At 40.2% G+C, this 72,089-nt stretch overlaps 1 protein-coding gene across 1 annotated transcript; it reads right to left on the bottom strand.

Moving 5' to 3' along the window:
* Positions 1-25,185: 25,185 nt before the first annotated feature.
* LOC114634925 (zinc finger protein 883-like) lies at positions 25,186-49,169 on the bottom strand. The gene is made up of 6 exons (XM_028783546.1): positions 49,069-49,169; positions 46,207-46,333; positions 44,349-44,441; positions 42,372-42,464; positions 29,322-29,416; positions 25,186-28,732 (listed from the first exon to the last, which is right to left on the bottom strand). The coding sequence occupies exons 1-6, from the start codon at positions 49,087-49,089 to the stop codon at positions 27,164-27,166; spliced, it is 1,998 nt and encodes a 665-aa protein (XP_028639379.1). The 5' UTR covers positions 49,090-49,169; the 3' UTR covers positions 25,186-27,163.
* Between the last annotated feature and the right edge of the window lie 22,920 nt (positions 49,170-72,089).

The raw sequence follows: 72,089 nt of genomic DNA, 5'->3' as shown, positions 1-72,089 counted from the left end.
TTTGTAGTAGGATCTGATGATTTTTTGAATTTCTACAGTTTCTGTTGTTATGTCTCCCTTTTCAGTTCTGATTTTATTAATTTGGATACTGTCTCTGTGCCCTCTGGTTAATCTGGCTAAGGGTTTATCTATTTTGTTGATTTTCTCAAAGAACCAGTTCCTGGTTTTATTGATATTTTGTATTGTTCTTTCTGTTTCTATTTGGTTGATTTCAGCCCTGAGTTTGATTATTTCCTGCCTTCTATTCCTCCTGGGTGTATTTGCTTCTTTTTGTTCTAGAGCTTTTAGTGTGTGCTCTTTCCAGTTTCTTTTTGTAGGCACCTAGAGCTATGAGTTTTCCTCTTAGCAGCACCTTCATGGAATCCCACAAGTTTTGGTATGATGTGTCCTCATTTTCATTGAATTCTAAAAAGTCTTTAATTTCTTTCTTTATTTCTTCCTTGACCAAATCATCATTGAGTAGAGAGTTGTTCAGTTTCCATGTGCACGTGGGTTTTCCATTGGTTTTGTCATTATTAAAGACCAGTCTTAAGCCATGGTGATCTGATAAGATGCAAGGGATTATTTCAATCTTTTTGTATCTGTAGAGGGTTGTTTTGTGACCAATTATATGGTCTATTTTGGAGAAGGTACCATGAGGTGCTGAGAAAAAGGTATATTCTTTTGTTTTAGGATGAAATGTTCTATAGATGTCTGTTAAGTCCATTTGGTTCATAATTTCTGTTAATGCCAAAGTGTCTTGGTTTAGTGGGGTGTTGAAATCCCCCACTATTATTGTGTGAGGTGTAATGTGTGTTTTGAGCTTTAGTAAAGTTTCTTTTATGTATGTAGGTCCCCTTGCATTTGGAGCATAGATGTTCAGAATTGAGAGTTCACATTGGTAGATTTTTCCTTTGATGAGTATGAAGTGACCTTCCTTATCTTTTTTGATTAATTTTAGATGAAAGTCGATTTTATTTGATATTAGAATGGCTACTCCAGCTTGTTTCTTGGGACCATTGGCTTGGAAAATTGTTTTTCACTCTTTTATTCTGAGGTAGTGTCTCTCTTTGTCACTGAAGTGTGTTTCCTGTATGCAGCAAAATTCTGGGCCTTGTTTGTGTATCCAGTCTGATAGTCTGCGTCTTTTTATTGGGGAATTGAGACCATTGATGTTAAGAGATATTAAAGAAAAATGATTGTGACGTCCTGCTATTTTTGTTATTAGAGGTAGAATTATGTTTGTATAGTTATCTTCTTTTGGTGTTGTTGGAAGATTACTTCCTTGCTTTTTCTAGGTTGTAGTTTCCCTCCTTGTGTTGGCGTTTTCCATCAATTATCCTTTGAAGTGCTGGGTTTATGAGAAGATACTGTGCAAATTTGGATTTGTCATGGAGTATCTTGGTTTCACCATCTATAGTGACTGAGAGTTTTGCTGGGTATAGTAATCTGGGCTGGCAATTGTGTTCTCCTAGGGTCTGTATGATGTCAGTCCAGGCTCTTCTGGGTTTTAGAATCTCTGGTGAGACGTCTGGTGTAATTCTTATAGGTCTGCCTTTATATGTTACTTGACCTTTTTCCCTTACTGCTTTTAGTATTTTTTCTTTGTTTTGTGCAGCTGATGTTTTGATTATTATATGATGGGAGGTATTTCTTTTCTGGTCTAGTCTATTTGGTATTCTGTAGGCTTCTAGTATGTTTATGGGCATCTTGTTCTTTAGGTTAGGGAAGTTTTCCTCAATAATTTTGTTGAAGATATTTGCTAGCCCTTTAAGTTGGGAATCTTCATTCTCATCTATACCTATTATCCTTAGATTTGGTCTTCTCATTGTGTCCTGGATTTCCTGGATGTTTTGAGTTAGGAGTTCTTTGCATTTTGCATTTTCTTTGACAGCTGTGTCAATATTTTCAACCGTATCTTCTGCATTTGAGATTCTCTCTTCTATCTCTTGTATTTGGTTGGTGATGCTTGAGTCTATGACTCCTGATCTCTTTCTTAGGTTTTCTATCTCCATGGTTGTCTCTCTTTGAGCTTTCTTTATTGTTTCTGTTTCCTTTTTCAGATCCTGAATGTTTTTGTTTAATTCATTCTTTGTGTTTTCTTGCATTTCTTTAAGGGATTTCTGTGATTCCTCTTTAAGGGCTTCTACCTGTTTACTTGTACTCTCTTGTATTTCTTTAAGGGACTTACTTAATTCCTTCTTATAATCCTCTATCATCATCATGAGAAGTGGTTTTAATTCTGAATCCTGCTTTTCAGGTGTGATGGGGTGTCCGGGGCTTGCTATATTGGGAGAACTTTGTACTGATGATGCCAAGAAACTTTGGTTTCTGTTGCTTATGTTCTTGCGCTTGCCTTTCACCATCTGGTTAACTCTAGTGTTACCTGCCCTCACTGTGTAAGATTGGAGTCTGTATTTCCAGTTATCTTGCTTGTTGCAGAGCTCCTCAGAGTCCAGATGTCTCTGTGGTCTTATGATCCTAATCTCCTGGGTGGAAGAACTCCTGGGACTCAGGCCACCTCTGGGATCTGGAAATCCTTCTGCTCTGGGTGCAGTGGTTCCTCTACGATGGCTCAGGATACTATGTCTCCCAAGTGCAAACCACCTTGGTGTCTGCTGCTCTGAGTGCAGTGGCTCCTCTAGGATGACTCAGGATTCAGTATCTCCACAGGAGCAGACCAACTCTGTGTTGGCTGCTCTGAGTGCAGTGGCTCCTCTAGGATGACTCAGGATTCAGTATCTCCACAGGAGCAGACCAATTCTGTGTCTGCCCCAGCACAAAGGACCAGGCAAGGGCGTGTGGGACTGTAATTTGGCACACTCCCTAGAGCCCAGAGAGGGGGCAGAGAGAACAAATCTCCACCTCAAGATTTCCCTGGCTCTGCCCTTCTCCTCCATTTCCAATATATAAGCAAGACACCTTCCGACATGTTTCGGGAGAGCATTTCATCATTCACCACCCAAGCCTGTCATCTGTTAATAAATCAATATATTTTAAGTCGTCACATGTCTCTTAAATTCTGGACTCTTCGTTCAAGTAAGTCAAGGCTTGCGCATGCCCCTGTCCATGTGGGGCAAGGGGAGGAGAGAAGTTGTTCGTCTGCCCTGGCGCTCTCTGTACTCTAGTTAGCCCCGTGGCTTGTGTCCTGTGTCTCTTGTTGCTATGTGCCGGCTCACGGGACAGGGGATGAGAAGCCTTTTTCTCCACAGTCGGCTCTGCACGCCCACCATCCTGAGACCACCCTGACATCTGTGTGCGGGCGCATGGGCTCTGGCCCGCGCCACACCCAGACCACCCCCTCGCAACCCGGGCGTGAGGTCTGCCCTACATCTGGCGCCCAATATGGGGCGAACTCCACAAATGAAAGAATAATTTCCAACGGGACACAAAGTTTAGACTCCTGTTTTCCCAGAGCACGCCCCACGTATGCTCCCTCACCTCTATTTTGCTATGTGTCCACAGACACTCAAAATAGAGGCCAATTTCGGCATGCTGGCTGCCTCCTTAACCTGCCCTGCTGCGCACTCAACTCCCGGAGATGTCTGAGGCCCAGAGCAGATCCAAGAGTCTTATGCCTACTCCCGCTGAGATCTGACTAGTTCATTCCTATCCAAACGCCAAACTTTCTGCGCCCGCTTCTATGATGATCTCTGCCCATATGAGACATCTGCTCCAGACAAGAGACACAGACAACTCCACGCCTGCACGCTCCCAGGACACACGAGACACCATCTCCCTCTGGTTAGTGGTGGACGATAGATTCAGAGCCAGCTCAAAAGCTCTCCCTGCTGACGCCTGCGAAAACCGTGAGTTACACCTCTGTCCACCCACCCTCTACCTCCTCCCTCCTTCTCGTGCTTGCGGCTAACATCTTTCCTCTAATTGTTAACTACAATCTAACTTCTGCCTAATTCAAAAAACTAAGCTTCTCTCTCCACGTGTTCTCCACAAAATGGCGGAGACTGCTTAATTGCCATTCTTTACCCCTCCCCCCAAGAACTCTCCCGAGCTCTGCCTACAAAGAGGTTTGCCACTCCCCCAGGGGTTAACTTTTTGAGCTAAAACTCCAAGATAAGCCTAGAGAAACTGCTGCTGCCTGTCCTCCCCTCCCCCTCTGAGAACAGCGAGCTGCTGACTCTAGGTACTAGCCTCTAGGTTTAGCCCTGCCAAACTTTTCTTCAAAGTTAGCCTCTAGGTTTAGCCCTGCCAAACTTTTCTTCAAAGTTAGCCTTACTTTTCTCTAAGAAAAACAAAAGGGGGAATGCCTTGGCTTCTAACAGGTCCCTTCCCCCACTGATTTTAAACCCTTCGTTAATAATTTTCTCCCAAACAAGGTTACCTACAACAACAGTGTTCGTGCTTTTCAACCCAAAATTTTTCGCTTTTTGTTTTCTTTTCTCTCTAATACTCGTGATATATGTCCAACACTTTCTTCAACTCTTTAAAAATTTTTTTCTTCTTCAAGGTTTGAAAGTCATCTAAGTTTACTTCCACAGGTTAAATCAACAAGCTGATTAACGACCTTTCAGCTTTTAATTAACAACTAATTTTCCTTTACAGACAAACTGTGGATGTCTACCCCAGATGTTATTAACACAATGTTTTCTCCTTCAGCCATCCAATTCCCTCAAACACCTTTGACTTTCCAAGAGTGATTCAATATTCACCTTTCAGACATCTCCCTGCTGGAGATGCTGCTTCCTGTGATTATATCCACAGATCCAACAGTGACAAGCTGCCTACATCTCGGCAGACTCCAGAGACGAGCTGATGCCGAGACAGCGCCATCTCCTGAAACCTGACAAACTGCCTTCTCCCAGTCATCTCGTCTGACTGAAGACCCAGAGATACTCGATACCAACTACAGATGAACTCTTGCCAAAGTCACAGGGCTGAAGTGACATGTTAGTGAGGAAAACGTAATGTCTATCTAGATTAGTCATATATTACTACCCTCAAACTGTACCACCTAAATTCAATTGATTCAATGATCCCTTACCTTCCCTACCCCCCCCCAACTCCCCTTACCCTGTGACGTGATTGTGCTAATACCTCTGGCCTATATAGTGCTTTCTTTTGACTTCCTCATCCAAAATTTTCATCACAGGTGACACCTCTCCTAAGAGAGAGAATTGTGAGACAGTGAGCTGTAGAGGCCAGAAAGCCTGGTGATAAGGCCCTAGAAGCCCCATGTGCTGGTCTCTGAGACTAGCCTCACACGGTAGGTGCTTCAGGCCTTCCCAAACATTCTGACTCTCTCAGTTTCAGCTTCCACAATCCCTCCCACGGAGAGACTCACATGAGAGTCACTTGTCACATGACTCCACCTTCAGAGATGCCCCCCCTTTTTTTTAATGAAAGAATAAAGGGTGGGATGTAGGACTGTAATTTGGCCACACTCCTCAGAGCCCAGAGAGGGGGCAGAGAGAACAAATCTCCACCTCAAGATTTCCCTGGCTCTGCCCTTCTCCTCCGTTTCCAATATATAAGCAAGACACCTTCCGACATGTTTCAGGAGAGCGTTTCATCATTCACCACCCAAGCCCGTCATCTGTTAATAAATCAACATATTTTAAATCGTCACATGTCTCTTAAATTCTGGACTCTTCGTTCAAGTAAGTCAAGGCTTGCGCATGCCCCTGTCCATGTGGGGCAAGGGGAGGGAGAGAAGTTGTTCGTCTGCCCTGGCGCTCTCTGTACTCTAGTTAGCCCCGTGGCTTGTGTCCTGTGTCTCTTGTTGCTATGTGCCGGCTCACGGGACAGGGGATGAGAAGCCTTTTTCTCCACAGTCGGCTCTGCACGCCCACCATCCTGAGACCGCCCTGACATCTGTGTGAGGGTGCATGGGCTCAGGCCGCCCCCGCACGACCCAGGCGTGAGATCTGCCCTACAGGGGAGGAAGGGAAGTGGAATTCCGGAGGGGCAGGGCTTGGATAGCTGCTGTGTCCTGAATGTCCCTGGCTCCCAGATGTATCTCTGGGGGCTTAGGGAGTTAGATGGAGTTCTTACTGTCTGCTCTAAGTGCAGTGGCTCCTCTAGGATGACTCAGGATTCAGTATCTCCACAGGAGCAGACCAACTCTGTATCTGCCCCAGCCCGAAGGACCAGACAGGGGCAGAAGGGAAGTGGAATTCTGGAGGGGCGGGGTTTGGGTAGCTGCTGTGTCCTGACTGTCCCTGGCTCCCAGATGTATCTCTGGGGCTTAGGGAGTGAGATGGAGTTCTTACCAGCTGCTCTGAGTGCAGTGGCTCCTCTAGGATGACTCAGGATTCAGTATCTCCACAGGAGCAGACCAATTCTGTGTCTGCCCCAGCCCAAAGGACCAGGCAGGGGCCTAAAAAGTCTTTAAGTTGTTTCTTATTTCTTCCCTGACCAAGTTTTCTTTGAGCAGAGAGTTGTTCAGCTTCCATGTGTATGTGGGCTTTCTATTGTTTTTGTTGTTATTCTAGACCTGTTTAAGCTTGTGGTGTTCTCATAGGATACATGGGATTATTTACATTTTCTTGTATGTGTTGAGGCTTATTTTATGACAGATTATATGGTCAATTTTTGAGAAGGTACCATGAGGTGCTGAGAAGAAGGTATATTCTTTTGTTCTAAGATGTAATTTCTACAGATATATGTTAAATATATTTGGTCTTCTGTTAGTTTCAATGTATCTGTATTTAGTTTCTTTTTCCATGATGTGTCCATTGATGAGAGTGAAGTGTTGAAGTGTCTCCCTAGTATTGTGTGAGGGGCAATGTTTGCTTTGAACTTTAGTACAGTTTTTTTTTTTATGAGTGTAGGTGCCCTTGCATTTGGATCATTTATGCTCAGAATTGAGTGTCCACCCTGGTAGATTTTTTCTTTGATGAATTTGAAGTGTTCTTCCTCATATTTTTTTTTTGATAACTTTTGGTTGAAAGTTGATTTTTTTTTTTTGGATATTTGAATGGCTACTCCAGCTTATTTCTTGTAACCATTTGCTTGGAATTTTTTTTCCAGGCTATTAGTCTGAGGTAGTATCTGTCTTTGTTATTGAGGTGTGTTTCCTCTATGCAGAAAAATGCAATGTCCCATTTACGTTAGTCTAAGTCTTTTTTATTCGGGAATTAAGTCCACTGATGTTAAGAGATATTAAGGACCAGTAATTGTTGCTTCCTGTTTTGTTTTTTTTTTCTTGTTAGAGGTTGAATTATGTTTGTGTTGCTATCTTCTTTTGAGTTTGTTGAAAGAACATTACTTTCTTGCTTTTTCTAGGGTGTTCCCTTCTTGTGTTAGAGTGTTCCATCTATTATCCTTTGTAAGGTTGGATTTGTGGAAAGATATTGTGTAAATTTCATTTTGTCTTGGAATACCTTGGTTTTTCCATCTATGGTAATTGAGTGTGTTGCTGGACTGGCATTTGTGTTCTCTTAGGGTCTGTATGACATCTGCCCAAGATGTTCTGGCTTTTAGAGTCTCTGTTTAGAGGTCTGGTGTAATTCTAATAGGTCTGTTTCATATGTTACTTAACCTTTTTCCTTACTGCTTTTAGTATTCTTTCTTTGTTTCATGCATTTTATGTTTTGATTACCATGTGACAGGAGGAATTTCTTTTCTGGTCCCATCTGTTTGGTGTTCTGTATACTTCTTGTATGTTCATGGGCATCTCTTTCTTTAGGTTAGGGAAGTTTTCTTTAATAATTTTGTTGAAGATGTTAACTGGTCCTTTGAGTTGTGAATCTTTGCACTCTTCTATACCTATTATCTTTAGGTATAATACTCTCGTTGTGTCCTGGATTTCCTGGATTTGGGGGTTAGGAGATTTTTTCATTTTTCATTTTCTTTGACTGTCGTGTCAATGTTTCCTATGTTGTCTTCTATACCTGAGATTCTCTCTTCTATCTTTTGCATTCTGTTGGTGATTCTTTCTTCTATGACTCCTGATCTCTTTCCTAGATTTTCTATCTCAAGAGTTATCTTGCTTTGTGATTTCTTTATTGTTTTATTTCCATTTTTAGATCCTGGTTGGTTTTATTCAATTACTTCACCTGTTTGGTTGTGGTTTCCTGTGTTTCTTTAAGGGATTTATGCATTTACTCTTTAAGGGTTTCTACATATTTACCTGTGTTCTTCTGTATTTCTTTAAGGGAGTAATTTATCTCCTTTTTAAAGTCCTCTATCATCATCATGAGATGTGATTTTAAATAAGAATTTTACTTTTCAGGTGTGTTGGGGTATCCAGGCTTGATGTGGTGGGATAACTAGGTTGTGTTGATGCCAACTAGCCTTTGTTGTTGTTGCTTATGCAACATTAAAAACACAGGTTTTCATACTCCAGTAGAGCTGCTTTTAACAGAAGCAAAAGAGGTAGCACAAACTTGAAGAATCAATCCCCTGTACCTGGAAAATCTTAACATTTCAACATCACACAATTTTCTCACTTGTCCCTTATAATAAGTTTTGCACCCACTATACAAGAATAGAACATCTATAAATATAATGAAAACTTGTAGGCCTATAAAAATATAGGCACAGGAACCAGATTGGCTGCATGTGTTCAGTGCTAAGGGAGTTAAGGCAAGAATATTGTGAGTCTGAGGGCAGTTTATGCTACATAGTGGTATTGTACTCCAGGAAAACACTTCTGAAGAAAATATGCAGATGAACTTTAGTTGAAGGCAAAAGAATGCATTGTGGACACGCCTTATTTGGGACCCCTCCTATTCTCAGCAGTTTTTTCTCTTGTTTAATCAATACAGCCATGCTTGGTCTGCCCAAAAGAAATGACTATGGAGTAGAAAATGCAAAGAGAGAATTTCTATAAAACGAAATTAGATCAGCCACAAAAGGCTAAGCTAGTTTTAAAGAAGAAAGACAGAAAAAAGCTACTAAAAGCACAACAAGCTGTTATTACTAATAACATAGTAGAGCTTCCCAGGGTAAGAAGCTGCTGTGTGAATAGAGCAGGTCACAGGCGGCAGCTCTGTACCCAACCCCAGAAAACCGAGAGAAAGAGGGACTCCCAGGAGCTTTAACTCAGGCAGCATCCCAGGTAACGAAAAAGCAGCACTTGCCCCAAACAGGGAGCAAGCGGGACCCACTGGGACCCAGGAATTCACTCCTGGCCCGCAGTGCGGGCTCCATCCAGTCTTGGACCAAGCACTCAGCAGATCCCAGGAGGAATCTCTGCACTCAATCTCACAGAACCTAGAGGAAGCGGGGCTCTCAGGAGCTCTAACCCAAGCAGTATCTTAGGCTAGGAGGTGGCAATACTTGCCCCCAAACAGGGAGCAACTGGGACCCACTGAGACCCAGGAATTCACTCCAGACCCAGAGCATGGATTCCTTCTAGTCTGGGCCCAAGCAGATCCCAGGAGGCAGCTCTGCACCCAATCTCTCAGAACCCGAGGAAGTGGGGCTCCCAGGAGCTCTAACCCAAGCAGTATCTTAAGCTAGGAGGTGGCAATACTTCCCCCAAACACTTGGCAAATCCCGGGAATCAGCTCTGCACTCAATCTCACAGAACCCAGAGGAAGTGGGGCTCCCAGGAGCTCTAACCCAAGCAGTATCTTAGGCTAGGAAGTGGCAATATGTGCCCCAATCAGGGAGCAACTGGGACCCACTGGGACCCAGGAATCAACTCCTGACCCAGAGCCCGGACCCCTTCCGGTTTCCACCTGAGCACAGAGCAGATCTTGGGCCTCAGCTCTAACCCCAGCAGCAAAACCTATCCCAAACAGTTCTGACACAACCTAGATAACAGGAAAGACAAGTCCCAGCCAGAGACAGCACAGATAGCACAGATAGCACAAAAGTGATCCAGATGGCAAAAGGCAAGCACATGAACACAAGCACCAGCAACCCAAGGTACTTGCCATCATCAGAACCTAGTTCTCCCACATTAGAAAGTCCTGAACTCCCCATATCACCAGGAAAGCAAGAACCAGATCTAAAATCACTTCTAATGATGATGATAGAGGACTATAAGAAGGAAATAAATAACACTATCAAAAACCTTGAGGAGAACACAGGTAAACAGGATGAAGTCCTTAAAGAAACACAAAAATCCTTTAAAGAATTACAAGAAAACACAAACAAACAGATGAAGGAATGGAACAAAACCATCCAGGACATAAAAATGGAAGTAGAAACAATAAAGAAATCACAAAGGGAGGCTACCCTGGAGATAGAAAACCTAGGAAAGAAATCAGGAGTCATAGACACAAGCATCACCAACAGAATACAAGAGATAGAAGAAAGAATCTCAGGTGCAGAAGATACCTTAGAAAATATTGACACAACTGTCAAAGAAAACGCAAAATGCAAAAAGTTCTTAACACAAAACATCCAGGAAATCCAGGACACAATGAGAAGACCAAACCTAAGGATAATAGGTATAGATGAGAGTGAAGATTCCCAACTTAAAGGGCCAGTAAATATCTTCAACAAAATTATTGAGGAAAACTTCCCTAACCTAAGGAATGAGATGCCCATAATCACACAAGAAGCCTACAGAACGCCAAACAGACTAGCTCAAAAAAGAAATACCTCCCGTCACATAAATAATCAAGGCACAAAATGCACAAAACAAAGAAAGAATTTTAAAAGCAGTAAGGGAAAAAGGCCAAGTAACATATAAAGACAGACCTATCAGAATTACACCTGACTTCTCACCAGATACTATAAAAGCCAGAAGATCCTGGACAAATATCATACAGACCCTAAGAGAACATAAATGCCAGCCCAGGCTACTTTACCCAGCAAAACTCTCAATTACCATAGATGGAGAAACCAAGATATTCTATGACAAAACTGAATTTACACAGAAACTGGAAGCAATCACACTAAAATCAGGAATTAGACAAGGCTGCCCACTCTCCCCCTATCTATTCAATATAGTACTGGAAGTCCTAGCCAGAGCAATTAGGAAACACAAGGAGGTCAAAAGGATACAAACTGGAAAGGAAGAAGTCAAAATAGCACTATTTGCAGATGATATGATAGTATACTTAAGTGACCCCAAAACTTTCACCAGAGAACTCCTAAACCTGATAAACACCTTCAGCAAAGTGGCTGGATATAAAATTAACTCAAACAAATTAGTAGCCTTCCTCTACTCAAAAGATAAACTGGCTGAGAAAGAAATTATAGATATGACACCCTTCACAATAGTCACAAATAATATAAAATACCTTGGTGTGAACATAACCAAGAAAGCAAAAGACCTGTATGACAAGAACTTCAATCCCCTAAAGAAAGAAATCGAAACAGATCTCAGAAGATGGAAAGACCTCTCATGCTCATGGATTGGCAGGATTAATATAATAAAAATGACCATCTTGCCAAAAGCAATCTACAGATTCAATGCAATCCCCATTAAAACCCCAACTCAATTCTTTACAGAGTTAGAAAAGGAAATTCTCAAATTAATTTGGAATAACAAAAAACCCAGGATTGTGAAAACTACTCTCAGCAATAAAAGAACTTCTGGGGGAATCACCATCCCTGACTTCAAGCTGTACTACAAAGCAATAGTGGTAAAAACTGTGTGGTATTGGAACAGAAACAAGCGGGGGCATCAATGGAATAGAATAGAGGACCCAGAAAAGGACCCCCATACCTATGGTCACCTGATCTTTGACAAAGGAGCTAAAACCATCGAGTGGAAAAAAGACAGCATTTTCAACAAATGGTGCTGGTCCAACTGGAGGTGAGCATGTAGAAAAATGCAAATTGATCCATACTTATCTCATTGTACAAAGCTTAATTCCAAGTGGATCAAGGACCTCCACCTAAAACCAGCCACACTGAAACTAATAGAAGAGAAACTGGGGAAAAGCCTGGAACACATAGGCACAGGAGAAAAGTTCCTGAACAGAACACCAATAGCCTGTGCTCTAAGACCAAGAATTGACAAATAGGACCTCATAAAACTGCAAAGCTTCTGTAAAGCAAAGGACACAGTCAATAGAACAAAGTGGCAACCAACAGACTGGGAAAAGATCTTCACCAACCCTACATCTGAAAAAGGGCTAATATCCAAGGTATACAAAGAACTGAAGAAATTAGACCCTAGAAAATCAAAGAACCCTATTAAGAAATGGAGCACAGAGCTGAACAAAGAATTCTCAACTGAGGAAGCTCGAATGGTTGAGAAGCACCTAAAGAAGTGTTCAGCATCCCTAGTCATCAGGGAAATGCAAATGAAAACAACACTGAGATTCCACCTCACACCAGTCAGAATGGCTAAGATCAAAAACACAGGTGACAGCACATGTTGGTGAGGATGTGGAGAAAGAGGAACACTCCTCCACTGTCGGTGGGATTGTAAACTGGTACAACCACTATGGAAAGCAGTCTGGCGGTATCTCAGAAAATTGAACATAGTGTTACCTGAGGACCCAGCTATACCACTCCTGGGCATATACCCAAAAGACGTTTCAACATACAACAGGGACACATGTTCCACCATGTTCATAGCAGCCTTATTTATAATAGCCAGAAGTTGGAAAGAACCCAGATACCCTTCAACAGAAGAATGGATGCAGAAAATGTGGTACATTTATACAATGGAGTACTACTCAGCTATTAAAAACAATGAGTTCATGAAATTCTTAGGCAAATGGATGGAGCTGGAAAATATCATCTTGAGTGAGGTGACCCAATCTCAAAAGAACATACATGGTATGCACTCACTGATAAGTGGATATTAGCCCAAAAGCTCACAATTTCTAAGAAACTATGTATAGACCACATAAAACTCACATAGAAGAAGGAAGACCAAAGAGTGGATGCTTTGGTCCTTTCTAGAAGGAGTATCAAAAGTTTCAACCAGAGCTCCCAAAGTCTAAACCGCCAGCCAGAGAGCACAAAGGGAGGGACTCATGCACCTGTATAGGGAATTGAGGGTGACCTTGTTAGACTTCAGTGAAAGTGGAGGGCCATGGTCACCGAAAGTTTGGATCCCCTACTGTGTGGGAATTCGAGAGCAGGGAGATGGGACTGGGAGGATGTTTGGAGCACACCCTCACAAAAATTAGGAGGAGGTGGTATGGGATAAGGAGTTTTGGGGAAGAATTGGAGAGGAGATAACATTGAAAGGTAAATATGAATAATATCCAATAAAAAAACCACACAGATAAAGGGTCTAAAAGAGCGAGAGAGTGACCTATAGAGAGAGAGAGAGAGAGAGAGAGAGAGAGAGAGAGAGTTTACTTACTTTAAATTATTTTCAAAGGTTTCTAGGAGTTGCTAATTGGCTAAGATCCTATTTTAAGCTCTCCACAAAAGAATTTAAGTCTCTGTTCAATATTCTCAAGAGAGAGGTAAATCCTAATTTTCCTCAACAATTAATTGACAAAATAGAGGTAATCTCACAAAAAGTAGAAGAAGCTATTACTAATCGATATATTACATAGTCTGATTAGTTGTCGGCGGTGCTATATGAGTCTTTTGGCAAAAGATTATTAATATAGATCCATATATCCTTAAATAGGGTCTTCATGACGCTCTGAGTGTGGAAGGAGCGACTGTTGGTGCTTCTGCCCTGATTTTACAAGAACTCTGAAAATTTGGCTTTAAAAACAAAAGAGGGGGAACGGTACCCCCTCAGAAGGAGTCCCCCCCCGAAATACACTCCATCATGCCTTGTTCACTTTTATCTCTCTAAAGCTGAAAGCTCATGGCAAATCTGCTGCTGACTGCCTCTGGCACCACCAAGACCAATAAAACTTTGCCACAGATATGGGGAAGGACCCTCTTACCCTTAAAGGGAATGGCCCAGACCCAGTTCCCTTATGGGGCCGAGGATTGATATGCCTGTCTGATACCACAGAAGGCACAGCTAACCGGCTACCAAAAAGATTAATGAAAAAAATAGGTAACGCCCACAAAGCCAGGCCCAACCATAAATACGATGAATAACAATTTACATCCAGGGAAGAGAAATCTCCCTGAGAATCCCCTTCTTTTTCCTTTCCAGATAAAAATGAATCACCCATGATGTCTGTGGTTAGAAGTTCTAATCCAGATGCTGGCCTCTGAACTTATACTACTCAGACCTTTGAAGGGCCACTGACAAGAACATCAAAGAGCTAGAGATTGACATCACTAATGTGAAGAAATCCTGCATTTTGCTGTCTGAAGAGACCTCCTAAAATCGCAAAGATCCTTATTGGACTTGATTTACTCTATTACAATAGAAAAGGCTGTGTACAGCTCTTGACTGTGTACAACCCTTAAAGAAGAAGGTTGCCTATACATAGACAAGACAAGGAGGGTTAAAGAGAGCATGAAGTAGGTAGTGAAGGCCCTGAGAAAAATCAGAGAGAGAAAGAGACAGATGAATGCTGGTACAAGAATTGGTTTTCAGCTTCTCCAAGGTTGTCAACCCTATTTCCTCCCATCTTGGGACCATTATTTGGGTTCTTTTTGCTTTTTTCTGCTGGTCCCTGGCCCTCAAATAGGCAGACTAACTCTGTGATACAACAGATAAATAATTTGGTAGCAAAAGCTACTCAGATACATTATTATAAGTTAGCTATGGAGGGCCACCAGACTCAAGATGAGGTTGTTACTTTATACAGAGTGTTTCCAAAACCCATCTCCACCCAACCTAAAAGGGGGGACTTCTGCCCCTAGACCAAGCAGAGAGGGGCCACCCAGAACCCACTCTGACAGGCGATCTGAATTCTTGCTTAGGCTGTGAGGCTAAGCACTGCAAGGGAATATCAATAAAAGTTAAAAATATCTCTCTGGGTTCCCTGAGGGACAAGCCTGACTGCATAGGGGTTGATGTCAAAAGTATCCCCTCTCCAGGAAAAAGACATTGGGACGGGTATGGCCCTCATGCCTCACTGGAAAACAACAACAGGGGGACTGGAGCCATTACAAGATCCCCTTCAAATACTGGAGGTCAGACCTCTATGCCCGCCTTCGCAAGTTTAGAATTGCCACAGCCCTTCTATACTTAAAGAAGGGAGGAGATGTCAGGGGCATCCCTGCTTACACACTGAAGGCCTAAAATCAGCCATAGGCCTAAAATTAGCAATAGGCCTGTCATACATGTATACTAACACCAAGTCTTGGGTCTCAGTGGAAAAACATTGAAACAGATGGCTATAAGCTAATGTAAACAGGCAGCTTTTGTGGAAATTTACCAGCCTGAGTAGTCATAGACCTTGTAAATAGGTAGACTTGGCAGACAATACCAACTTAGATAAGGACAATCGAGTCATAGGCAGAGTCATAGTGACTTGTCTCCTGAACCTTCACCCAGCCGATACTCGGTTCTGAAGTTATCTGTATTCCCCCCTGAACACCCACACTCCATTGTCATTCCCTCCCCCACATCCTGCCTTTCTGTGTTTATAACCACTGTGTGAATGAATTATGATTTGAGAAAAAATAAACTATAATAAAAAAAGAAAAAGAAAGAAAAAAAGAAGCTGATAATTGCCAAGAGAATGCATATTCCAGATTTAGAACATTCCATGTACCTGCCTTAAATCCATACATATATATGAATACCAACCAAACCTAGTCAGGACTCATCAAACAGCAAGAGAAACAAAACAAACAAAAAGCATACTTCCACTTCTCAATTCTTTGAAAGAATGAAAAGACAAAAAATATTTGGCCTCTATAAAATCAGAGGATTTGTGCAAACAGTTGGGACTTTAAAAATCTGGATAAAGATGCCAACAAATCCCCAAATCTATCTAGTGTCAGTGGTAAGGGAAAAATTAAAGTATGAAGTCCTTGCATTGTCCCTCTTATCTATCACAAGGAATGTTATATGTGGATTCCTAGTGTGACAGAAGATACCGGACAATGTATGTCTCACAGATGTCTGTGTTTCAAGGTAGTATTTGTGAACAATAAATCAATAGTCTGTTGTTTGTACTCAATATGGCAACCATTTTCCCATTTACATAAAATAATCAAAAGTTACTCATGCATTACAGAATCTAATAGTAACTTGTTTCTTAATACTTTAAATAAGTTTTCAATCAGTTACTGAAGTAAGCAAGACAAAGCAAGATAAAACAAATTGCCAACCTCTCAGCCCCACACTAGGCTGGCTGGCATTTTGGGAGCATCAGGTACATTTTGTCATCTTTCATTCTTCATACATCATTCCTGATGTACCTACTAGGTCTGATTTAGGTAGATGGGTTCTCTGTGAACCTTCCTATATAGAGTTCTTGATTTCTTCTTGGATGGCTTTCTGAAACTATGCTCCAGAACTTTGAGAATGAATAAAGTATTAATCTCTAAGCCACAGGTAGATTGCAAATGGAAATAGTTTAACCTGTCCATCTGAGAATTGTCTCCTATGAGGACAATGTATAATATTGTTATTGTTTCCTGTATGCTCATTATGTGCAATTCCAACCTCTAAGCAACTAACTGAGTTCCCTGTGGAACACTGGTCTTAGCATAAAAGAACATTTCCTGTTCATGTTACACTCCCAATGAGACTTACTGAGAAACTGGTGACTCCAGGCCTTATTACTGCTCCTTCTTAAATCTGCCTTTCTGAAAGCTAACTCCCTTAGCACATTTCCTCAACCTTCATTTTGTCTTCAAATTGTCTTTCAGGTTTAACTTCTTGAATTTGGTAGGTTTTCTGGAATTCTCCAGACTTGAAGTGTGGATGACACACATCCTCATAGACTGTCTTCATCAAGGGAAAGAAACATCATTATTAAACTATGAGAAGTTGCTACAATGTTCAAGACTCTCACTCTCTGTACAATGTCTGGCATTGGTTCTCTGTACTTTTTTATATCTGCTGCAGGAGGAAGGTTTTAGGATGATGGCTGAGCAAGGCACTGATCTACGAGTATAGCAGACCATCCTTAGAAGTCATTTTATTGCTAAACTCCTTTGGCAGAACAGTATTGTAGAAATTGTAATACTCTGAGTTGTATGGGTGTTGGGACCCCTTTGGCTGACAACTTGATTATATGTAACCCATTATTAGAATTGGAAGTGTCATTTGGTCACAAGAAATGTCCAGTTGGGGCTCTCTCTCTCCTGTTCTCCTGTTATTTGGAGATTTCATCTAGATTGACTTCTTGATTAAACATATGTTAATAAGTTTCTATTGTATCAGGTTTTCATATATGGGCCTCAAATGTCCCTTAGTTTTAAATGTTCCTCCCTATATTACCCCCCTTGCTGCCTCTTTTCAACCTCTTTGATATAAGAGTTCTAGTCCACCCTTCATCCACCCATAGCTAACTATTCTATTCTCTCTCCTTAGGGAAATCCATCCCTCCCCAATGATACTTACTCTACACTTAACCTCTGTGATTTTACAGACTGAGACTGACTACCATAGACTTACTAGCTAATATCCATATATAAGTAAATATAATCCATAAATATTTTTCTGGGTCTGGATTACCTCACTCATGCTGATTATTTCTAGCTCCATCCATTTACCTGAAGATTTTATTTTTTTAAGACTGTTGAGTTGTGTAAATTTCCACATTTCCTTCATCCATAAATCTACTGATAGACAACATCTAGATTGTTTACAAACTCTGACTATTATAAATACAGCAGTGATGAGCAAGGTGAGTAAATGTCTCTGTAGTATGCTGAAGTATCCTTTGGGCATATGCCCAAGAGTAGTATAGCTGGATCTTGAGGTAAATCCATTCCCATCTTCCTGAGAATCACCACACTGATTTCTACAATGGCGGAACAAGTTTCAGTCCCACCATTAATGGATGAATTCCCCTTACAATGTATGCTTGCCAACATGAAATGTCACTTATTTGGTTGGCCTCAGCCATTCTGACATATATAAGATGAAATTTCAAAGTACTTTTGATTTGTGTTTTCCTTCTAAGAATGTTAAACATTTCTTTAAGTGCTTCTCAGTCATTTCTGTTTCCTCTTCAGAGAATTCTTTGTTTAGCTCTGTACCCTCATGAGGCCCAGTTTTGTGTATTTTGTTTGTTTGTTCGTTGTTGTTGTTGTTGATGATGCTGTTGTTTTGAATATATATATTTGGGCTATCAGCCCTCTATTCGTTGTGAGGTTGATTAAAAAAAATCTTTTTCCATTCTGTAGCACATTTTGTACAAATAATTGTTTCCTTTGTCATGCAAAAGCATTTCTATTTCATGAGGTGTCATAGTAAATGTTATTGTTACTGCCTGTGCTATTGGTGTTCTGTTCAGGACATAGTGTTTTCCTGTGCCAATAAGTTCAAGATTATTCCTCACTTTCCATTGTGTAGATTGCCACATTTCTTTCATCCATAAATCCACTGATAGATGACATCTAGACTGTTTACCATCTCTATTATAAATACAACTTGTATAGGTTCAGTGTATCTGGTTTCACATTGAGATATTTTATGCAATTAGAGTTGAATTTTGTGCAGGGTGTTAAGTATGGCTCTATTTGCATACTTACATATAGCCACACAGTTTGACCAGCACCATTTTTGAAGATGCTATCTTTTTTTCCAGTGTGTATTTCTTGCCTTTTTAATAAAAAAAAATTAGGTGTTCATGGATATGTACATTTACTTCTGTGTTTTCAATTCAATTCCATTGATCAACACACATGTTTTTGTCACAACAAACTACTGGCATGTGTGCATGTGTGTTTACTGTATCTCTGTAGTATAATTTAAAATTGTAGATAGTGATACTTCAGGAGATCTTTTATAGTTCAATATTGTTCTACCTATCCTGTTTTGTTTGTTTTGTTTTTATTTTCTGTTTCAATATGAAGCTGATACTTTTCCTTTCAACTTCTGTGAAAAATTGTTGGGATTTTAATGCAATTGCATAAAATCTGGAGATTGCTGCTGGTGGGATGGACATTTTTATTATATTAATTCTACTGATCCATGAGTACAAAAAATCTTTCCAATTGTTGGTATCTTCTTCAAATTCTTTCTTCAGTATCTTACTTTTTTCATACAAGTCTTAGAGTTATTCCAATCTATTTTATACTTTTAGAGGATATTGTTGAAACAATTGTTCTTTGATTAATTTCTCATTCCATTCATCATTTGTATATAAGGAAGGCTACTGGTATTAGAGTGTTAATTTCATCCCCTGGTACATTTGGTGAGTGTTTCTCAGCTGTGGTGGTTTATGGTAGAAGTAATAGTGTCACTTATATATGCTATAAAAGCATCTGCAAATAAGGATATTTTGACTTCTTTCATTGCTTTTCATTCCTTTGATCTCCTTTAGTTGCCTTATTGATCTACCTAAGCCTTTGTACTGGTTGGTTTTATATGTCATCTTGACACAAGCTACAGTCATCAGAGAGAAAAAAAACCTGCTTCTATGAGCTCCACCTGTATAGCATGTTCTCAATTAGTGATCAGTGAAGGAGGTCTTAGCCCATTATGCCACCCCAGAGCTGATGGTCCTGGGTTCTACCAAAAAGCAGGCCAAAACAAGTCATGTGAAGTAAGACAGTTAAGTAGCACCACTCCTTGGCCTTTGCATTAGCTGCTGCCTACAGGCTCTCTCCCAGCTTGAATTTTTGTACTCCAATGGTGAATTTTGATGTGGAAGTGTAAGCCAAGTAAACCCTTTCCTTTCCAACATAATTTTTGTTCATGGTGTTTGTTTGCAGCAACAGAAACCCTAAGACAGACTTCTAGTATTGGATTGAGTAGATATGGAGAGATTGGACAACCTTGTCTTGTTCCTGATTTTAGTAGAAATGATTTGCATTTCCATTTAGGTTGATGGTGGTGGTGGGCTTATGATAAACTGCCTTTATTTTGTTCATCAATGTTCTTTGTATTCTTAATCTCTCCAGATCTTATCCGTGAAAGAGTGTCAGATATGAAGTCCTTTTCTGCATCTAATGAAATGGTCTTGTGGTTTTTTGTCTTTCACTCTGTTTACATGGTGGATTACATTTATTGTTTTACATACATTAACCCATCCCTGAATCTCTTGAATGAAACCTACTTGGTCATGGTAGGTGATATTTTGATATATTCGTGGATTTGTATTCCGATCATTTTATTCAGAATTCTGCATCTCTGTACATAAGAGAAACTGGTCTGTAATTCTCTTTGTTGAGTCTTCAAGTAGTGTAGGTATCAGAGTGAGTAACTATGTCCTCTTAAAATGAATTAGACAATATTCTTTCTGGTTTTTTTGTGGAATTATTTGAGAAATATTGGCATTCTTTTAAATTCTGCCTTGGACTTTTTTGTTGTTGTTATTGGGATACTTTTAATTACTGCTTCTATTTCACTGGGGATTATAGGTCTGTTGAAATGGCTAATATTATCTTGATTTAATTAATTTTTATTTTTCTCCAACATAATATTTTCATTATTTGGGAATTTCATACAATGTATGTCAATCATACGGACTTCCCATTCTTCCTTGTGTCCCATACACTTAAAAAACAAACCCTACCTAGTCCAAATTGTGTTGCCCACATACTCACCAGAGTATGAGCAAACACACAATGGCCAGTCCCTTAAAGAATACTAAGACCTTCCTAGCCCCAACCCTTGGTAAAAGCCACCAACTGTGAAGAACATTTTTATCACAATTTTACAGAACTCTCTATAATAGCTTTCTATTATATGTTCTGTACATGTTCTTTTAGGGGCTGGATGGAGAAGCTGTCACAGAAGCCTTCAATGTCTTCAGCTCTAAGCAGTAATCTTTTACTAAAATATTTTTGTACAATATATTTTGTTTTTTACGTCCCCAACTCATCTGGTATATTCTCCATATCCCATGTTCCTAAACTTGGTTTTCTCATTCTCTATATTTCTCAAACAACAAATAAACAAGAAAAAAGACAAAAAAAAAAAGCAAGAAACCAAACAAAATATAAAACTAAGTCACAAAAATATAAAACTAAATCAATAGCTTTGTACCTAGCATGCTCTTGAACTCTCCTAAGTCTGGAGCCAAGATGGAGGAGTACATGAGAGAGTCCTGCCCCTGGCTAATTGTGGATGACTGTAATGGTACATTTACCATGGGTAAAATAGGTGGTGATACACTTCCAGATATCAAGTTTCTGAAATTCTCCAGTGGGAGTAAACCAGAGGTAGCTTTATAGTTTGGGAAGGAGTTTTACCATGATTGACTGTCTGGAACTATCACCAGTGGTGACTCAATAGGAACTATCCTCTGAGCAAGAAAAGGACTGGTGGCCATGGTTGGCTCAGCTATGATGGGTGGCATTCTCCTAAGTTTAACTGAAGGAGGTGATACCTTGTCGACAAGATTTGTCTCTGTATGGTCACCAATACAGAATAACTTCCTGAAGACCACTTCCAGTTAACTTCAAGCCAGTTACCCATCCTCACCCTTTGAAGACTACTATCAGTAGGACTTCTTTCCTGTTACTGGATGGATTGTAGTTCAGGAATGTTTCAGAAAACCAAGGTATACTCTATATGGGAGAATGGTGGTCAAATAAGCCACAAAGAGACATTTAGCATACTTTTCTGTCTAAAAGGGATTGGGAGAGGGAGGAAGATGCTGGTTTACTGATTGATACGAGAGAAAAAAATGTCTAACATCCTTTCAAGAACATATACAGGCCTAGAAGATGAAGAAACAATGGGCAAATAGTAAAAAAAATGATCATTGTTTTCCTAGGTACTTTTCTGCCTGGTATTTTGTGCAATTATTCAAACAATAAAAATGTTCATGGACTTAATATTTCCTTCTAAAGTTATAGAGTTCTGCATCTTATACTAAGCATACTTCAGATAACGCATGTGTATATCAACATCTCATCTTACTTGAAATGAATTATATATGAGAATTATGCAATCAGCAAAATCATTTCTTAGAGAAAGGCTTTAAGGATCGAAAAATATGCCCACATGTTCATCTTTTACTTTGAGAGTAAAATTCTGCCTTGGTTGAGGAGATACTAGATAGTTAGGCAAAATGTTGAACATCTTTAATTACAGCACTTAGGAGACAAAGTAGGAGGATCACTGTGAGTTTGTGGGCAACCTGGGTTACATAGAATTTCTAGAACAGCCATGGTTACATACATTTTGAAAAAAAAAGGAATAGAAAAAAAGGATGTATAGTCATGATATTTACACCAACAATTTCATCACTTGAGAGACTTAGGCAGAAGGATCTATTTTCAAAGCCAAACTTGACATCAGACTCAAAAAATCAGAGGGAAGAAAATATTTACTGTTTTTAATGTGTTTGAGGTCTCCTGAAGTTGGTTTTAAAGCCATGCTGTGGAGTATGGTAGGGGGTCTAGAGGTTAGGTCAGATTTATTGAACAGAAATGATTTCCTGCTTGTGTTAGGGGTAAGAGTTGTTTTTCAGAAGGCATGTTGTGAAAACATGCTGTACACATGGTAAGTGTATAATTACTAATTAAACTTTGATGTATATGTATGGCTTTTAGTTATAGCAGGATACAAATAAGATAGTATTTATTATTGTAGTGTTTCAATGGCATGGAAATACAATTACAATGTTTAACAATCAGCATTCTATTTACTCAAAATGTTATCAACTAAGTATAGTTGTAATCTCAGCCCTTGGAAAGCATAGGCAGAATTGAGTTTAGTGCCAGTCTAGGTTAAATAGTACAATGTTAGCCCATCTCAAAACAACTGAAGTTATCATCACTGATAGGACCTCTATACTCATTAAAATTCTACTTCCCTTTATCCCTACTTTCAACTCCTGATAATCAAAATTACAGTTTGACATGTCTATTTGAAGTAGCTGTATGCATGGAATCATACAGACTCATTCTGTACCTGCTTTAGTAGTGAGATGTGTCCACTTATACTGTAAATTCTTTAGTTTTGTCCCTGAATACTTCCTTGTGTGTATATAACAACTGAAATTAATTCATTCCACTACTGATGGTCATAAGCTATTTCCAGTGCTGGTGAATTATGCTCTAGAGTACACATATCTATTTGAGTCACCCCTCCCCCCAAAAATTAAAAATAAAAATAGGCAAAAGACCAATAAGAATTGGGAAAAATGCCCCAAAACAAAAATAGAGAATCCACAAAATACCATTGAGTTTGTTCTGTGTCGGCCAGCTACTCTTGGGCATGGGGCATGTCCCGGTGTGTCACTCCACTGAAGAAAACTGATTTCCCATTTCCCATTTGGTATCAACTTCAAACAGCTCCTTGGTTACTGTGTCCACTTACGCTTCTCAGTGTTGGGATGCCATCTGACTTGAACCTGTGCAAGCAAGTCTTGTGTGTGTTCAGAGTTTCTCTGAATTGATATTTGTATCAGTCCGGTTGTGTCTGAAGACACTGTTTCCTTAGAGTCACCCAATTACCTATAATTTTCTTTTTGTCTTTGAGACAGTCTGTCCTCCCTGTGATGATTTAGTGTTGAGGCTCTCAAAAGATTTTATATTTTTAATTTTCAGTATTTCAGTTAGTGTCTCTTCAATATTTCTATCTCCTTATTAAATTCCATTTTATATATAGTGTGCCAATCTTATTTCAGTTAAAATTTCTCTTGAGCTTATATTTTTCAAAAGTATTTGAGTTATTTGAGCATACAGTTCTTTATTTTCATTGGGTATCATTATTGGAAAATTCATAATTCTTAGAGATTTATCTTTTCATAGAAATTGTTTTTATATTGGGATTTCTAGACCTAGACTTAGGTCTTTGGTTAAATTTTTTATGTCAACTCCTCCCCCACCCCCACCCCCAATCTGAGTATGTATGCTATTCATAGGCATTCTGTTGTTTTCATTGAGGTGACAGGACTCAAGCATCATGTTCATGATACATTCACCGGGGACTAATGAAGCCAGAGACTTCTAGCCACCCAATACTCACTAAGATAGGTTGGTCTGGATACTCCTTTGTATACTATGCTCATCAGGGTAACTAGTAAAGCTAGTGTCTTCTGAGAAGGCTGTGTTCATTGAGGTGACTAGCAGGGCTAGAGCTTCCTAGACATAAAGCCTCTGCCCAAGAAGCCAAGGGATAGATCCTCCTGGGCAATTTATGCTTACCAGGATCACAAGCTAAGTTGTAGACTTCCAGTGTGAACTGTACTCAAAGAGGTGAACAGTGAGACTGAAGTCTCCTGGGCATATAGCCCTCACCTGGATGATGGATGGGTTTGGAGGTTTCAGATATAACATACAAAGTACACGGGACTGGAGTTTTCCAGGTGTCCTGTGTTTCCTGAGGTGATGCATTGGGCAAAACCAACTCAGGAATGCTTTAGTCAGCAAGATAGCAAATGAATGGAGCTTCTTAGATGTGCTGTGTACAATGAGGCAGTTAGTAGGATGCTCATGAAGCATGCTTTACTTGCTTGAGCTGGAGTTTCCCATGCATATACAGAGGATAGGATGGAATTCCTAGGTATGCTGTGCTTCTTGGGATAATGTAAGGTTGGAAATTCTCACTGATACAACCCATATCTGGGTAATGAGAAAGGTTGAAGTCTCCCAGGTACAAAACTGGGGCTGGAGCTTCCTGGCAGCCCTCAAATAGGCAATGAACAAGCTTGACTCTCCAAAGTGTGCAACTGTCACATGGGTAACAAAGACTGTATTCGACCATAAGTACTATGTTTAGTAAACTGAATGGTAGGAATTGAGATTCCCAGGTACAACGTGCTCATTATGGAAATGGAACTAGCTGGAGCATTCTAATCAAGCTGTGTGCAGTAAGGTAATGAGATTAAAGTCTCCAGGGCATATAGTCCTTCTGGGGCAATGGGTAGAGTTGATGTCTCCCTGCCATACTGTGCTCACTTTACATTCAAGTTTCTCACCCACTTGTGTTCTCCGATTTCAAGTAAAGACTGACTACCTACAGTAAAGTTATTTTGTTTCCCATCTATGAATTCTCTGATGCTTAGTGAAACGTGAATTTTGATAGAAAGATTCCCACATTCTTTAATATAATTTTTTATGTGTGTGACTTCTAGAATGTTAAGTTTGAAAGCATGAGAAAGTTTCCAACATGCTTGAAAAAAATTTATATGTGCAAATGTTTGGCCAATATATATGTATGCACACTACACAGGTACTCTGCACATGGAGGCTTTTGGACTAGATTTACACTTGTGAGCCATGTTAAAACTGGGAATCCAAATGAGGTCCTCTCGAAGAGTAGTCAGTGCACTTATCGGCTGAGCTAGCTCTCTAATCCCATTCTTACATGTTTAAACATTCATATGGTATGCTATTTACTTTTTTGTGACATTTATAAAATATCCTGACACAGAAAATTAAGGATAGATTTATTTTGGCTCAAAGTTCAAAGGTAGAATACATTTGGAGTAGGGCTACAAACATTTAAAATCAGTCTTTCCATGCCAATTAACTTAACATTTCTGCCAGATATTCTCAGATGTCCATGTGATTCCAGATCCTGTCAAGTTGATGATATTAACAACCATAACTGAACTTACTCCTTGCCAACGTGACATGATTATTACTGTTGAGCCATAACTTTTCTTCTCTTGTCCCCATAAGCTGACTTTTCATAATGTAAAGTGGGTCAGTTACAACCCTAAAAATTCTTAGTCTTCAAGAATTCCAACAATGTTTTAATATCCAAAGTCCAAATTTCATCTTAAATATTCTGTGAGGCCCCTTAATATCAAAAAGCAAGTTACATGGTTCCAATACATAAAAGCATAAACATTCCCATTCCCAAAAGAAAAAACTAGGGTTGAAACCCAGCAGGGAAAACAATATATCTTACTGCAACATGTCCACTGCATCTGAGACTTGTAATAGAATCACCTGGAATCTAAAGTACTCAAGAAGCCCCATCCTATCTATCTCTGCTGGCCAACTGGCCCCACTCCATGCCTGTAGCTTTCCTTGGTGGATGACCCCATGCTCCTGGCATCATTTATATACTGGAGTCTCCATGGCAAATTATAGTTTACCTTCACAGGTCCATACAGTGGACATTCAGAGCCTTCCTTTAGAGACTTCAGTTCTGACATACAATGTCTAGCCTCAGCTGCTTTCTGAAACTTTGGAACAAATCTACCTGATCCCCTCAGTGTTGCATCTTTTATGCCCATGAAACTAGTATCACATCCAGAAAGCTTCCAAGAGCTGTTGTTAGTTAGAAATATAAAATGTCTTCTTGGATCAAAGCTATCACCTAGTGTGCTGACCCTACAGAAACACTTCCACTTGGGAGTTGTCTTCAGGGAGCAGGAAATCCCTTCAGCTGTATTCTCAGTCCAGGTTCTTTTCTTTCAAGTAAGTCCACATTTTTCATAAGCTGAAGCCTTTGATAGGGGAAGTAGGGCAATCCAGACACATTTCCTACTGTCCTGGGGGCAGAGCAGAGTGTTTCTCTTTTAACAATTAGAGCTGCTTCTTCCATACCTGCCTTGCCTGAAGCTGTTGCCTTGCTTTAGCTTCCTAATCCTTGATAGACTGTAAGTTTTAATCATTTTTTTTTAATTTATCTTCTGCACAATGGAACTTTTTCATTGTAAACTTTTATAAGTGAAGTTACCAGGAGCTGTACCACAGCCTGAATATACACCTTTGTGGAAATTTTCTTCACCTAACAAATGAGTAAGTTTTCTTTAAATGTATCATTATTCAAGTTCTCAGATCACAGGTAGAATGAAGCCAAATTCTTGGCAAAGGATCACAGAAATGGCCTCTAGCCCAGTTCTTGACAATGCTTGTTCCCCTCTGAAGCCTTGTGAGCCAGGCTTCCATACTCTGTACTTATAAACTTCCACCACAGTGGCCCATTAAGCTCTGTAGCATAGCAGTCAAAGATCTTATTAGCCCAAAGTTCCAAATCTACATTCCTCATGAAAGCCATTGCTAGAGGCCTAAGAATCATACAGTCAAGTTTATCAGGGCAGTGGCCTCACTTCTCAGAACCAATTTCCTGTATTAGTTACTTTCTTCTGTGGCTCACAGTACTTCACCCATGATGTACAATCCTAATCTTGCATGGTAGAGAATTTCTTGTGGCAAGAGCTTGAGGCATTTTGCCAAGTGGCATCCAGACAGGAAGCAGAAAACAGCAAATGCTTATACTTAATCTACCTTCCTTGTTCTCATGTGGTTCAGAACTCCAATCTACAGAATGGTGCCACCCCTTTTCATGCAGTACATAATCCCAACACAAGGAGTGGTGCCACACATATTTATAGTAGGTCTTCCCATTTTAATTAACCAAATAGAGATAATCACAGACATCACCAAAGGTAACTTAATCTAGATAATCTTTCACAGGCCTGTCTCCCAGATGATTCCAGATCTTGTCAAGTTGACAATCAATATTAAACATTACATAGGGTTTTTCATTTGTATGAGTTCGTTGATGTTCAGTAAGCTCTGATTTAGAATAGAATGTTTTCCTACATTCTTTACATTCATAAGATTTTTCATGTGTGTGAGTTCTCCGATGTTGATTGAGGTTTGACTTACAATAGAAAGTTTTGCTACAGTCTTTACACTCATAGGGTTTTTCACCTGTATGTGTTCTCTGATGTCGAGTGAGGTCTGACTTTTGGAAGAAAGTTTTCCTACATTCTTCACATTCATATGGCTTCTCACCTGAATGGATTTTTTGATGTTTAACAAGGCTTGACTTACAATAGAAAGCCTTACTACAGTCTTTACATGCAAAAGGCTTTTCACCTGTATGAGTTCTTTGATGTTGATTGAGGTTTGACTTACAATAGAAAGCTTTGTTGCAGTCTTTACATTCATAGGGTTTCTCTCCGGTGTGAGTTCTTTGATGTTGATTGAGGTTTGACTTACAGTAGAAATTTTTTCTACATTCTTTACATTCATAGAATCTCTCCACTGTATGAGTCCGCTGATGATTTGTAAGTTCCGACCTACAGTAGAAGGATTTCCAACATTCGCTACATTCATAGGGCTTCTCTCTGGTATGAGTTCTTCTCTGATGCTCAGTGAGGTTGGACTTAGAATTGAAACTTTTCTTACATTCATTACATTCATAGGGCTTCTCGCCTGTATGAATCCTATGATGCTGATTGAGGCTTGACTTGGAGCAGAAAGTTTTTCTACATTCTTTACATTCATAGGGATTATCATCTGTATGTGTTTTCTGATGATTGGCGAGGTCTGATTTATAGTAGAATGTTTTAGAGCATTCATTACATTCAAAAGGCTTTTCCCCACTGTGAGTTGTTTGATGTCGAGTAAGATCTGACTTACAGTAAAATGTTTTAGTACATTCTGTACATTCATAGGGCTTCTCTCTACTATGCGTTCTACTCTGATGTCGAATGAGGTATGATTTACAGTAGAAAGTCTTACTGCACTCTACACATTCATAGGGTTTTTCTCTACTGTGAGTTCTTCTCTGATGTCGAGTAACATCTGACTTACAGTAGAAAGTTTTCCCACATTCTATACATTCATACGGCTTCTCTCTGCTATGTGTTCTTCTCTGATGTCGAATAAGGTTTGCCTTCCGATGGAAAGACTTCCTGCATTCTTCACACTCATAGCGTCTCTCACCTGCATGAAATGTCTCATGTACACTGACTTGGGACTTCCAGGGGAAAATTTCCCAGCACTGTGGAGAGTCATATAGTTTCTCACCTATATGAAATCTTTGATGTTGAGTGAGGGTTGATTGATAATAGAAAGCTTTTCTACATTCCTCCCATCCATAGGGGTTCTCATATGACTGAGATATCTGATTCTTGGTGTGCTCTGAATTCGGATAAAATGTTTCCATACATTCTTTATATTCATATGTTTTTGCCCCTCGATAAATTTTCTCTTGAATCTGTAGTTCTGCCTTGAGAGAGAAGATTTTGTTACATTCTTTATAATGCATGAGACTATTAACCAATATCAACAATAGCTGCTTCCCAATATTTTGAAGGTCTAATTTCTTAATAAAAAATTTCTCACAACTCCTACATATGGAGTACTTCTCTTTGTTTATTTTGTAATCTTTATTGAGTTTAGTCTTGCCACCAAATGTTTTCCCATATATACTGGACTCAAAACTCTCCTTTTTTACTTAAGCCGTGTCTTAGGCAGTAAATGCTACATTATCCAAAAGATTTCCATATTCACCAAACTTCAATTAGAGGTCTTCCACATATGAAACTTCATATGTATCAATAAAATTAGATTTTAAAGGAAGAGAATCAATGACCCCAAAATAGTAAGAATGCACAGCAAAGTTTGGTTTTGACAATGGAGTGTAAGACACTCCACAAGTCTCAATTACATCTTCAGGTTTTTCTCCAGGCTGCATCTTATTAGGCTTATTACAAAGAGTTTGTTTAGTATGCAGTGGATTAAGTCCCGGAGTAAGTAGAACATTCTTTAATGTTCAGATCTTAAATGTGGCATAGCATATACAAAATTTTACCTACTTCAACCATCTGTTCATATGATGTAATGCCACTGGTGACTTCAGCTTGCCACAAGTGTGTCTCTTGATTTCCCAGGACACTTACATTATGAACATCTAAAATGATATTAAAAAAACAAACAAAGAAACAAACAACAATGTCTATGAGTTATATAAACTATTTTTAGGTAATTTAAATATATAGGTAATATCTTTGTTATTGTTAAGGTATTAAGTTTTAAAATATTCACTTATGAGATACACACACACACATATAGGTTAATATATGTGAACATTTTAAAACATGTATATGTATAAGTGTACATATACATCGTAAGTGAAAAAGAACATTTAGTAGTCTTCAATGAGTTAATTCAACAATAATGTAACAATAGGCATTGCGGGGTGTAAATAATTTCCTTTGAGCCTTTGCTATGTTTGGTTCAAAGAAGTAGGGTAAAGAAAGTATCCATCTTAGCTGCAGATTTCCACACATCAATTTTGACCCATTTCTTTAATAAATCATTTATACTTGTACTTGTAGTGCTATTCTACACTGAACCTCCTTGGCATGTGAACTAATGGCTGCTGTACCAGCTTTTTTTTTTTTTTAAGGATGCAAGCATAGTTAAACTCTCTCTTATAAGCAAGAATAAAGATTATAGAAGGGATGGCTATGCATGTATAATTCAATTTATTTACTTTGTTCTGAGACACAGTTAAATATTTACTTATGAAATTTTTTCTGAAAAAAAAAATGAAGCAGCTTTCTTCAAATTCTTCATTAGGTCTATCTTAGGGTTTGTGCATAGCTTTCATTTTTCTGGATTTCCATGGGCTTCCTAAAACTATGATGTTTTTTTCACTTGCATCAACTTCTTGAGGACTATTTTAAAATAGCTATGTTTTTTCCTAGAGCAACAACACTAGCAATATAGTAAAAATATGTTAGGAGAAGAAAAGTAAACAAATAATCAGAGAAGCATTTTATCTTTGTACTCTACTATTGGGCTAGTTAGGACAAAAGTTAAATTTAATGCTTTTCTTTATTCTCATCTCACCCTCAGTGCTATATGCTGGCTGAGAGCTAAAATGGTCAATATTTTGTGAGTAACAGGACTGTATCCAGTTAGGAAACCTCACTGCTTGCATAAAAGAAGCCACTTCTGACATCAAAAAGCTCTAATTTATGGAGCAAGCAAGATCGTTTCCAAAGGCCCCTTTTTTGTGTGCAATAAGGGAAGTCTAAGCCAAAGAGTATTGCATTATGGAAGACCAGAGGAAACTGGGACATGAGTGGTCCTGATGCTTTCAGAACCATACTGAAAATCCAGATCTGTTGGACCATATATAATCAGGACAGTTCAAGCATATGTTGCTGGAAGGAGGGTCTGGAGGCCAAAGAGTTCATGAGAGGCTCAGTTTCCTATTCTGTAAACTACAATCAATGCCTGGGGCTCACTTCTCACATATAATGAAGCCATTAAATCTTTCATATTCCTGTTCCCTGTTGCTTAAGATTCTCAGTGATCTGGCATCTGAACCTGCAGTTTCCATAATGTACTCACTCGGCCATGTCTCAGTATCAGTGTGTCCTTGGTCTTCTTTTTTGTGACTACACTTTATTTTCAGGACTCTAGACTAGAAGGCACATCAAGATACTGGGCAAATGCAATCAATTTTCTTCTCCAAGCCTAGCTTGCCAAGCAAAATCAGTATCAGACATACTAGAACACTGTATTTGATACTTTAAGGAAGAGAGGTATGTCCTTTGGCACAGCCATATCTAATGGTAACAGTTAAAAGTTAACGATGAAAGCTCAGCTGCTTGACAAAGATCCAGCAAAGCTGAGCTGAATGATACAATCACCATCATTCAGCCTTCCACTTTTAGTTGATATTCTGTTGGCAAAAGAGCTCTTTGTACTTACCTAACAGTAGGGTTTATCTTACAATTATAGCTTTGGGAGCTCAGGTTATGAACTTCTTCCTACTTCCTTTCTGCTTTGTAACTGCCCTGATACATTTTCCTCAGCACATTTCAGTTTCTCTTCCTTGAATATAGTCTATCCTTTTTCCTGGTTTGTGTTCTCCCTACCCCTACAACACCATGGAGAAACCTTTCTAATCTGCTACCTTATCCTGAAAACTCAGATGTTCCTGTTTCATTCTTGTAGAAATTCCAAAGGCAAATGCACTAATAACTACATTCAAGTAGTTTAATCCCCAGTACTCTCATACTGGTCAAAAGCCCATGGGTGGAGAGGGCAAGGGCCCTTGGGTAGAAGCTGCTGTTGTTATTGTACCAACTGGTCACATAATCAAACTGCCTTCTAAATATTTCTGTTTAGGCCACAGAACTGGGATGCTCTCAACTTTGACCAGAAAAGCTTCTTTCTGAGTAGACAGCAGTTAGCAGAGAGACAGATAACTGGTCACGGGGCTGAGAACAAGAGCCTGAGAGTACATCTGCAAATAGTAAATCTCTATTAACTGCAGCCAAGACTCAAAGAACATCTCAGAAAAGGAAGCAGAAAGACCATAAAAGTCATAGGATGAATAGGAGTGTGCTGATGCTATCTTTTAAATATGCCATGGCCATCCCACAGCAACTGTGTTCACTTGGATGGGACAAGCACAATGCCAAGCAAGGGAAAAACAAGCATACATGAGATAGACGGGCTGCAGGTACCGTCCCTTACTGAGAAGCTATTGACAGTGGATAGTCACTGCGGAGAAAGCACCATTCTTTGTTTGAGAAAGTGGCCTGGTAGGTTTTTAATGCTGAAATGGATGGCCCCACACCCACACTTATATTTGTAGCACTAACTGGACTTTGTGGGTTATCAAAAAAAATTAAGAAAGAAAGAAAATATAATATGAAGTTGGTAGGGGAAGGACTGTTGAGTGATCACAAGGAGACTTGAAGGAGAAAATGCAGCAGATCATTGAATATGATGCATATTCAAAGTTCTCAAGTTCTCAAGAATAAAAAGAAATTTAAAAACAAGCTGTTTTTGGATGTTTTCATATTTGTATTCTAGTCATGATTACCATCAAGTACTTAATTTATATTAAATAATGTATCATCTGAAATTTTTTGAAAACTGTCATCTTTGATCAAAGGAACAGATAGACTAACTACAGATCTTAACTTGTCCCTCAAATCCTTCAAATCCAAACCTCGAGTCTTGTCCCCAGCTCTTCAGCAGATCACCAGCTGCTGCTGCTTTGTACCCCTGCCCCCATTTGCAGTGGATCACACACACCTTCTCCTCCTAATCTCCCTCCCCCAACTCATTGCTTTATCCTAGCCCTCAACTCCAGCAGACACTACCTGGGAACCCACAGACCATGGACCAGAAAAGCAAGTAGGCTAAATGAAGATTTTCACTTCTTCCCAGATTCCTCCAGGTCCAATCCCCCAGGTTCATCCCTGGCTCTATAGTAGACTTTTGATGTGACCTCTTCTTAATCTCTGCCCACATTCCCAGAGGACTAAGCCAATCCTGGTGTGATATCCTGCTTTTCTCCCTCTTGTGTATCCCACTTTCTCTTCCAAGCCCATCTCCATTCCTAAGTTTCAGCTCCCAATACCTAGAAACACATTTTCCATAAAACCCAGATGGCCATCAGGATCCCAGCAGAATTTCCTACCAGGCAACACACAACCAACACACTCTCCTACAACCCTGAAAAGCAAACAGAAGCCAAGAAACAAAACACCTACCCAAGAAAGACAAGACCAGATATCAGCAATTAGAATAACAATCTTCCAAATATCAGATACCATATGTCTACAGGACAGAGTAAACACACAATCAATAACAACCAGGACAATGTCTCCACTACAGCCCAGCAAGCTTACTCAGGCAGGTCCTGAGTATTCCAACATAGCTGAAGAACAAGAAAACAACCTTAAAATAGACTTTGTAAATATAATAGAGGTCCTTAAAGTGTATATTTACAAATCTATTTTTAAAATCCATGAAAACACACACATAAAAAAAAAAGTAGAAGGAGATAAAACTATTTAAAACTTGAAAGTGGAAACAGAATCAATAGAAGAAATCAAAACTGAAGGAACTCTGGAAATTAAAAATTTAGGCTCTTGAACAGGAATCTTGGAGTCAAGCCTCACTACCAGAATGTAAAAGATAGAAGAGAAAATTTCAGGCATTGAATAAATGACAGATGGAATGAATATGCGAGTCAAAGAAAGTTTCAAATCTATAAAAAACAAAACAATACAAAAACATCAATAAAAATTTCAGGGACAAAACATCTAGGCAATTTTGGGGCACTATGAATAAGGTCACATTTAAGAATAACTGGAATAGAGGAAGAAGAAGAAGAATTACACCAGACTTTTCCATGGAGACAGTAAAAGCCATTAAGGGCCTGGGCAGATGTGTTACAGACTTCAAGAGACCACAGATGCCGGCACAGATTACTATACCCAGCAAAACTTTCAGTCACCATAGATGGAGAAAATAAAACATTCTATGATAAAACCAAATTAAAACAATATCTATCAACAAATCCAGCCTTATAAAAGGTGCTAGTAGAAACTACTACTACTACTACTAATGTAACAGGAATCCACAATTACTGCTCACTGATAACTTTCAACATCAATATGAAGACTAAGATAATGTATTTGAAAACAAGTTCCATCTGTCTGCAACATCCAAGAAAACACACTTTAATATCAAGGATAAACATCACCTCAGGATAAAAAGGGTTTGAAAAAGGTATTTCAAGCAAATGGACCTAAGAAGCAATCTAGTGTAACCATTTTAATAAACTTCTAACCATAACTAACAAGCAGAAATCGAGAAGGATACTACATAAACATCAAAGGAACAATCCACTAAAAGGACAACATTTCAGTTCTTAACAACTCTACACCAAAGACAAGGGCACCCATATTCATAAAGGAAATACCATTACAGCTTAAACCAAACACATACACACACACACACACACACACACACACACACACACACACACACACACTCCTTTCTCTTAGAACCTCAGAGAACTTTCTAGAAACTTGGCCAAATAGTCTGACACAAAGTCTCAACAGATAATAGAAAACTGAAATAACACCCTGTATCCTATCTAACCATCATGGATTCTATCAGGATATCAACAACAACAGAAATAAACAGGAAGCTTACAAACTTGTGGAAATTGAACAACTCAATACTTAATAAAATGTGGGTCAAGACAAAAATCAAAGATCTTCTAGAATTGAATGAAAATGAAAACACAACTTACCAAAATGTATAGAACATAATGAAGGTGATTCTAAGAGGCAAGTTCATACCCTAAACATCAACATTTAAGAACAAAACTTGAGGAGATCTTATACTAGTAACTTAACAGCAGACCAGAAAACTCTAGAACAAAGAGAAAAAATAATCACACCCAAAAGGAGTAGATGACAAGAAATAATAAAACTCAGAGCTGAAATCAATCAAATAAAAACAATGAAGAAAGAAAACAATACAAAAAAATCAATGAAACAGAGATAATATATTGATAAAAATCATAAAGACATAATAACAGACACCAAGAAAATTCAAGAATCATAAGGATATATTCTAAAAACCAGTACTCTATCAAATTGGAAAATAAAAAAGAAATCAATAATTTTCTCAATATATATCACTTTTCAAAGTTAAACCAAGATCAGATAAGCAACTTAAACAGATCTATAACCCCTAATGAAATCAAAACAGTTATTAAAAGTCTGTCAATAAAAAAAAAAAAGAAAACAAAAAAACAAACAAAATCAAATAAACTAACAAAAACAACCAAAAAACCCAGGGTCAGAGGATTTTAGTACAGAATTCTACCAGATTTTCAAAGATTTAATGTCAATAGTCCTCAAATTATTTCACATAACTGAAACAGAAGGAACTTTGTACCCTCCTTGTTTTACAGAGCCACAGTTATCCTGCCACCCAAACTACAAAAAGTCCCTCAAAAGATGAATTTCTCTCATAAACATAAATGGAAAATTGCAAATAAATCTAAAAACACATCAAAAAGTTCATCCACACAGATCAAGTAGGCTTCATACCAGAGATGCAGGGATGGTTCAACAAACATAAATCAATAAATGGAATCACAATATATACAGACTAAAAGATAAAAAGCAAAAGAGGTAGAAAATGCCTTTGACAAAATCCAAACAACCAGTCATAATAAAGTTCTGGAAGAGATTAAGGATACAAATGACATAATTTCATATAAGAAAGACAGTTTACAGCAAACATTTGGCCAACATCAAATTAAATGGAGAGAAACTGAAAGCAATTCCACTAAAATCAGGAATAAGACAAGGTTGTTCACCCTCTACACACCTATTCAATATAGTACTTGCGATCTTAGCTGGAGCAATAAGACAACTGAACGATATCAAGATAGAAATGGAAAGAAAAAGCTCTAGGCATCCTTATACGCAGATGCTATGATATTACATATACGTGACCCTAAAAATTCCACTGAGAGACTTCTATAGCTGATGAACACTTTTAGCAAGTAGCTGAATACAAAATTAACTCACAAAAATCAGCTCTCCCATATACAAATGAAAAACACTTAGAAATAAATCAAGGAAACAAAACCCTTCTTAGAAAAGGAAATTCTCAAATTCATATGGAATAACAAAAAACCCAGGATAGTGAAAACTATTCTCAACAATAAAAGAACTTCTGGAGGAATCACCATCCCTGACCTCAAGCTGTACTACAGAGCAATAGTGATAAAAACTACCTGGTATTGGTACAGAGACAGGCTGGAAGATCAATGGAATAGAATTGAAGACCCAGAAATGAACCCACACTCCTATGGTCACTTGATCTTTGACAAAGGAGCTAAAACTGTCCAGTGGAAAAAGGACAGCATTTTCAACAAATGGTGCTGGTTCAACTGGAGGACAACATGTAGAAGAATGAAAATTGATCCATTCTTATCTCCTTGTACAAAGCTCAAGTCTAAGTGGATAAAGGACCTCCACATAAAACCAGATACACTGAAAATAATAGAAGAGAAGGTGGGGAAGAGCCTGGAATACTTGGGCACAGGGGAAAAGTTCCTGAACAGAACTCCAATGGCATATGCTCTAAGATCAAGAATTGACAAATGGGACTTCATAAAACTGCAAAGTTTCTGTAAGGCAAAGGACACTGTCAATAGGACAAAATGACAACCAACAAATTGGGAAAAGATCTTTACCAATCCTTCATCTGATAGAGGGCTAATATCCAATATATACAAAGAACTCAAGAAATTAGACTCCAGACAACCAAATTACCCTATTAAAAAATGGGGTATAGAGCTTAACAAAGAATTTTCAACGGAAGAAACTCGAATGGCCGAGAAATACCTAAAGAAATGTTCAGCATCCTTAGTCGTCAGGGAAATGCAAATCAAAACAACCCTGAGATTCCATCTCACACCAGTCAGAATGGCTAAGATTAAAAACTCAGGTGATAGTAGATGCTGGCGAGGGTGTGGAGAAAAAGGAACACTCCTCCATTGTTGGTGGGACTGCAAGATGGTGCAACCACTTTGGAAATCAGTGTGGCGTTTCCTCAGAAAATTGGACATAGCATTACCTGAGGATCCAGCTATACCACTCCTAGGCATATACCCAGAAGATGCTTGAACATATAACAAGGACATATGCTCGACTATGTTCATAGCAGCCTTGTTTATAATAGCCAGGAGCTGGAAAGAACCCAGATGTCCTTCAACTGAGGAATGGATTCAAAAATGTAGTATATTTACACAATGGAGTATTACTCAGCTATTAAAAACAATGAATTCGAGAGGTTCCTAGGTAAATGGATGGAATTAGAAATTATCATCCTGAGTGAGGAAAGCCAATCACAAAAGAACACACATGGTATTCACTCACTGAGTATTGGATATTAGCCCAGAACCTTGAAATGCCCAAGATGCAACTCACAGGCCACATGAAGCCCATAAAGAAGGAAGACCAAGTGGGGGTGATTCGGTCCTTCTTAGAAGGAGCAACAAATTACTCAAGGGAGCAAATATGGAGACAAAGTGAGGGACAGAAACTGAAGGGGGGGCCGTTTCAAGACCACTCCACCTGAGTATCTATCCCATGTGCAATCACCAAAGGTAGAGGCTGATGTGGAAGTCAGGAAGTGCATGCTGATAAGAGCCTGATATGGATGTCTCCTCAGAGGTCTTCAAGAGTCTGACATACTCAGAGGCAGATGCTCACAACTAGCCATTGAACTGATCATGGGGCTCTCAATAGAGGAGTTAGAGTGAAGACTGAAGGAGAGCTGAAAGGATTTGCGGCACCATGAGGAGAGCAACAATACCAACCAACCACAGCTCCCAGGGTCTAAACCACCAGCCTGGGAGCACTTAGGGAGGGATCCAGCGCTTCAGTTGAATATGTAAGAGTGGAGGGCCCTGCTGGGCATAGGTGGAAGAAGAGAACCTTGACCGCATGAAGGCTGGATGTCCCAGGGTGTGGGAATTTTGAGGGTGGGGAGGTGGGAGTGGGGGGGTAGATAGAGGTTACATCCACAGAGAAGAAGGAGGAGGGGTGAGGGGATTGGGGGTTCCTGGGTGGGTGGGGGATGGGGTAAGGGGACAACATAGGAAATGTAAATAAAACATCCAATAAAAAAAATATATAAAAAAAGAGCCTCAAGTAATAAACACCATCTAGCAATAACTCAAATCAAGCAAGTGAAAGACTTATTGATAAGAACTTCAAAACATTCAACAAAGAAACTGAAGAATGTATCAGAATATTGGATGATTGACTTTGTTCCTGGTTATACAGGATTAGTGTAGTAAAAATGGCCATGCTACTAAAATAAATTTACAGATTCAATGCAATTCCCTTCAAAATTCCAACACAGATGTTGAAGGCAGAATTTTCAGCTTCATATGGAGACCCACACACAAAAAAACAAGGATAGTTAAAACAATCTTGAATAAAAGAAATGCAGGAGGTATCACCATTGCCAATTTCAAGATTCACCACAGAGATATGGTAACAAAAACTGCATTTAATTGGCAAATAAACAGAAACACTGAACAGTGGAATCAAATTGAAGACCCAGACATAAATTCCTGTATCTACTGATACCTGCTTTTTGATAAAGAGGCCAGAAATACAAAGCAGAATAAAGAAAGTATCTTCAACAAATGGTATTTGTCAAACTGGATAGCTACATGTAGAAGAATCCAAAAAGATCAATACCCTGTAGATCATTACCCTGTAGATCTAAGACTTGAACATAAAGCCAGATACACTGATCAGGATAGAAGAGAACGTGGGGAATAGATCTGAATCCACTGACACAGGAAGAGTTTCTGAACAGGCTCTAAGATCAACAGTTAATGGGATCTCAAGAAAGTGAGAAGCTTCTACATGACAAAGGACACTGTCATTTGGAAAAAGTGGCATCCTACAGAATGGAAAAAGGTTTTCACCAACTACATATCTGATATAGGGCTAACAGCCAAAACATATAAAGAACTCAAAAAACTAGAGATCAAGAAACTAAATAGGTGATTTAGAAAAACAGGGTACAGATCTAAACTAAGAACTCTCAATAGAGGAAACTCAAACGGCTGGGAAACACTTAGATAACTGTTAAATATCCTAAGTTTTCAGGCAAATGAAAATCAAAACTACTTTGAGATTTGATCTCACACCTGTCACAATGGATAAGATATCACAAAGGTGTTAGCTCATGCTGGCGAGGATGTGGAGCAAGGGAAGCACTTCTCTATGACCGATGGGAATGCAAATGTGTACAGCTGCTATGGAAATCAGTACGGTGGATCACAAGAAGATGGGAGTCTAGCTACCATAAGAGTCAGCTACACCACTCTTGAGCATACACTTAAAAGATACTTTATCCTCTCACAGAGACAGCTATTCAACCATGTTCATTGCTACTCTATTCATAATAACTAAAAATTTTAAACCATCTAGATGTCCTTCAACAGAAGAATGGATAAGGTAAACGCAGTACATTTATACAATGGAGAACCACTCAGCTGTTAAAAAAAAGACATCATGAAATTTGCAGATAAATAGATGGCACTAGAAAAATAAACCTGCACAGGACCAAGGGCCTCCGCTCCCATTGATATCAGACAAGACCATCCTCTGCTACATATGTATCTGAAGCCACGGATCCCTCCATGAACACTCCTTGGTTGGTGGTCTATTCCCTGGGAGAGGTAACTAGGAAGGGGAATATAATTTAAGATGTATATGAATGGAATTATTAATTAAAAAAAAAGAAAGAAAAATAAAGCTGACTGAGGTATCCAGAACCAGAGGTTAGGTATAATGTAAGGGATTAAAGGACACAGGTAGATCTTGTAAGGTATGAGAGACAGAATTGATAGTTAGGAATGGGTGGAGGAGACTGAAATGGGATGATTAAGTGGGAACAGAAAGGAGTAAAAGGGATGAGGGATAGAATACAGGGAAAGTCAACTAAAATTAACAGCCATTTGAGAGGTAGTATGGAAAGCTAATACAGTAGAAACTTCTAAAATAGGTGCATATATAAAGGTGTTCTTGATGAAATTGCCAAATAATCAGGAAAATAGAGTCCCAACTGGCTATCTCTTGTGACAAAATGAAGCTTTAGGAACTGAGACCGGATTACATCTAATTGAGTTGCAAGGCCAAAGGGGTTCCAAGGAAATTCCCGAACAACCCAGGCTGTTGTCAAGACTATAGGATGCTCTACACAAACTGAAAGCAAATCCCTATTGCTGAAGACTATTCAATCGTGGAGAAGTTTTCCTGGCGCCTATAGAGACTATCCCTATGATCTAGTGTCTTTGGTTCAGGAAGGTATTCTGTACACTAACTACCCTGCCAAAAGAGAAACTCTACGTTAGCTATAAATCCTTTGATTGACAATGGTGTCTTGATGGGAAAATACGCTAGGCAATGGTGGCACAAGGTTTGTGGAAGTAAGCAAATACTGTCTGATTTGACTTAAGTTCCACTCCATGAGATGAAATCTATACCAGACACTGCTTGGGTGAACAAGAACCAGAGACTAGATAGTCAAGGGACCTATGGGAAAACCAAATATTATACTTTAAAGAGGGGGGAAGGGTAATAACTCCTATAGACATTCTGCTATACTTGTAGCTCAGCCCCTGATCAGTCATCTTTAGAGAAGCTTCTTCCTGCAGCAGAGGGGAATAAATATAGAGACCTAAAGTGAGATATCATGCAGAGAATGAGAGCTCTTGAACACATAGTTCTAAATGGGATGTCTCCTTGTACTCAGAATTCAGAGAAGGAAGAGGAGGAAGAGGAAGAGGACGAGGAAAAGGAGGAAAGAGCATAAGAGACAGCAGAGGATACAGGACACTAGGAGAACAAGGTCCTCTAAATCAACATGATCAAAGCTCATACATACTTGCAGAGACTGAAGTAGCATGCACAGGACCTGCATGGATCTATACTAGGTCTATGTATATATTATGGCTTCCACCTTAGTGTTTTATGGGATTCCTGAGTGTGTGAATGAGTGGGTCTCTGATTCTTGTCCCTTTTCTTGGGGTCTTTTGCTTCTATTTCTTTGCTTTGTCCAACTCCAATGTGTTAGTTTTTGTTTTGTTTTATTTTAATTATGCTTTAGAAGCCCTGTTTGTTTTCTCATGAGAGACAGAAAGGGAGCAGATCTGGATGCGAACCTGGGAGAAGTCATGGAAGGAAGACAGTAACAGGATATATTATGTGAGAAAAACAAAACAAAACAATTTTCAATTAAAAAAACTGTAATCTTAAAGTTCAGCTAAAAGCAATGAATAATACCTTAAAAAATTAGGTGACTTTAGTATCTTCTCTGAGATTAAAAACAAGACAAAAGAAACAAAAACATGTTTCTTTCCTTCCACCAGGTAAACATTCTTTGTAGTTCTTATCTCACCAGAATACATAATAACCATCCTTCGGTTTTCTCTCAATGAATGGAAATCCTTTAAAGAAACTGTTTGTCATTGTATTGGTTCCTCCATAATACAAAGTAAACTATCTACAGAGTAAACAAAGAGAAAATGGTAAAAGTGTGACAATAAACCTAACCAACAAACAAAGAAAAATCCACTACAATTTAAAATGAGAAACAAATATGCAGGTAGCTAACCAACAAAGAATGTCTTAAAAGATCTATATGTGTATTGGGAAAAACATCTAAAAAAACACACCTCAATATAAAAAAAATAGGGTGATGGATAAAATCATATCATCTGCAAATAAAGCTACTTGACTTCCTTCTATTTGTACCTCTTGATCTCCTTCAGTTGCCATATTACTCTAGCTAAGACTTCAGGTACTATACTCATCAGGTGTAGAGAGTGCACAGCCATGTCTTGTCTTGTTCCTGATTTTAGGAGAAATGTTTTGAGTTTCTCTCTATTTAGGTTGATACTGGCTATATAGACTTTCTGTAAGTTCCTTGTATCCCTAGTCTCTCCAGGACTGATTTTGCATTTTGTCAAAGGCCTTTTCTGCATCGAATGAAATAATCATGTGTTTGCTGCTCTTTAGTGTCTTTATGTGAATTATGCTTATTGATTTACAATGTTGACCCAGCCCTGAATCTCTGGGGTGAAGCTGACTTGATCATGCCACATAATCTTTTTGATGTGTTCTTCATTTTGGTTTTTAAGTATTTTATTGAGAATGTTTACATCTATCTTTATAAGGAACATTAGTTTAAAACTGTCTTTTTAAATTGGGTCTTTTGGTGTCAATGTAACTGTGGTTCTGTGAAGGAATTTAGAAGTGCTCCTTCATTTTCTCCTATGTTGAGTAGCTTGGAGTACCGGTGTTAGTACTCCTTATAGATCTGATAGGGGAGGCATGGAAACTGTTTTGTACACTGCACAGTAACTATCCATGAGACTAGCTCTCTGATAAGCTAGGTTTGGTGAACATTGGTGCAAAGAGACCAATCAGCATAACTAATACATGCTGAGTTCTGCTCTGCCCTCCCTAGGACAGTGCATACTAACTGACCTGGGAGGGTCCAGAGTGAGGCTTCTGAGCCATTCCATGGCTCAAATCCATGTTGTAACTTGATGTTCAATTCTGGTCTGGTCATGCAGTAGCCTGTAAAAAGGAAATGAGGTAGTTGATCCAAATGTGCCAAGTCAAGTCCAGTGATAAAAGACAGCAGTTCTACTTCAGGAACTCTGCTAAAATGGGTGGTTTTGAAACTCTTTGGAGACAAGATTTATATTCACATTCTTTACTGAATTGGATATTATTTTCAAACCACATTAAGCTGCACGATAGCATAAAATAATGACTGTTCTTAAACTTAAGCAAACAGAATAGAAAAATAAAAGATAACACAATGAAATTTAAAACCACACATATTTAAGGCCACTGAATAAAATGAGGTCATCAAAACAACTAAGCAAAACAAAAAAACAAACCCAAATAAAACAATAAAAACAACCAGAAAACCCAGAAAGTTTGCAAGGGAACTAGCTCAACTAATGAAGTAAGTAAAATATCAAGATGCCCACACAATTGGAAGTGTTAACCAATTAACTACCTAGATATAAGTTGTTACCCAGGGTTGCTCTCGATACATGGGTGGCTCTCCATGGCTCCTACATCTCTGTCCTCTCTCTTAGCTCCTCCTCTTCCTTCTCCTTCCAACTCCTCACTCTACCTACCTCTCATACAGCCCAATTGCTGAGCTTTATAGGAATGTAGTGTGAGGATATCCCACTGTAACTTCTCCTCCTAACTTCTCTACATCCACCCCCCTCTCCTCTCCTCTCCTCTCCTCTCCTCTCCTCTCCTCTCCCCTCCCCTCCCCTCCCCTCCCCTCCCCTCCCCTCCTCCCCTCCTCTCGTCCCCATCTCTGACCCATTGCCTGTAATGTGTGGTGCCTATATACTAATGGGTGTCTGTGGGGCCATCACTATAGCAGGTCAACCTATCAGAAGCCACAGCCCTAAAGATAACTAACTGAACTTCCTCAACAGCCATAATTGTCAATAGTTTCTTAGCTTGGAGTTGGGGCTCATGTACCCTCCCTACCCAAATCCCATGCTAGAATGCTGACTGATTTACCTGGTGAAAATTTTGTATAAGCAACCCTAGCCACTGTGAGTTTCTCAGTGGAACAGCTAAGATTTCAGTGAGGACCACCCCCGCACACACATACACACACTCTGCCCAACTTCATGTGACATAAAGAGGTAAGAACTAACTAGGGTTGAGGGTTGGGGTGATATAACTGTCTCAAAACCACCTTTGTACTCCAAGGGATGTTAAAAAGCTTGGTTCTTTACCAAATGGAATGAATGGAATCTCTCTTTGGGCTAGTGAGGCATTGTACATTTGAGGGTATAGGAATGGCATGCATAGGCTCATATTTGAATGTTTGGTCTAAATTTGGAAGGACTAGGAGGTGTGGCCTTGTTGGAAGAGGTGTGTCACATGGGGCAGACTTTGAGGTTTCAAAGGATTGCTGTCATTCTCAGTGTGCCTCTCTGCCACCCATTTGTAGTTTGAGATGGCAGTTCATAGCTGTTTCTGCTGCCATGCCTTTGTTCCCCTGTCATGTGCTGTAACCCTCCAAAATCATAAACTCAAGTAAACACTTTCCTTTAGAATTTGTTTTTGGTCATATGTTTTATCACAGCAATAGAAACTGTAAAAGTAAGATGGGGCAAATAGATACTTCTTTTAAACACCCTAAGAACATGACAAGACATGAAAAAAATGTCAGGAAAAACAATATAAAATCATGCATCTGCTAGCTAAACTTGATCTCAAATAAGAGACTAAGTCTCTACAAAATGTACTTGAGCAACGAAACAGGGAGATGGTTATAAGTGGAGAAGCATCTTCAGGCCCTGTCTGATCCATAAAGCCAACCACATTCCAGTCTGGCTCTAGGTAAAACTTGGCAAAACCAGCTTACCATGACAGGCATCTGATGACATTCCCATCACCCATAATGCACTTACTGACCTGGAAGGTTCCAGACTGAGGTATCTGCTACTCTCCATGGCCCAAATTCACGTTCCAACATGAGGATCAACTCAGGTTTGGTCATGCAGCAGCCTGTAAATGAGAAATCTTGAACAGTTTCTGATAATGTGCAGTCAAGTTCCCTGATAACAGATGCCCTTCCATAGGAGGAACTGTGCTATCATGGGCAAGTCAGAGTCTTTTGTTAGAAAGTATTTACAACCACCTCCTTCACAGACTTGAATATTACCCTAGTGTGGCATTAAACTACAAGATACATAACCCCAAACTGCATGAATATGTAAATAAGCAGAAGAGAGTATGAAAGCAAATTCAATGAAACTAGAAAAGTAATGCATGATTATTTAAGAATAAATTAGAAAAGAGCAGGAAGTCATGAAAAAAAGAGCTGGAAACAAAATTAGGAGGAGAACGCTGAGGCTGGAGAGATGGTGCAATGGAGGAAAAAAAAATCTACATGGTTCCCTGGACAAGGAAGCTAGCTCAGAAGGAGCACTCATCACTCCAGTGGATGGGTGGGGCCATTATCAAGTAGACAATGTCACCAGTGGTTCCTGATGTCATGACTTCTGTGCCATAATGGACTGTACCCTGGAATTGTGAGCCACAACCAATTACTTCCTCCTAAAGCTGTTTGGCCGGGGTATAACAACAACAACAACAAAAATAACCAATATACATGGTGTGACGAACAAACTCAGGTAAACCATCGAGCCTTTTTTTGATTTCTTGGGGGTTTTCTTTGAGACAGGGTTTCTCTGTGTAGCCTTGCCTGTCCTGAAACGTTCTCTGTAGATGGTGACTACAGAGCAACTATCTTGTGTCTGTATGGATGTGGCATCTGTCCATAATAAATCTTATGGCCTATACCGTAGGCAAAAAACAGAAGGTGGAACATCCAGGAGGCAGAAAGGATTTTAGGATAGTGCCAGGCATAGGAGATGTGCCCCGGGAGATATGATGAGACAGATACATGGTATCTGAGCATAGGTACCCAGCCATGTGGCAGAATGTAGATTAGAATAAATGGGTTATGATCTGGTCAGAGAAGAGCCTAACTATATAGCCAAGGTACTTGTAAATATATTTTGAATCTGAGTCTTATTTCTGGGAACACGGGGATAGTAGACTAGGCTGGCCTTGAATTTATAGCAATCCATCTGCCTCTGCTGGGATTAAAGGTATGTATTACTTCTGCCTTGCCCCAGCTGGGTTCTTTATCACCACTAAACTCAATTCTTTGCAATGCTGGAAGTTACAGAGTATTTCTTTGGTCATTGATTCCCTCTGTATCTGTAGTGAACAGATCTTTTGCATCTCCCTAGGAAAGCCACAATACAAAAGTGAGCTATGTCAGAAAAAGAAAAATGCTATATTTTCTAGTTACAGTCAAAAGCTAAAGGCAGTTTCAAAGAAATAATGGGGAATAAACAGTGGTTATTACAGTGTGGAAAAGGTATGGGGATTGGTAGGAGAGAATGTATAACATTTACTGGGGTAGATGTGGGTAGAAATTAATAACTTATGGTTCTGTAATATGAAATTAATAAATAGTGGGCAACAACTAATTGAATATTTCAAAATAGCTGAATGATTTTAAATTTTCCTATCTTAAACAAGTAGAATACGGCTAAGTGATTACTGTTCTGATTAGCTGATCTTCTGAGTATACAATATCATCTGATTTGTTTAAGTATGTTACAAAGCCACACCGTACTCCAGAAATGTATGCCATTATCACACATCAGCTCAAAGATACAATGTAAATTCAGGTTGAAAGTTCCTCTACTTATCAACAGAAAACAACTGCTACTGAGCACTACAGGGAGTTACTCACCCAAGGACACCAGGCTACTGTAGTTCTCCAGCATCACATCCCTGTAGAGCAACTTCTGAGCAATGTCTAGGTCCTGCCACTCCTCCCAGGTGAAGTACACAGCAATGTCCTCAAATGACACTGACTCCTGGAATGACAATGCTTCTTATCAACCCAAGTCCTCAGACTTGGGAATAAAAACTGGAATTTGTTCTTTTCTGTGTAGGAGTGACTTGCTAGTGCCTTATGTAGCTGCAGCTTGGTATGTATTCTTTATCATCAAAGAAAGCAGCATCAGTACAAATATCCCTTTTTGTTAATGTGGATTCACAAAAATATAATGAAACAAAATCTACAGTGTATCGATAACACATTAAGGAATGAAAATACAGATTCCTTCTTATATTAAACTGACCAAGAGAGAGCCCAAATTTGAACTTTTCATTTCTTATCCTGTGTTGTCCTTCTGTCCCTAACAAAGAGTTTCACTGTGTCTTCATTAAATAGCACAGAAAACATGGTGTGGAAAGTAATGAGGGGTCTTTACAGAAAATTTTAAGGGCTGGAGAGATGGCTCAATGGTTAAGAGCACTGACTGCTCCTACAGAGGTCCCAGTAACCACATGGTGGCTTACAACTATCTGTAATGGGAACTGATAACTTCTCCTGGTGTGTCTGAAGACAGCTTCAGTGTACTCATATACATAAAATAAATAAACCTTAAAAAAAAACAAAGAAAAAATTTAAGAGTTTTGCATGGTAAGAAGTTACTTTACTGCTCCCTACTGACCCAGAATAGCAAATATAACTACAAACAGATGTTAGCAAACCATATCCACATGTTACTTCCAACAATTTTGGTGAGTATTTGTTGCTTTCAACCTCTTGGGTAATTTCAGCAAATAATCAACATAACACATACATATAATACTCTGGGTCAGGGGCATGGAATAGTTTATAATTTAAGATTAAAGCCATGCATTTAGTTTAGGTCTGAAAAGCTGACTACATGGGAAACCCAAGGCACAGTAAGACTGCTTACATTGTTCTCTTAAAGGCACAGTAGACTCTATGAGTACACAGCAGGATAGCAGGTTAAGTAATTGTCTTAAATTTTCTCAAAGTATACTATTAGCTTGGCTGTCAAATCCAAAAAAACTTCAATTATCTTTGTAGTCAAGAGACACTTCAGAAAAGTGTGTCAGTACATATAGAATACATATGTATACAAGGTTTGTTTTACTAGCAAGAGAAAAGCATACATAGACTCAATCATGTAAAGGTGAAATCTGAGAAGAATAACTAAGCCTGTGAAAAGGCAGATGTCACGGTTGGTGGTGCAGTGCAATGGTACACAGCAGGTCTGGATGGAGCAAGAACATGGATCCAATTCCCAGAAATCATAGAATACAGAATACATCCTATTCCTCATACACGAGTATTCTGAATACACGAGTCAGAAATGAATGGGCAACAGTAATACCCAATGACTTAAAAATAACTCAAAATCAAATCCATAATGCATCCAGGTGTTTCTGGCCGCGTTCATCTATGCTACATTTGGTACTTCATTGCAACCTGCCTTCTGCTCACACTGTACTTGGCACTGTGTATGCCATACACATGCCACTCCAACAGAAATACCTTAGTTCAGACTTGAGACTAGCATATGTTAGAAACTATAGTTTTTTTTTAACTATAGTTTTCTGCTCTTATAGAAGCATGATGACTTAATTATTAAAGGAAAGACTTTTACTAGTTGTTGCCATTATTCCTCAACTTGTTGGAATCAGTTCTTTCCATCCATCATGTGACCATCCAGGGATGCAGTTCACACTGTCACACTTGACATGCCTTTACTAACAGAACCATCTCCCTAGCCAGAAAATTCTTAAGGAGTAGAAATTCAAGTCTCTCCTTTCCTCTGAAAATAATTCCAAATGAGTTCTAAAGGCCTTATAAGGTTTCTTGTTTTCATGATTCTGTGGAGCCGAACACTGCAAATGCAGTTAGAATTCTTTGCTATCGTCAGTTCCCTTAATATCCAGATTGTATTCATCTTCTCTATGTGGCCTAACATCAACTATCAGCTTAAAACTTGGGAATGTATCGGTAGAGCAGGCCACTAGCTTCTTCCAAGCCAGCAGATAATCTCTCATATCTGCAACAGCTTCCTCTGTATGGCTGTGACCAATCCAGCCGGATGTGTCCACGAGTGTCTTTGATAAATGCCTTGATTCTGTTCCTCACTACAAAACCTCATGTAACCACATCCACGTAGGAACATGTCATTTAGGGCAACTTAAATACATGCTACTGAACAGGGTGACTCATATCTGTCCCAGAATAAACTCTCTCTAATCCTTTTGAGGTGAGACCAGTGTTTTCTACAGACAAGAGAAATAAGTAAACCATTTACCTTAATTTTCAAATTTTACTCAACTCTTAAAAGTTTGAGTAAGCACTGAACGTTGATGTTAAGTGACATCAAGTTGCAGGGAACCTTTATTGAGAAAGCACCAAGATGACCCTGTAATAAATTGATTTTGTTTCTTTCATACTCCTCATGAAATTCTCTTAGGCAACAGAGGTCAAAGGTGGGATGTCCCCGAAGGGGGCTCTCTCCTTTGCTTACTGGCCTCCGAGCTCGGCTGCTATTCCTTTACATATAAAGGACTGCAGACTTCACGAACCCGGCTCCTCTCTTAAAGGAAACCCATCTCCCTCGAAGTCCTCGCGTGCAAGTTGTGGACTCCAGTATCCCCCACCCTCCAGCCCAATCCTCAAGGATCTGACAACAGCGCAGGCGCGGGAGGGACGGGCTCGGGGACCGCGGCGGAGGGTGCGGAGACAGCTTCCCCGCTGCAGGACGCCGGCACTCACCATGACAGGCTTTGCTGACATCCTGCGTCCTCTGTGGGCCTCCCTGCCGCGACTGTCACAGTAGACAGGGGCCGCAGTGATCTCCGATCCTGCTGAACCCGACGAGGCTACAGATCTAAGATGGCCGGGGACAGACAAAGGCCACAGCGGAGCAGTGAAGACCCGCCCTCCATGCTCATTCTCTATGTTTGATTGGGCAATTCTCAGCCAGGTGCATCCGATTGGATAACACTTCGGGCTTGGCTACGAGTGACAGTAGACAGAACCAATTCGTGCATGAATCAAGCAAAAATAAAAATAAATAAATAAGTAAAAAGCAAGTTCTTGCTCACAGATGTTGTCAATCAGGCAGGGCTGCCCCCAGTACTGACAATTGCGCTGGATCTTGAGCTGAAGGATTTATGGACTTACAGCTGAATATATATGTATTTATCTTATTCACAAATGAAAACCATATAGTGACAGTTTTAAGCTGTGTTTTTCCAACTCTAAGCTTTAAAATGAGAAGCATTCCTGTAAGGCAGCAATGTCCGATTCAAGCAACATGGTAGGCAGAATTAAAAAATTCGTTAATTAGTTAGGTTAGTATGCATCCTGACTTCTTCTGAAGGTTGTCGTTATACTGTGTTCTCATCATTCCCTGTTCTATTTTCTTTCCCATTTTTCTCCTTAGACTCACATATATGTATTCTGAGAAGTGTCAGCTTTATTTTTTAAAAAATATAAACATGTAAAATTGCAATAACAAAGGCATAATTTATTTCTCTTTATAGGAGAAAAAATTGAATAATGAGCCCCCACATGCATGCAAATAATTTTCGTTCTCTTTGTTTTTGTGTGCTATTTATGACCAAATTCCAAACTGTTGTGAAAAATCTTATAGGGAAGCAAATGACAATAAGAGAGATGTGCCAACCAACAAGAATGCACTTTGCTTTGCAAAAAAACCGCTGCCATACAAGAAGTATGTCTTGAAATATATTTTAGCTGGGCAAAGCAGTTTTGGATACCTGAAAACGAGATGTGTGGTGGTGGTGGTGGGCAAACCATGTATATGTTCATGGATATCATGAACAGCTAATTCATCCAAGCCCCTGGGACATATACATCTAAGTGCTGGCTACACATTATAACCCCCTAGGACTTCTTAAATATTCCAAATTTTAATTTCAATGAAATCAGAGTTGGGGGAGTAGGACCTTCCACCCCCACATGGACATTGTTTGGAACTTTCCAGGTGAGTAGTGTGTGAGGCTATTCCCAAACCACTGAGTGCAAGCATCCTCTGTACCCAGCTAGTTTCAAGTGTTTTCTTAAATTAAATATGAAAACGTTTGGTGATGAGTTGTGGCCTTTCACTTTGCCCATTAATCAACTACTATAATTTGCTCAACTCAACCACTGTTACTCACTTTGTTTCTGATTAAAAACAATTTTACAAATGTCAATTATACATAGTGGGTATATTTAAGGAGTGAACATTTTGCTTAAAAAAATAAGAAAAGAAAAACATGTCATTTAACAAATAAAAACAAAAATTGACATACATAGGGGCCCCTGCAGTGTTACAATATTAATAACTGACCCAAAGTATTAAAATCCATTCTATAAGGATAAAAGTTAACTATAAGGAAAAAACTTAAGCCATTGCACTTTATTTAGTGATTCTTTCCTTTTTGCAGGCTCTCTCTATGTAGCTTAGGCTGAGCTAAAAATCTATATCACAGCTGAGACTGCTCTTGAACTCACAATATTACCAGCACTATCCTGAATTTGAAGATAATGCAACACCACACACATATGTCCCCATATGTGAGACTAGACAGGATTCTTCTGTGATGCTAGGGGATAGAAAAATTTAATATTTTCATCATCTCTAGGATATTCTATGATCATTTCCAAGTATTTTTTATTATTCCCACAAAGTCAAAGTTATTCAAGCTTGTTTTTAATAAGGTTTCCCTCTTTTTTTTGTTTAAGATAGATTCTGAATTTTAATTCACAATACCCAAAGGAAGATACTAAACTTATGAATTAATTGGAAAATAGGCAAAATATATGGCATGCCATTATAGAAAATAATGAAATATTGATCCCTGCTGTAACACAGATGTCCCCAGAGAATATCCTGCTCTTTTTTGATGTAAACTGAAACTAGACCTCAAATGGTCTAGGATCCCTTTCCTAGGAACTTCAGGAAAGGGATGTCTGTGTATAGGAAAACTGGATTAGAGTTTGTCTGGGGTCTAGAATGAAGACATAGGAAGGAAGTGAAATCATAGCTAATGATGGCAGTGTGTTGCTCTGATTTCAGTGATGTGCTAAAATCAACTGTGGCTATCACTGCAATCATGAGAATTCATTAATGCTACCACAGTCTTGCCCAGATAAATGAGAACCCTAGAAACTGTCTGCATCATGTCCCAAGAAGCAGGCTCCTACAGAACCTTGTCAGGAATTTCCATGCAAATTTTCAACACATTAATAGTTTTGGTTTACAAAAAAATAATTTTTCTTTTGCTATTTTTTTATTATGTATCTGTAAGTATACACACATGTGTGTGGGTGTCTGAGAATACCAGAAAAGATTTTTGGATATGCTGTGGTTGTGGGTCATGGGAACTGAACCCTGGTACTCTGCATGGGAGGAAGTATTCTTAACCACTGAGCCATTTCTGTAGACCCTACTGTATTTTCTTACCCCTTTGAAAAAGGAATTTGTTTGCTGAAGTATACTTCAAAGTTCCCTGAAAATGTATTTTAGAAATCACCCACAATAAATTTCCTTTTGGTTCTGGCTGGGTGTATTTCTTAGTGTCAGGTCCAGAAGTGAAGGGAGAGAAGGGGGAGGGAAAGGGGAAGAAGGAGAGGGAGAAGAGGAAGAGGAGGAAGAGGAAAGAAGAAGAGGGGGATGAGGAAAGGAGGGAAGGAGGAAGAGAGAAAGAAATGAAAGATAAAGCAAGGAAGTGATCAGGGAGGGATAAATATAAGGAGGAAGGGTGGTAAGGAAGGGGATAGTGGTGAAGGGGGAGAGGAAAAGGAAAGAAAGGGAAGAAGGAAAGAAGGGAGGGATGGAGGGAAGAAACACAGAAGCAGGTAGGGTAAATGGAAAACAAAATCACACAGGTTTTTCTGGGTCACAGGTCTTCTTTGTAATCAGAGTAAGGCTGTTGTGGTCAAACATGTCTCAAGACAAAAGGAAGACAGATTGTGTCAACAAGATGAAGCCATCCTTAAATGCCAGTGTTTGTAAATCATAAAAGTCCAAAAAAGGCAAAGCATTTATGGTAATCCTTGGAGGACATCAGAGCCTGCTGGTCCAGCCTGGCCTGGGCTAGGTACCTTTTTATTTTGAACACTGTAACATCTACAAGTCACCACACAGTTGTGTCCCCACATTTAGAATTGTGAATTTTGCCCACTTTCTAATTTAGGATCTTCATAACTGTTTACGTTTCATTGTGACACACACAATCCTATGGAGAACAATGTGACAGCCCTCAAACAGCATTGGTGCCTGGAACAGAGTCAGAGGCACTGGCTAGAGATGTGGCATCTTGGAGCCTGCTGTGTGGCCTGTTGGCTCCCAGAGCCAGTCCCATAGTCAGAAGAAGCTGATGGCACTCTGTCCCTGCTCAGCCCTGGGCTGCCTCATTTTGCAGTATGCTTCTGATCCCTTCAGTTCAGTCCCTTTTCTGCTCAGTGACTCCAGACCAGTCTGTTTCCAATACTGGGCTGAGGAGAGAGTCTTGGAGACCCAGTGTCCTTATAAGACTAGCACATGAGAGGATCTGGGATTCTTAGTACCCTCACTATCTCCCTTCTCTTCAGTGAAGTGCAGTTTTACAGGAAGTTATGTCAGAAGTGCTCTGTCTTTCCAGTAAGATAGTAAATGGTGGCTTTTCCTGATGTTTGTAAACCTCCACTTCTTTCTTCCATATGGTATATGAAATGTGCACTTTCCCCTGAGGTGCTTAGAAGGGAGTTCCCCAACTGGCTCAGCTCAGGGATCTATACCATATTCACAGCAAGGACTTACCTTATCTGATTATAATTCTACATCATCTTGAGAAATACTCTATAAAATCACATACTAAGAAGAAGAGGAAGAGGAGGAGCAGGAGGAGGTGAGAAGAAGGAGGTGAGGAGGAAGAGTGGAGGAGAAGAAAAGAAGAGGAAGAGTAGGAAAAGGATGAAGAGGAGGAAAAGGATGAAGAGGAGGAGATGAGGAGGAAGATGATGAGGAGAAGATGAGGCAGAAGAGGAGGAAGAGAAGGAGGAGGAGGAAGAGGAGGAGGAAGAGAAAGGTTTCCTAGCAACATTTCAGATGTAACTTGAGAGCCACCAAAATCATCTACATAGCTAAGATTAGAACAACAGTATATGACTCTCCTTTAAGATGCTTGTACCTACATGTGGGTATGTCTTATTTTTTGTGACTCTTCTTTGATAAGCCCATTCCCATATGCCCATATCTGTTCTTTCTCCTGAGTGTCTCACCTAAACATCTACAAGGGAACAGGGTCACCAGTCTGTGCTTTTATAACACAGACTATGAAGCCGTACTCTGTCAGAATATCATACTAGGAATTCAAACTAGTGAATAAGTTAGAGGCCTACATTAAAATAACGTTATTGAACTCCATAATTTCTGCTCTATATACTGACTAGAATTAAAGTTCTTTTATGTGCCACAGGCATACATCCTGTTGTAACTGATGTCTCTAAAATGTTAGGGGAATTCTTCAGGAAGTGTGACAGTGTGGAGCTGTCTGTGTCCCTTCACCACAGACTTTTGTGTTATTTCCTAAGAGGAAAACCTGTTGTGTATTTGTGTTTTTATTGCTGTTTTGTTTTTTGATTTTGTATGTGTATGTGTCTAAATACATGTTAGTATCTATCAAAATTAACAAAGTTACGAATCAAATCTTTAAATTTTAGTGTTCATTCAGATAGCAGGGAATCTGGGAAGATGGAGGAAAAGCTACCCAAGGCTTTTCTCATAAACATATTTTATAAAAGACCAGAACAAAGGCAGTAAATCAATTCAAAGTTAATCTTGTCCCTCTGACAAAGTGGGGGGCCTTGTCTCTGAGACTCCAAACTTTTCCTTCCTTGTCACCTTTCTCTGTGTAGTCAGGAAGGGTTTGCATATATTAAGGCCACTCAGTCCTGGATTCCTCCTTAGCTGGCTCTGGATGACATCTAACTTTAAAGATTAGCTTTAAACAAGTCATTACCAGTGTGTCATCGCTGGGCTAAGGATTAGCAATATGTACATGCTCTTTCCTTCTTACAAATGAAGTACAGATGTGCTTTTATAACACAGACTATGAAGCCCTACTCCGTCTCCTACTACAGGAAGAATTCAAACTACTGACTAAGTTAGAGTGGGTGGGGCAAGTTTTCTACCATTGAGTTATACTTCAGCCTATTATTATCAGTTTTTCAAAGACTTTAATGCAGAGTGAACTGATACAATACTTGAGTTAAAAAAATCTTTTGGTTTTCTTTTCCACCACAAAAGCAGAAACTCTAACAGAGAGCCTTCGGTTGTGATTCTCTCTGTACTTGATGAGGTGGTGTTGTCTCAACCCTCTCTACACTCCTTTTATTGCCCTATGTTTGAAGACTGCCATTTTGTGTCAGACTAATCACTACCCCCATGTTTCACGAGGTATCTAGTGAGTGTCAGCTCCTCCCAGTAATGAGAACAGCAAAAGAAAGCTAGTCAAGTATTTTAAAGGCTGAGGCCTAGAATTCTGTTTCTGATCATTAGCTACCACTTCTGTCTTAGTTCTCTTTACAGTTCTGTCCTGGCCACAGTCTCAAATGCCAAAAACAACCAAACCAACCAACCAAACCTTCCAAGCATATACATATAGACACACATGCACGCGTGTGCACACACACAGAGAGATGGGGGAAGAGAGAGAGAGTCTTAGGGTGTGTGTCTATGCTGAAGGACATGTGTCACTGGGGTTTAACATTCATGTAACATCCCCACATCGCTCTCGGCCTCCAGCTCTAGCCACCATGTTTACTTATTGCCATGCTTCCTGGTCATGACACTGGAACCATAAGCCAAAGACCTTCCTTCTATATGTGGCTTTGATAATGGTGTTTTATCCCAGAAGTAGAAAAGTAAGTAGCAGTACTGATGTGTGTTCTGGGTTCTTGTTACTGTCATGTCCTTTGATACAGCAGTGAACTTGCTGTTTGGTAGTTACATGCCTACTCCAACCCCAATTGACATACCTGGGTGGAGAGGTGCGTGAACATATGATGGCTGTGAAAACCAGTCTGAACAGCTTATATCATCTCAGTAAACCTTATAGATTCTTAGGCAATGACTCTTGGTGACAACACTTTCTCAGACTTCTTGTTGTACAGGAATTTTGCTTGCTTCCTGCATTGTAAGTGCTCTCTTACCATCCTCTAATAAAACTTCTTTCTTTCTAAATTAACCCTCCAGTTGGCAATGAAATTTGTTCCTTGAATTCACAAGACAAAGGACTTGCAGGTCACTGGCCTGGGTTGGTTTTGGTGGCCACTGAGCTTGGGAGCCTAGCCCGCTACAGTTAGAGTGGATCATCCCACATCCATTTGCCTCCTCTAGACATTCCTCACATGTGGAGAGCTGCATAGTGCCGCGCCTTTAGGATGGCACCGGTTTCCGCCTTCCGCCATCCCGATGGCGAGTGCTCTCAGGAGTAAACAAGCCCTTATTTGGCTGTGGCTGGTGATCTGGCTTGCTTCCGTGTATGTGGACCTATCTGCTGTCGCCACATGGCTCGCTGGGGTAGGCTAGCCCTAGACTACTTAAGCCTGGAAGGCGCTTCCCACGGGGTCAGAAGCTTGTTCAAGGTTCCTGAATAAACTGCTGGAGAAGAGCTCGTGTGTTGCGTCTTCCTTGCTGGTCGAGGCTAGGGGTGACACTCACAGACATGCCCAGCGCTTTGTTTTCAGGTTGATTTATAAATACTATCCATCTAACTGCCAAGATTAGCTGCCACATGTCTCGAGATTTCAGAATTCAAAATGCACTTTGGGAACAAAATTGGCACAATGTAAGCTGCTTTCAGGTGATGCACACTGGGCCCTGCAGTGAGCAGGAAGATGGTAGAATGTTCCCCTCTTCTACAAAGACTCCATACTAGTCTAAGGTATATGATAGCATACAATCTGCATGTGTTTAGGAACAAAACTTTTAGAAGTATATAAAGCAAGGCAAATGAACTTTAATATACAGAGTATATGCTGGCAAATGGTGCATATTTCTTTATTACTTTTTACTGTCATATATGATATGTTGACTTTTGACTGTAACAAATATCCCCACAGGATGCTAAGGACAGTTTGGGAAAATGAGCCAGGAAAAAATGCATGAGAAGGCTACGTGTATTTGCTAAACTTCAATAAGGCAGATCTCTTTGAGAAGTACATTTAAATGAACAAGCACTACAATACCTCCATGCAGAAAGAAAACTGACATATAAAAGTCTACACATGTAGTTAGAAAATGCACAAAATATGCAAAAATATCCAGTTGTGGTGGCTCATGCTTTTAATTCCAGCACTGATGCTGCAGAAGTGTGGACTTTGAGATGGTGGGCCAGTGAGTAGAGATGCTTGGTACCAAGCCTGATGGTGGTGAGCTTCATCCAACAGTATTCTAAAACAAACAAACAAAAACAAAACAAAAAGAAACAACAACAGCAACAATAACAAAACAATTCCAGCACATTTAACCCTAGACTAAGCTACATATTGAATTCTAGGATCATAGGAATACTGGGTTGACATAGTCTGGAATTCATGGCAATCATCTTATCTTGGACTTCTCTGTGTTACGATGAAAGCTGTGTATCATCTTGCCTTGCTAGAACCTTCCCCCTTACTCCTTTCCTCTCCACTCTAGCTGATAGGATGATCAAACTTCCCATCCCTCCCCCACCCTTTTTTTTTTATCAGCTGTGAACCTATGGAAACTCACCAGAGTTCCTAGTTTAGGACTTCCAGCATAGGTTGGAACTTGAGTTCTCTGAGGGTCTGATTTGCTTTTCTAGGAAGATTCTTGCCCATCTATCACTCCAGAGGTATGATGATACTAGTGGCCTACTGAGTGTCCTGAGGAAGGAACATGACAGACTTCTCATGGCTTCCTATGCCCAACCTAGACTTTCTTAGGAAAGAGGAGTTGCTTCCAGAGAATCTTGTATAGAGGCTGGTCCCAGATCTGACACCAGAGACTATATCTTTATAGGGGAGGGTGAAGATGCTGAATGATTTTGTTCTGCCAAGAAACTGTGCCAGAAACTTGACTTCTGATTAATTAAATCTCTGCTTTTATGTTTTAATTCTCAGTTATTATATGTTGACAGGCCAGTAGATGAAATTTAGGTGAATGAGGTGGAGACATAAGAGGTATAGCTGAGACTTCCAAGCAGGTTAGAAGGTTGTCATATCTGGAAATCAAACATTTATATGTCATTATGGGGACAAAAGCTGACTCAGTGCAGCATCTGAGAAAAACAGGGAACCCCATTGGACAGAAGACCCATGGCTCAGAGAAACACATTCTCCAGAGAGGACTCATAGGGATGAAAACAGCCACGGCCTTCTATCCCTAGCTGTTTATTCTGTGTCTAGTGACTACTGGAGGCTGTCATCAATCTACATGCCTACCAACTAGGCCACAATACCTTTCGTAAAGGTAGAATTGAGCAATGTGTTATCTAAAAACTTCTTCTTTGCTCTAATATATATTCATTTAAATAACATCTTCCAGACAGACAAGATGGCATCTGACAGCAAGCCTGATGACTTGAGTTCAATCCCTAGGACTCACATGATAGAAGGAAGTAGCTCCTACTATCAGTTTTCTGATCTCCACAGGTGGATCCACTAACACATGCACAAAATAAATAAATATTTTTAAAATTAACATTTTTAATTAAAAACACCATCCACCTAATAAAACTTTTTTGGTTCTCTGATTCTACAATTCTGGTGTTGTAGGTATGCACTGCCATCCTTGGCTATTGACACCAGTACTGGGGATACAAACTCAGGTCCCTGTGCTTAGAGAGATACTCTTATCCACAGAACCATCTCAGTTCTGGGCTTTTGTGTATATTATTTGCTTACTTGCCTTTTATTTTGTTGGGCTGTGGGTTGAATACAGGGTCTGATCCTTGCTAGGTAAGCGTGCCACAAGTGAACCTTAAACCAAGTTCGTTTTGTGTTTGAGACAGGGTCTCCTTGTATTGCTTAAACTTTTGTCTCTGCTTCACAATACTGTGATTACGGAGGAGTGCCACTGAAGCTGGCTCTGTGCTCAGTGCTTACACTGTACTGAATCTGTGGACAGATGCTGTCTCATTTTGACAATCATAACTACGTTATGAGACAAGCATTTTTTACCGTCTTACAAGTGCAGAAACTTCACCTCGGAGAGACAGGGCAAATCACTACCCATGATCTCACAGGCGGAAGTTGCAGTTTAAAGTCCTGTTCACATAGCCTCAAACTCAAGATCCCTCTGCCTTTTGGCTTTAACATTCCTGGCATTCCAGATTTACTACCAGGCCTGGCTCAAGCTAAACAATTTGAGAGCCTTCCATTTCTAGGAGCCATGACTCCTGAGAACTCCCCCATCACCCAGTTCCTACTGAGGGAAAATGCCATGCTCCACATCCCTGCTTTGTCCCTTATCTGATTAAGGCAGTTGGGGTAGCGGTACAAGGTATCAGTTTCCCAGGACTCCAAAGAATCGATCAGTAATGTTACAACACCATACTTCAGCTCCAGTGTGCAGTTCCAGTCCCAGAAGAAAGATTAGCTATTTCCTGTCCCAGATGTTCTTGTACTGACAGACACTATCTGTGTGATGACAAGAATTTGCACACTGCCAAGGCTCCAGTGCTAGAGGAACTGGAGCTGCAGATGTTGGTCCAGAATACTTTTCTGAATTAACTCTTGTTGGACAAGGCAGCCTCAACTCAGAACCAGGACTGAATGCAAATTGGAAAGACAGCCACAAGTTGGATGTTTCCTGATTTTGAGCAAGGTCCTTCTTTCTCATCTGCATCTCTGTATAATGTACTGGCTCTTGTTGACATTATTGCTTGATCTGTGAGTGACCAAGTTCTAGTTTTAACTAGACAATGAATACTAGCCTGATAAAAAGAGCCATGGGTAAGATAAGCAGTGTATAGGGCCATAGTGTTGCATGACTGTAGTCTAGTATAATGGAGACTGTGGCAGAAGGATTGCCTAAGTTTGAGGCCTGCCTAGGTATACATTGAGACTATGTTTCAAAAGGCTTAAATAAGTAAGTAAGTGACTACATAAGGGTGGGGATGATAGATGACTTCTAGCCTTAGGTAATGATGTGTTTATAAAACAAAATAAAGAGATAAAGAGAATTTGTTCTATGGGTGTGTGGTGAGGTATGGGGGGAGATGTCTCAGCGGGACCATGCAAAGGCATCTCTTCCCCCTGAGCGACCAGCCACATGACAGTATATATAGAATAGAGTTTATTCAGGGCATGGGTAGGGGAGTTAAGAGGGTAGTAGAGGCAGAGAGAGTCAGAGAAAGACAGAGAGTAGAGAAGTAGAGGGCGGCCATGACCACGTGGAAAGAGGGGGAACAGAAGAGGGAAGGGGCAAGGGGACAGAGAAGTCAAGAGAGAGCAAGAGCACAAGGAGGGGGCAAACAGCCCCTTTTATCCTTTTATCATGGGCCAGGCCTACCTGGGTGTTGCCAGGTAACTGTGGGGGGTGGAGTTTAGACAGAGTGCTAACAGGTAATGAAAAGAAAAAACAATAAAATAAAATAAAATAAAATAAAATAAAATAAAATAAAATACAAGCATTGCTGTCATCCATCGAGATAGACATTATTCCTTCATTCACATTGCACACTGGTTTCAGCCCACTCAGTAATCCTATGAGGTAAGACCAACTGTTCTAGTTTTCTTTCTTTGGCTGTGACAAAACACTCTGACCAAAACAACTTAGAGGAGGAAAGAGTTTATTTAGCTTATATTTCCAGGTCGCAACCTGGCACTAACTGAAAGAGGTCAGGGCAGGAACTTAAGCAGAAACCATGGTGGGACTCTGCTTGCTGCTTCACTTGCTAACTCATGATCAGCTAGCTTTTTTTATATAGCCCAGGTCCCCTTGCCTAGGGATGGTGTCACCCACAGTGAGCTACTCAATAAATATGCAAGGTAACCCTTCCCAGACATGTCCACAGACCAACCTGATCTAGGCCACTGCTTACTTGAGGCTCTCTTATCCGAATGACTGTAGGCTGTGTCAAGTTGACAATAAAAACTGACCCAGATGCTCCCTACCCGCTGTTTTGTTTCTCATTTTCCTCAATGAATGAGTCCTGCTATTGAGTTCACAGTCTAAATGGTAATAGCAGCAATTATTTGTGTGTATTATAAATCCTACAGTAATAGCAGCAGCTCCTTTGTATCTAGTATTTTACTGTTTTGGTTTTGAGACATGGTCTTATGTTGAGCAGACTGACCATGATGTTCCCACGTACTAGAAAATATTCTTGACCTTCTGATCCTCATGCTTCTTCCTCCCAACTTGGGCTATACCCAGCTCCATCAACCTTTCCAGCATGCCCTAGAGGACAGAAAAAAGGTTTTCTTAAGCTAAGTGTGATAGCTCAAACCTGTCACGGGGGCTCTGTGATTAGTTCTGGGACAGTTTGGGCTATATATGAGCTCCTGTCTAGAAAAAACAATTAGCATGTCTTCCTGAGTTGTTTCATTTTACATATAAGAGTGTTGAGCCTCTGTGGGGCAAAAGAACTGGCTAGAAGTCACAAAGCTAATGATAATTGATGGGACTTGTATGGACACCTCAGTATGAAACATAGTGGACTCGGGAAACAAGGTGGACGAAAATTCAGGCTCTGATCTACTGCATCATTCTCCTCTAGTAGGGAAAACTGAGGCTCAGAGAGTCAAAAACAGCTGACTGCAGTCCTCAGCCTTAAGATTGAACTTCATGTCTACTAGGGAATCTGAACACTTAACTCCTTGACTTTTTTCCTCCGTCCCAGAGGAATAGAAGAAACAGCCATAGGAGAACAAAAGAAAAGATATGGGTATGTACACAGGTGGCTTGTGCACTAGATGGGTGGTTCTTTGGGCTCAAAGCAGGACTTCTGAACCCTTTCTGTGAAGTTTCTGAGGCTCATCCAGGGGATGCCTGTGTGAACTGGTGAGGATCAAAGAGTCTTCCTTACCTGGGTTGTGATAAGTCAAGATGGAGGGGAGGCTGCTATGGAAGTTGGGTCTTTTTTGAACAGCTGAACATCATGAGCCATCAGAGACAGACACCTGCAGGAGTGCCTTTTGTTGGTGCTAAGTCCTCAGACACCTCTCTTTTCATCTTGTATATTGTGGAGTTTTGAGTAACTGGGATACAGATACGTAGCTAAATTGCTATGAATTATACATCATCTATGTACCAGGTTGTAAAATTCCAGAATTCAGGTATGAAGGCTCCCAATTGAAGGAGCCTTAGAGTACAGAGCACAGGGGCCAAATGGAATGGTCAATAAGGGAAAAATGTCTAGGGGTGTAGGTATGGATGAGACAGGGAATCCAGGCCTCATCATGGTATCTGAGGGAGATAGAATTACAATACGAAAGAAACCAGATGTTTAAAGATTAAAATAATTTACAACTAGACTCAGGGAATGAGTTTCTGGAATCTGTATATGTAAGATCAGCAGAAATGAAGAACAGGTTCAAACCAGACTGACAGAAGGGAATATCTTTGAAAGATAAAATCTAAGGAATCAAGTTATCAAGAGACATGGAAATTAGATGTTAGTTTTGGGTACCCCCTTGTCTGGACTCATAGAAACAGAAAAGGAAATATCAAACTCCAAGGGCATAGATATTGCCAGTGCTGAAGACTCAGACAGAAAAAAGTGAGACCCAGTGTTTTGAGAATTTTATTATGCTGATGTTTGGTCTTTTGTTTATATTGTAATGCTAAATACTGGTCCATATTGCCTGTTTTCCCCCAGGGATAAGAGAATCTGCACATGCACAAATTATGCTATTTAACCTTGCCTCCCCCAACTTATCTCCTATTGGTTAAATAAAGATGCCTACATCCAATAGCTGGACAGAAGGGACACAGGTGGGGTCTGTGGTTCCTGAGCTTGGAATCTGAGGAGAACCACAAGCAGAGAGAAGAATGGGGGAAGAGGAAAAGATGCCATGGGTTAGGTGAGTGGTAAAAATATGGCCACGAGGGCTGGCCAACTGAAGTTAAGAAATGCCCAGATGGAATATGGCAAGTTATAATCAGGAGTTATTAATGGGGAAGTAAATTTTAATAGCTTAGAGGGTAGATACTGGCCCAGCTGTAGTGCTGATTAAGGCTTATTATAATAATAAAAGTTGTGTGGTTTTTATCTGGGAACTGAATGATCAAAGGCAGGACAGAAACCTCTGATTGAGATTAAACACTTAGTACAAGAGGGTTGGATGTGATTACAAGTGTCCTATGCTGGGACACAAAGTCAGGTATTAATGGAGGGCTTTAAGACTAAGAATTCAAGGCATTTTGGTGGGACTATAGAATTGATTCTGAATTATTTGGAACCAAGAAGAATTCAGAGATCTCTGTAAGAAGCAGCTGGGTTGGAAGATTCAGAAACTTAGAAAGGTCAGAATTTAGGAGGGAAGCCCCAGGGATAGACAGATCATAGAAGGTCACAGTGCTTCCCCTAACTTGCATTTCAAGAAGGGATGTCATTCCACCATACTCATCTTGCCATCCCTCAAAGACCCCAAAGCTGCCAACATTTACTGTCTTGTTCCATCACCTACTCATCCAGCCTCTGAACACTATACTCATCAATGGTGCAGCCAGAGTGCCTCAAGCTGTGAACACAGAGGTCTGCCTTGGTCTCCCTGCAAGTACTCTGAAGTGGTGAAAACCCAGGCCCGCATTTCAGATATTGCCCCTATTTATTTATTTATTTATTTATTTATTTATTTAACAACCAGATCACTGCTCCCCCCATCCTCCCTCACAGAGTTCCTCCTCCATCCCCTCCCCTTCTCTTCTAAGAGGGCAGTGTCCCCTGGGTATCCTCTCAAGTCTCTGCAGGGTTAGGTACATCCTTTCCACTGAAGCCAGACAAGGCAGCCCAGGTGTGGAACAGATTTCAGAGACAGGCAACAGCTTTAGGGACAGTCCACACTTCATTGTTGGCGAACTCACATGGAAACTGAGTTGCACATCTGCTACATATGTGCCATGGATCTTGGTCCAGCCTATGTATGTTCTTTGGTTGGTGGCTCAGTCTCTGAGAGCTCCAAGTGTCCAGGTTTGTCAACTCTGTTGGTCTTCCTGTGGGGTTACATTAACTTTCAGACCCCTTGATCCTTCCCCCAACTCTTCCATCAGAGACCATGAACTTTGTGCAATGTTTAGCTGTGGGTTTCTGTATGTGTTTCAGTCAACTACTGGCTGGACCCTCTCAGAGGACAATTATGTTAGGCTTCTGTCTGCAAGCATAACGGAGTATAATTAATAGTGTCTTGGCCATGGGAATCTCAAGTTGGGCCCTGGTTATTGGTTGGCCATTCCCTCAGTTTCTGCTCCATCTTTGTCCCTGGATTTCTTGTAGATAGGACAAATTTTGGGTTGAAAACTTTATGGGTAGGTTGGGATTCTTATCCCTCCACTGGGGGTCCTGCCTGGCTATAGGCTTCAGGTTCCATATCCCCACTGCTATGTGTCTCAGCTAAGGTCACCTGCACTGACTCCTGGAAGCCTCCCCCAACCCAGATTTCTGGCATGCCCTAGAAATGTCTCCTACCTACCCCGACTCCTACCAGATGAAGACTTCCATTCATTCTCCTGGCCTCTGTCCCTCTCTCCTATCTGTCCCTAAACATGATCCTGATCCCCCATTCCCTTCCCCATCCCCTCTCCTACCCAGTTTCCTTCCCTATCTGCCTCCTATGACTATTTTATTCCCTGTTCTAAGTGAGATTCAAGTATCCTCTCTTGGACCTTCCTTCTTGTTTAGTTTCTTTGGGTTTGTGGAGTGTCTTGTGGGTATCCTGTATTTTATGGCTAATATCTACTTACACGTGAGTGATTACATACTATGCATGTCATTTTGAGTTTGAGTTACCTCATTTAGGATAATATTTTCTAGTTTCGTCCATTTGCCTGAAAAATTCATGACATCCTTGTTTTTAATAGCTGGATAGTATTCCATTGTTCAAATGAACCACATTTTCTGTATCCATTCCTCAGTTGAGGGACATCTGGATTGATTCCAAGTTTCTGGATATTATGAATAAAGCTGCTATGAACATAGTGGAGCATGTGTCCTTGTGGTATGTAGAGACCTTTTGGGTATAAGCCCAGGAACGGTATAGCTGTCTTCGGGTAGAAGTATTTTCAGTTTTCTGAGAATTTGCCAGTTAGATTTCCAGAGAGGCTGTACAAGTCTGCATTCCCGCCAGCAATGGAAGAATGGTCCTCTTTCTCCACATCCTCACCAGCATGCCCTGTCACTTGAGTTTCTGATCTCACCCATTCTGATAGATGTAAGGTAGGATGTCAGTGTTGCCTTTTTCTGTTTCTCTGTGTTTTTTTTTTCTTTCTTGGGACCTAGTTCCTTGTAGCTTAAGCTGGACTTGAACTTAAATGAGAATAGATAGATAGACAGAGACAGGGTGCAAATCACTGTGCCTGGCTAGAACCATAACTTTCTATTTCTTTCTTCTTTTCTTTTCTCTTCTCTTCTTTCCCTTCCCTTCTTTTTTATTCCTTTCTTTCTCTCTCTTTTATTCTTCCTTTCTCTTTCTTTGAGTTATAACTTTCAATTGTGCTTTTCAAACCAAGAGATTGAACCAGGACCTCAAGAATGCTAAGACTATTATGGTTTAATGTTGTGGATAGCCCTGGTCTTGTATTTTGATACTAATTACACTTTCCTGGGAGGGGCTGCAGTGGAGGAGTACACAGGTGACTTCTTGTGAACCTTCTGCCCACCTTAAAATAAAGGCTATAGCCAGTGACTGGGCAGTAGAAGGGGAGGTAGAGAAAAAAGTTTGGGGGAGGAGAGGAAGAGGAAGGACAGAAGAGAAAGATGACGTAGGAGGAAGACGTGGAAGTTCAATGGAGGAGAAGCACATGGTTTGGAAAAACTGCAAGTTATAAGGGGGATATATAAGCTGGGGATAGAGTAGTGCAATCGTAAATCTAGGCGTGCAGTTTTTATTCACACTTATTGAGTTGTGTTTTCTTTGACTGGTCTTATTGGGGTTGGAGATTTACCACAACAGTTTAATGCTGAGTTATATCACCAGCTCAAAAACTATATCACTACAGAAAAATGAGAAAAACATTTAAAGCGACTGATTTTTTAAAGGTGTGTTTAGTACATTCAGCTTCTCATATCAGGCCTATGTACTATGTATGCATTCACTAAGGGCTGACCTGTACTGGATGTAATGGTGACCCCTGTTAAGCCCAGCGGTAGAAAGGTTTAAGACTGAGTTTGGCAAGTTTTAGGGCAGCCTAGACTGTGAGAAAACAAGACAGGTATTTTGATGCACACCTGTAATTTCTGTACTTGGAAGGTAACAGAAAGAAGATATCTAGGAGTTCAAGGACAGCCTTGTCCACAACACATGTGTTACACACACACACACACACACACACACACACACACACACACGTTGGTTGGTATTACAGCTGTTACTCTATGGCAATCCCAGCTCAACTGCAGATAGCATGAGAATGCTCTTTCACACACTCATGGCCTGGAAATGAAAACTGCACAAAACGAAACTTGAGTCCTCTTGCAGATGTGGGATCTCTATTGTCTTCATTACAATCACCCTTACTGTTTCCTGTCATTAGCAGAGCTAATTGATGGTACAAACCCCAAGCTCGTTTTCCAACCCTTAGGATGTCTGAGAAATCTATGGTGTTTAGCCCTGGACCTAGCACTTAGTAATGACTAGTGGCAGCTGACCATTGTGATATCAGTCAGCCAACCTGGATTTAAATCTCAATGTCTGTTTTCTCAGTATAGGGTTTGTCAGGAAAAGGTGAGATATGTTGTTCAGTTCAGTTCAATTTTCTTCAGAAAATATCTCATGTAGCCCAGACCTGTCTCAAAGTTCACGATGTAGCTAAGCATGGTCTTGAACTCCAAATGCCTTAGCCCTGACATCTCAATCTCTGGGGTCACCAAGTGGGCCTGTGCCACCAAGACCAATTTCTTCCCTTTGTGTTTTTTGTTTGTACCTTTGTTTGTTGCTTACTTTTGAGACAGGGTCTCACACTGGCCTCATTATGTGGCCCAGTCTGGCCTCAAACATGGGATCAATCTGCCCACTAGGATTTTTTAGTCATGCAACACCAAGCTCAGCTGACATAATTTCTATAAAGTGTTTATATGGAAAACACAGCTGGAGATACACATATCCATTGCTATATAAAATGGATCTTTAAGAAACTTTATGATCTGGAGTCTCAGTTTCCTTATTTGGAAACTACCTTATTTTAGTACTTATCACAACTAGAAACTCAGTGTAATGATGTATAAACCCAGAACATACAGAAATATTCCTTTTAATGCCAAATTCTTGAATCTATAAAAATTAATCTTTATACTTACAAAAATGAAAAGGTCTTTAGCATTTCAAATACAGCTAAATTTTCACTAAAATAGTGAGTTATGAATCTCCTATAAGAACATGTAGGAAAATTGGCTTAAGAAGATACATCAGGTTTAGGAGAAAATTATTTGTATTTCCTGATGTTTCTCAGGCCTTGTCATTCCTCAGGAATTCTTAGAGTTGTGTTTTGTTTTGCTTTAACATTCTCTAAGTGTCATAAAAGCTTAAATTGCAAACATTATGCCCTTGTCTGTACTTCAGAGAGTCATTGACCTTTTCTTTCTGATAGCTCAGGAATTTCCCTGGTCAGGGATCTGCTTTCTCTCAAAGGGGCTCTCCTTTGCCTACTGACACAATGCTGGGCTGTTACTCCTTTACCAGATGGCTGATGGGGGACTGCCGACCCACAAAGTCCTGGAACCTCTCTTGAAAGACTCCCAGCGCTGCAGAGGCGTGATTCTGCCAGTCTTCTGCCCATCACCAGCTCTGCAGCTGCACTTACTATGCCCTGCTGAGCTGACTTTCAGCGTCCACCCATGAATCTCCCCTCAGCAGCCCCTCTCAAGGAAGGCTACTGGCAATACACAGCCTTTCTGGCCTCCAGACCTAAGAAGCACAGGGATGTATGCCAACATCCATGGCATTCCATTCTCAGACCACAGGCAAAGGCTCCGATAACACTGTGAAATCTCGCCATCTAGTGGCCATTGCTTGACGGAAATCGGATGAATTTCTTCTGTCTTAGTAAGGGTTTTAGTGCTGTGAACAGACTCCATGACCGAGGAAAGTCTTACAAAAGACAACATTTAATTAGGCCTAGCTTACAGGTTTAGAGATTCAGTCCATTGCCATCAAGACATGGCAGCATCAAGGCAGGCATGATGCAGGCAGAGCAGAGAGTTCTATATCTTCATCTGAAGGCTGCTAGCTGAATACTGGCTTCCAAGCAGCTAGGGTGAGGTTCCCATACCTACAGTGACACATCCATTCCAACAAGAATGTACCACCTAATAGTGCAATTCTCTGGACCAAGCATATACAAAGCATCACAGCCACATATCTTTAGAGCCCCCTATGAACAGTTTTTGTGCTAGACTTAACAATGGTGGTCAATAGATGTATGAGTTCAGCCATGATCCAATGCCTGTTCCTAGCAAAGTCAGCATGTGCTCCTGAAGGTTGGAGATAATGTCAATTTTCATCTCTTCACTGCTGCCCAATTTAGAAGGCTCTCTCAGGCACTCATAGTAAATCTTGTCCGAGGTCTGTAAATATATAATCACAGCCACATCATTACATTTGTCCAAACAGCTCCTTCCTGTTTTAAATTTGTGACATATTTTTGGGGATCAACTGCGAGATTATTCCTCCTAATAACATCCACTACATGTTACTCTGACTGTACTTCTACAACTTTTCTAAATGGTTAAAATCGCAACAGAGTATTCACATTGAAAGCATCAGAGATCAACTCTTGAAGGAAAATTTACTTTTGTGAATAGAAAGCGTTGATGAAGAGGGACAGGTGCTGAACAATTTCTGTCTGAAAGGCAAAGAGCTCCACCTCCTCCTCTGGCATCTAAGAAAGGATCATATGTTACCATGGACTGAACCATGAAGGTTATCCATTTTACCTGTTTCAATTAAGTCCTTATTCAGAGGTACAGTACAAACTGCTTTAAACCCCCAAGAGATGAGAACTACCATTTTTTTTAAAGGGACCTGGAAGCTGCATTGAGAAGGCATACCAAAAGGGGAATTACACAAAGTTAAACCAAACCAAACCACATTATACCACATTACACCACACCACACCACACCACACCACACCACACCACACCACACCACACCCCAAAGGATAGTTCTTAAACCAAATGGAATGTTAGGCTTTCTGAAATGTATTTTAGTGATCACTTAGGTGGGTCAGAACCTCAACACCTGCTGATGATAAACCCTAGGATAATTCAGATTGAAAGAAAAGTCAATTAGATTAAGAACCCACATACAACCCCTACACACACACACACACACACACACACACACACACACACACACACATATGGGGAATTTGTTCACAAGAAAATTTTCATTTGAGCTAAGAGCAAACTTTAACAGAAACAGGAGCCATTTCGATGTGCTGCTTCCAGTGGTCATAAATCCATCAAAAAGAGTTTTCTGTTATATCCAGTAGGACAAGAAAACCCAATAGGCAGTGGCAGAGATCCTCAAGAGGCAATTAAAACAGGGTAAGGAACGTTTGAGTAAAAACCACTCATTAAGTAGATTTGCATAGTACAAAGTAAAAAGGTAGTACAAGCGTTCCAGCCTTCCTTGTTACTCCTGAGCACTAATAAGAAACCATCATGGGAAGGGGCTTCACCACATATGGACCGGTGCCCATATTCAGTGTCTGGGCAGAGGCTTCCACAACAATCTGAGCTCCAGGGAGGGGAGAAGTAGGAGAGAAACCTATAAAAATTTCTCTTGGCTGTGCCTTCCCCATTTCTCCTACTTGGCCACTGGAAGCACATTCAAGATCTGGAAATGGAAAGCATAGTGGAAAAGCACCCCTGCCAACCTGTGGACCTCTCTCTCCTCCTAAACAGCACGCAGGGAAATGAGTCCAAGACAGATGACAGAGCCAGCTTCCCTCAGTCCCCAATGCCTTAACGGAATGGCTTCTAGTTGTTCTGCTGTCACTGCCTGCCTATCTTGAGGTCTTGACATCTTGGTCATGCTTCTTGGAGGAGGCAGGGAGTAATTGGTTCCTGAGATTCAGTTTGCAGAGACTTTGGTGGCCAGTGCCTGAAGCAGCATCAGCATCTTTATTACAATTTCTTCTAGAAGTTTCTGGTCAGATAAGGGAGGACCAGATCTCTCCCTTTTTCTTTCTATATGTGGGCAACTTTCTGAGTGTTGTTACTCAAGCCTCTACCTTTTCTGCTGCCCTAGAAGTGGCCATTGCATTCCCCCTGAGTCAAAACTTGCCACTGTGCCCTTATATCTAGGCTCAACTGTGGGTCCTGATCACACTCTAGACCTAGGCTGCTTGGCCTTCTATCCTGTCCAAGGGTCGAGGATTGAGAGAACACATGGAGATATGGAAGAGAAAAAAAATGTTCATTTAATCAGAGAGGCTCTGCAGGCACCTGGTTTATATCCGTATAAAAAAGGAGATGACGTGACAAGGATTGGGAAAATGGAAAACAAGCACAGATTCAGGGAGAAGGAACATAATAAGGTCACATGATATTCTAGGTATGCCTGCCATCTCCACTTCATCCTTGTTATAGACAGACCTGTCACTCAGGAGCCTCTTGTGCATGGCATAAGACGGGATCAGTCAGAGATATCAATGAATGACTGTGCCCCATTACCATTCTGAACCCTCAATCCCAAGTCCATCTGCAGAGGCTGGGGCCTCGACATCTGAACTCAGCAGAGGCCAGATGAAATCGAGGTTAGCTAGAAGAGCAAATATCTGAACCCCTGCTCATTTCTGGCAACAACTCCCTTAATAAAGAGAATACCTTTCCCAGATCTAGGTCCAGAAATAAAGAAGACCATGATGATTCCCAGTGAAGCCACCTCAGCTGGTTCTGTCTGAAAAGAAGGAAAACAGTGGGAAATTAGGAGAGCCTACTCCAGACCAACACTTGCATATGATCCTAAATTCCCAACCCTAGTCCATCTCTTAGAGGAATGTGTCTTGGGCTATCCTCCACCCTGTCTCTATGCCCCCTCTCAATTCAGCATAAGCACACTGGGAAGTCCTTACCGCCCGCCATTGCACCTCACAACCTCTGTAGCTTAGACATTCTGCTCCCTCTAGGTCCTTGTAGCTTAAAGACTAAGGACTCTCCTATTGTTATGGAACTTTTAATTAAGTCCTCCTCGATTTCACCAAATTCTTTCATGGCCTCACCCACTTGGGCATAAAACACATGTAGAGGCTGGCAGCTTAGCCATTGGAAAGGCAAGGGCAACTATGAAGATGCTGAACTAGGGATCATGCTGAAAGACCTAAGAGAGGTAGTAGTGCTGTCTCACATTGCATAGCAAGAGCATGGGAACAAACATGAGCTTTGGTTATCACTATACTTGGCAGACAGATGTTATCCTTATCAGGCTGCGGGAAACAGCCAATGTCATTCCTCATTCTCTATTCAGGACCCCTAGAGATGTGGATAAAATTTCTAGGCCTAATTACTTTTTGGGGTGCTGGCTGCCTGGGAAACAGTGATAATGTCTGTGGGACACTGATTTTTTTCTTTCTGTTTTAAAGACAAATTCTCATGTATCCCAGGCTGGCTTCAAGCTCATTTCTTATTCTACCATTTTTACTTCCCAAGGGCTGGGATTACATATGGATACCACTGTACTGACTTACAAGGTGCTGTGGAGCAAACTCAGGGTTTCATGAGGTATGTTAGACAAGCAGCCTAAACAACTGAGCCACATCCCTAGTCACAAATGCTGGAATGCATCTGTTGATCTGAGTATATATGTGTGTATGTACACACACACACACACACACACACACACACCTGTCATGTTATATACCTAATTATGCTACACATGAGCTGGAGAGGTATCTCAGTGGTCTAGAGTGAGTACTACTCTTTCAGACGACTCAGTTTCAGTTCCCAGTACTCACACAAGCAGTTCACAACTACCTGTAACTCCAAGTCTAGAGAACTCATGCCCTCATTTGGCCACTGCATGCTCATACCCACACACATATTGTGGTTGTTTGAATAAGTTTGGCCCTTGGAGTGGCACTATTAGGAGATATGGCCTTGTTGAAGTAGGTGTGGTCTTGGTGGAGGAAGTGTGTCATTGTGGGTGTGGGCTTTAAGACCCTACTCCTAGCTGCCTAGAATCCAGTCTTTCCCCTAGTGGCCTTTGGATGAAATTGTAGAACTCTCAGCTCTTCTTGCACCTTTCCTGCCTGGAGACTGCCATGCTCCTGTCTTGATGATAATAGATTGAATCTCCGAACATAAGCCAGCTCTGTTTCCCACAGCCTGATAAAGCTACATGCCAAGTATAGTGATCACCAAGCTCATGTTTGTTCCCATGAACAAATGTTGTCCTTATAAGAGATACCCTGGTCATGATGTTTATTCACAGCAATGTAAACCCGAACGAGGACACATACATGTACATAATTACATAATTTTAAAATAATTTTAAAATCTTAGCTGGATATGGTGGCATGTGTGCCTGTTTAGTGGAAGTAGGTAGATCTCTGTGAGTTTGAGTCCACATAGTAAGTTCCCAGAAGGCCAGAGCATAAGTTTTGGTCTCAGAAA

Source organism: Grammomys surdaster, unplaced genomic scaffold (assembly GCF_004785775.1).
Source record: "Grammomys surdaster isolate TR1022 unplaced genomic scaffold, NIH_TR_1.0 1149, whole genome shotgun sequence".
Classification (NCBI taxonomy): Eukaryota; Metazoa; Chordata; class Mammalia; order Rodentia; family Muridae; genus Grammomys; species Grammomys surdaster.
The sequence above is the reverse complement of the archived record's forward strand: the minus strand, read 5'-3'. Positions and strand labels throughout refer to the sequence as shown.

Bases quoted from the DNA above. Each gene is read 5' to 3' on its own strand.
- LOC114634925 (XM_028783546.1), bottom strand. From the start codon at position 49,089: ATGTCAGCAAAGCCTGTCATG. The intron at 42,465-44,348 runs GTCAGTAAGTGC...TCCTTTTTACAG, and splicing joins CTCAGTCTGGAACCTTCCAG to GCTACTGCATGACCAGACCA. The intron at 28,733-29,321 runs GTAGGTAAAATT...TTCTCTCTCAAG, and splicing joins CATATGAACAGATGGTTGAA to GCAGAACTACAGATTCAAGA.